This window comes from Diadema antillarum, unplaced genomic scaffold (assembly GCF_040938485.1).
Source record: "Diadema antillarum isolate AM-2024a unplaced genomic scaffold, OU_Dant_1.0 seq00000506_RagTag, whole genome shotgun sequence".
Lineage (NCBI taxonomy): Eukaryota > Metazoa > Echinodermata > Echinoidea > Diadematoida > Diadematidae > Diadema > Diadema antillarum.
The window spans coordinates 247,725-319,813 of NW_027271461.1; the positions used below are offsets into that span (position 1 = coordinate 247,725).

Here is a 72,089-nt window from a genome sequence, read left to right on the forward strand (position 1 = left end):
TGATTTCATGATATATTGGAAGTCAAAATCTATCGAATCTCTACGACTAGTGGCATAACAATTAAAACAACATCACGGCACTATTCTTTTCTTCTGAAAAAGTAAAGTCGACCAAAATTTATTGTTTCACTGACATAAGCAAGCAATTACTGTCATTACAAGCATGGCTACAAAAAATCTGATGATGCAATGAGCAAAATGTCCAAACATACACACAGAAGACAGCAACATAACATTTATTTTTCATTGTGTAATTTCACTCTTACCATTCATCTTGGCAGTGAACAATAATAGTTTCCCTTTATAATTGTCATCCTTGATTTTACACAATCATAAAATAGGCGGTTAAGATTTAAATTCTTGTGTGTTGCATGAAAGTTTGCAGGGTAATGTCAAAAGAATAGAGAGAGAATTGGGTACAAGGTTTGGAAGTGGGTGGGAGAAAAATGAACTAGAAAGGAGAGAGGAGAGGAGGAAGAAAAGGTTGAAAAATCATGGAGATAAGAGGTCGATTTTTCCTTACAAAAGATACAACTGTACACGTACTTGATAAAAGTCTACTTTGTGGGGCAATTTTATCTTCACACTCTTTATTAACATTGATAATTCCCAGTACCTGCTGCAGAGTGACAATGGTATGAAGAAATGTGGTAATCAAAACAGGAAGTCTTGATCTCCCTGCTCCTGTCCAGCTGATAGCAAACTCATAGCCAGAATAAATTAACCATTGCTGGCAGACGGGGGCAACCAAGATGGCAAGGAGCAGCTGCTTCCAAGTTTATCTATTTTTATTTTTTGTTTGTTTGTTAAAGTAGAATTTTGGACCTGTCAAAATTTAGTATGATAAGAAAGAGTAAAATCTTATAAACAAAATAGTGAAATTTGATTAAAATTGGACATAACTGAGGGAAGTTATGATGAAATTGTGAAGTTTTGCTTATTTCACAAAACAGTTTTTGAACAGTCAATATGAATATGAAAATGAGTGAGTTGATGATGTCATTGCCTCACAATTTGCATACTTAGGCCGTTCACAAAATCTTGTAATTTTCAAGATTTTGTGTGCGTGTGTGTATGTGTGTTTAAATTCAATTGTGTCCCAATGTATATATGACTGATCATAATTCAAAGTTATTCAGCCAAGAATAATGCTGTCTCTTGTACTTTTATAGCAGGAGAATTAAATGTTCATCATCTTTTTCACACAATCATAAAAACAAAATGAGAGGTGATGCTATCATCAGCTCACTCATTTGCATATTCATATCAATTACTCAAGAAATGTTTTGCAAAAATCAGTGAATCTTTCAAATTCAACTTCCTTACTTCTTTACATTTGATTAAACTTAGATCAAATTTTTACCAATATGCTTGCCAAACTTTACTCATTCATATTAAACTAACTGTTAACTGGTCAAAATTCCCCTTGATCATGGAATGTCTCAGTACATTAGCAAGCTTGTCAATTAATGCCGAGATAGAATGAAAGTAGTTTTCTTTTTCTTTGATTTTACTATAATACAATTGAGGCTTTTGAAAAATGCATGCCTCTCATGTAAGTATGAAAATCAATGTGGCATACCTCCTTACCCATGTAGCCTTTTCTCCTCTCATGTTCTTCTGTCATAAGACATTAAAGAGCATTATCAGAGCTTCTGACTTCCCTGAGTTTTCGGCATCACCCACAAACTTAAAAGACATATCCTTACATGTAATGATATGTTCACATTGTCTCATCTGATGTAATTAACTACCATCATACACCTGGCATGGTCAGCAAAATAAATATCAACAGATTAAGACGGAGAAATACAAATATAAATTCAAACATTAAACAAAACTGACACAGTTTCATCATAAAAAATAAATGTTACAGATGATGCTTGCAGACAATTCTGAAAAATCCAATATATCAAGCAAATTCAAAATCAGAGTGCAATCATAAACAAAAATCTGTAAATTTTTATCCGCCCAAACCTGTTATAATAATGCTATCCCAAAGAGATTTCATCATTGCAAGATTTCCTGATGCAAAGTTTTTGAACACACCTGGCACATTCACTCCACAGAGTGAGCTTACCTGGCCATACAAAACAAGACTTTACTATTCAAATTCATGAAATTCTTCCGTCGTGGTGTTTTCATTGCAACTGATTGACAAACTGCCCTACATCGACGTAAATAAGCACTGAAGATTTTACTAGTATGAGATTGAGGATTATACATTGTACTGGTAAAATTGTCATTATTTTCCTTGCTGGCATTGTTCTGTTCCTTACAACATGATTGACATAACAGGGGAAAATAGTCTATTTCCCAAATAATGCTTGAGGATTCACGAGCAGGTGTATACATGTATCTTGAACACAATGAATGCACCCACAATGTGGCACAAATCCCATCTCATTGCACACTAAGCAGAGAGAGTGCATGTGAGTTTGGCATCTGCAGCGTAAAGTAAACAGTGTACCATCTACCAATAACATTCATGGTGAGTGTATAACTAATTCTTTGGCTATTATCCATCAAAAGCTTGTCATTGGAAATGAGCTGAAAATCCCCCTCTCCTTCTCTTACAATACAATGTTTATGCTCAAATATGAAGAGAATTTTACAAAATGTTGTTTTTTATGAAAAGTACACATTTTCTCAACTTTTACATGACACATGTAATGGGTGATATGATTTTCCTGCTTTTTGAAAGAGGCAAGTCAAGTGCTCTATCATCATGCCAGAAATATTAACATATGTTGAATTTTCTCTGTTTTCTTTATATTGTCCTGCAATGACCTCACTAAATGTTGTAGTTTTCTCATCCAGCAATAGCAGCACCGAAACTTTTAATAATTGATAACTTTTGAATGGATTGTTTGATATGCCTTAAAGTTCCCTGATGTGTTCGACTAATATTGCTGCACTCACCCAATACACATTTACATTAGGGTATCATTCTCTGAGAAGTCTTGTAACAATGACTTACACATATAAGTAGCTTGTTTTTGATTTGTATTGTTTTGTTTGTTTGTTGTTGTTGTTGTTTTTTACATTGACAATACACAAGTATAAAGATCATTATTATTAAGAAAGAATAAAATGAATTATTTGTGAACTAATAAAACAAAGAAAAAATAAAGAAGTGGTTGAAAATATATTCTTGAGTTTTCTTCTGCAACTGTTGTAATGCATTCTTGAAAGGTGTAAAGAAATCTTCCGATCCAGAAAACTACCCTTTTCATCATCCTGAGCTCAGTTTTGCCCTTGAAAAATCCTCTGCTTCAATGGGGCATGATTTCAAACACCCAATGAATTCCAAATTACTGGTAACTTTATGCTTAGTTGCCTTTGCTTTCTCTCACACCTAGTCACACCCCTTTTCATATTACTCCTTTCAAAATTCCTACACTCCCTGTTAGCAAATCAGGACAGAGAACCAAACAGGAGGTACCTGTTCCTGCTTGTATGCTTTATTAAAATCCACAGCCGTCACTTTCATGCACAAAATCCTTTTGCCAATGATATACTGTGTGTGTGCTCCTTTGACATGTGTGTACACAAACATGTGCTTATGCTGCAAACCATGTTTTGTGATTCAGGCATGTTTGTGCAAGTTGGGATAATAAAGTACATAAACCATTTTCATGGGGGACACCCCATGCCTACACTGTCATATGATTAGATGTTCCCATAAAGGTCCTGTACTCCTCTCTCATACCTGTGTGTGACCATCCCTTATTTCCCCATGACAGACATTTTACCCGATTAGTATGTACACACATGTATACAATGTACCTGAGTGTATGCACTTTAATAACACACACTAGGTGTTCATCAGTACAGCTGCAGAATGGGGAAAGGGAATGGATAGTGTGAATTCAGATCTTAAATGTTTTGTTTCTTGCATGTTTGAAAGCAGCGGGTCAAGAAATGGAAGCTTGTAGTATCCAATCAGACTGCTTATGCTTTTCTATATCACAATGCAATAAAAAAAATATCCTGATTATAACGGGAATCTTTTTATAACAGAGTTGGATATAATCTAGCCATGCTGCTGTAGAATTACAATCAAAGGAAAACAGAATAGACTCGATCACCTTGTTGAAAGTAGTTCGTCGTAATACGCGAGATCAATATAAGAAGGGTTCCCTGTATTTCATGCTGCATGTAAGCTTACAACAGTCTGTGCAGCAACCTTGGCTGTTTTGTTAATCACAAAAGTCCCAAACCAGCTCTTAGAATCACTGGCTGGCATGTCTTTGTTTGTAATGTGCATAGATGGTAGGTCAGCTCTTTTCTCTGTCAATTTTCTGGGTCCAGTCAAAGGGTTTCCACCACTGGGTAAGTTGCAGCACTCGTTTAGTTTGGTCTTCAAAGTTTTCTTTGGGAGGATGGCGCCACAGACGAGGCTCCACATCCAGCAGGCCTCCAATCACCTCCTGTCCAGGGATCAAAGAAAACCAAAGTGGTGAATACACAGTGAGTGAAGTCTGACCGCTCTAGAGTAATACAACAAGCCACATGTCAGGCACCGGCACTTAACATTACCCATCCTGGACTAGTATAGGACACAAGTCAGCAAATACAATGCAATCCCATTATAACGAACAGGTTTATAATGAAATTCCGGTTACACCGCAGTAAAAATTTAGGCTATGACATTATCAGCTCTATGTTTTTTTTATTGCTTATTTGTTTGATTACATCGAAATTAAGATATAACGAAAGAAAGCTGCCGGTCCCGAGCACTTTCTTATAACGGGAGTACACTGTAGTATCAAGATCAAACCTTGTGCCATGTGACAAGGATATCAAAACCACTCAAGACAAGAACCAAGTAAACATCTATTGTCCTTCTCTGTTTCTTGATTGAATCTTGCTGCTTCCCTCTCTTTCTGCAGTGACCATCTTATCCATAATGAGTACTTTGCAAGCATATAACATGGTTTCATTTACATTTACTGGGATGGGGAAGCATTAAAACTGCATTCTGAACAACAGCATTTTACGATACATTAAGATGCAATCGTATAATTGTCACAATGAAGTATAAATGCATTGACGTAAGGGACAAATCAGTTATAAGCATACAACATGCCAGCTCATTTACACCACGCGATATAAAAGAGCTATGAAAACTGTACACAGGCAAAACATGAGTTTCTTTTTCCACCTTAATAATGTGATAGAGTTTAAACGAAGCTGAAGCAAACAGAAATATAAAAAACTGAACAATTTATTCACTTCAAACCTTGACCAAATGTGATGTAACTGTAAATCATTTGGGTTAGGGTTAGGATTAGGTTCAGGAGTAGGATTAGGGTTAGGGTTAGGGTCAGGGGAAGGGTCCGGGGTAATTGTCCAGGGGGTAATTGCCCTGGACCCTTAAGAACTTGTGCTACAATCTCAATTCCTGGAGAATCAAACCTTACATCCATTTATACCAATACAAGAAATCATTTACTTTCTAGCTTTGTTTAGTACTCACTGTGGAGGAAATTAAGGAACTAACTTTGCTCTCATCTCTGTAAAATGTGCACCTACCTTTCCAAAGTAGTGAGGGAAAGTCTGCTCATCTTCTATAACATGAGCAAAGCCTCCATCCAGGCCAAAGTCTACACTGAAGTAGGGGAATCCCCTCGGGATGGAGCTCCTAATGCCTTTCTTCCTGGTGTCCACAAGCTTCTTGTTCTGGGACCACTCTGACTCAGACTCCATGATGGCTTTCTGCATTGACAAAAGAACAGAATGTATGTTACTTAATATATTATCAGGATTATTTAAAAAGTTCCATACAAATATTACACACAATTGATTTTGACATATACATAATTAATATCTCATGTGAGGTAAACATCATGCAAAAAAAAAAATATATATACATTTATTGCAAGTAACTGACAACTTGGCCTTCATCAAACTCCAAAAACTTTTGACTATTTAGCGTCTTAGTAGTACCCATGACAACAAATCATGGGCATGCACATTTGTGTTGGATTTCAACCGACATTCTCTCGATTACTAGATAAGCATCTTATTCATTAAACTACTGAGCTTCTACCCATGATGTTTTTATCATGGCTACTACTAAAATGCTGAATTATCAGTGCTTACTTTTATCAGTAAAGGGCAATATGTCAATCAGATGCTATAAAAACAATTTGATGCAAGAATTAATGAGTGTGTAGAAATATGTTTGTAATGTCATCACCTTAAAGTAGATAGGACCCATCTCTCCCAGTTCCCTAGGCACTGCAATACACTCAATACACATATGTCTCTGTTTCTTTGGATTCATACAGGTCTCAAGGAATATGGCGTCCATGTCATGGTCTTCAAACATCTTGGTCAGACCTTTACGGAATATCTGCAGGAAGACATTGAAATCGTTGAAGACATTGAATTATACAGGCTCCCATGTGCTGAGAGTATCAGTAATGATAGATTCGGCGCATTATAAATGTACAGTATTATTAAATCAGAATGAAGATCAGAGTATAAAATTAAAAGCCAGATCATATATCAGTTATTAACATTAGTTAGTACTGTGAAATCTAACCAATAGAATGGAAGAACTTGCATTCTAAATTGGACACAAGATAAGACAGGAACCTGAATGATTCTTACATTCATGCAACAAAGTGATTTTGATCACAACCACATAGCAAAATAGGTGAAGAGATTACATCATTGCCTAACAATTAGTCCAAATGGAAAACAATGCACCTTCCCATAAGTAATGACTTGTAAGAGGTCTCAATAACATCTTTGTATTAAAGTCTTTCCTGTGTAATACATGCAATGAATTTCCTTACCTGAATCTCTGCCCACACATCCTCATCTACAGCGGTGCTGGCCACTGTGTGCTGCATAGGAACTATGAAGCATTGGCCCTCTGACATACAGCGAGACTGGGGAACACACAGGTATGCCTGTAAACAAACCAGATGATGGAATGACAACACTTCTCCTATACCATTGTCTGTCAATATTTGACTAGTTGCATGTTATTTTGGATGCTACAAACTAGTCTTGTCAAGCTCATGACAGTCCTTCAGAGTTGATGTGTTTATTTCTTACAAGCTAGTTTCAACTATGTAAAATGAACTTGAATGTTTTATAATTTTTTTCAACCTTAGGCCTACTGATCAATTGGTTGTTCTAGTAAAATCATTCTCCCTCTGCAACCTTTGCACAGTCTAAAACACACTCAGCTTTTCCACATATGTTTTTGGACTGATGCAAAGTTACAATCACGTGTATAATTCTTACTAATGCCCTGTATTATGTGCTTTATTTGTGTACAAACAGTTGCCCTTTAGAGTTAGCAGTAATTAGTTGATTCAACACAAGTATCCATGAAATGAAAACTAAAATGAAGTAACAGTATGTTGGGTGCCTACCTTTAATCCTAGTGCAACAATCAAGTGTTTCTTCATCTCAGGGCTCTCCAGACAGAAAGGACACTTAGACAGGGCTGACATGGTGCGCTGATGCTCAGCGATGGCCTTTGACCTCTCTCGCTCCTCAGTCCTTGACCTAGACTCTCCCTTGGCAGCGGACGACACAAACATCTCGTCTAACGTGTTAAACTCTGAGTCCAGCATCATCAGCTTCTGCTCCAGACAAAATGAACATCAAACAGTGAATTGTTTCTGATAATCACATCTAGTCATGTTGTTTTTACCCACAATGCAACATTATCTACAACAAACTGCGAACAGAGGGCAACCCTAAAAGAGGTGAAATTCATCATGAACATTGACAAGACCTCAATCTAGTTATATTCTTGCTTCTTTTTTAAACTGACGAGGATGGTATGACCCCAGCTATAGCCATGTATACACACAACCTAGAAAGAGCGACCACTACAAAGCCATTTGATAATCGTGAGATTTAGATACCATGACAAAGAAAAGTCATGCAGCGACAGCAGAGCTAACATAAAGCTGGTATATGAATAAACAGTGATGTCTGGGCACAGTACCACAGATAATGGGCCAAGTCTTAGTAGTTGATGCTAGTGCAAATAGTGGCATGCATGTTAGTGCCAGCACCACTGCTGTTCACATAATTTTCACACTTTCCCTGAAAGCCGAGGATTGCTACCATCTCATCCAAATTTTTGAGCTTTTCTTCACATAATTACACACAAATCAGCCGAGAGAAATCAAACATCACCCGTGACTTGCTCACCTTGCTGGCTACTTTGTTCAGGAGTCTGTTATGGTCATCAGCTGACCCCATTCTCTCCTTCCTAACCATAGTCTCAAGGTCCACGTCATCATCATCAGCAAAATAGCGCTCCCTTTCACCATCCTTGTCATGGGTTACGATCTGCAGGAAAACCATATCATGAGATGCTGCCTTTAAGTAAGCAGTAAAAATCATTGCAACTTCTTTCTTGAAAAACCTTTGGATGAGCTACAAAAGGTTTATCTTGTTTTAATTTGCGATATCTTTCAATTATCATTTGAACACAATTGTCATGTCTATGTTCCTATCCTTGGCTATTTATAGTCAAACAACACAGGCAATTGGCAATCACCTTAAATAAACAAGGCAAGTGCCAAATTGTGTCTCGCCCATTCGCGTACAAGGAATTAATATTTTTTATAACTCCCAGAAGTTAATTGACCTGCTTATGACCTTTGACTTTGTGGTGACCTTCAACACCCCAAGGGACATTTACCATCCAAGTTTGGTCACAAACAGACAAAGGGATCAAAAGTAATGAGCCATAATCGAAATGTGCCATTAAAAAATGACATTGGGCCCTAAAAATTTGTTGACCCCTTTCTTTGACCTTTGACCTTGTGATGACCTTTAACTCCCAAGGGACATCTACCGTCCAAGTTTGGTCACAAACGGACATAGGGATCAAAAGTTATGAGCCACAATCAAAATGTGCCCTAAAAACATAACATTGGGCCCTAAAAGTTTGTTGACCCTTGTCTGTGACCTTTGACCTTGTGACGACCTTCACCTCCCCAAGGGACATCTTCCATCCAAGTTTGGTCACAAACAAACAAAGGGATCAAAAGTTATGAGCCATAAATGAAATGCGCCCTAAAAACTTAACATTGGGCCCTAAAAGTTCGTTGACCCTTGTCTGTGACCTTTGACCTTGTGGTAACCTTCAACTTCCCAAGAGACATCTACCATCACCCAAGTTTGATTGCCATTGTAGCAACATGTGCTGAGTTATGTGTGATAAGAGAGTCTTGCAAGTAAACTTTAATGTATGCCCTCAAATGACCTTTGACCTTATCATGTGAACTCTTACGGCACCATAACAGGAAGGTACCCCTAGTGCATCCATCACCCAAGTTTGATTGCCATTGTAGCAACATGTGTCGAGTTACGTGTGATAAGAGAGTCTTGCAAGTAAACTTTAACGTATGACCTCAAATGACCTTTGACCTTATCCTGTGACCTCCAACGGCACCATAACATGAAGGTATCCCCAGTGCATCTTTGACCCAAGTTAGCTGGTAATCCAAGCAACTTATGTGAAGTTATTTGTCAAAAGAGAGTCTTGCAGGTAAACTTTAACATAGAAAAGAGAGTCTTGCACATACTCTTTAATATATGACCTCAAATGACCTTTGACGTCATCACATGACCTCCGACAACACCATAACATGAAGATACCCCTTGTGCTTCTATCACCCAAGTGTGGCTGCCATTGCTGTAACAGTTGCCAAGTTATGCATCATAAGAGAGTCTTGCAGGTAAACTTTAACATTTGTGACGGACGACGGACGAACGCCATTTGGATCCCTTAGTCTCACCTTCACCTCCAGTGGGTGAGACAAAAAGGGAGAACTTTTTTACTGCAACACATACAGGCAAAGGCATGAGGTATAACAATGCGCCCACAACTAGATATAAATTAATGGAAGCATTGAAACAGTTGGTTTTGATTGAAAATATGTACAAAGGCATTTTGAACAGTCTCTCCATGGCAGCTTTTCCTTCATGCAGGCAAGCCTACTTGATTTGAAAGACAGTCATGTGAATATAAAAAAAAAAGTACATGCACATCAAATTCCACAAAAGTTGTGAGCAATCGAATGTCTATTCCACCCCCACCCCCAACTGAGGAGGAGCTATGTAGGTGCTTTCATTTTGTTTTTATTTGATCTTGATGCATGAGGTGTCATCCTGTTTAACTCACTTTCTTCTTCCTCCTCTTATTGCCACTGTCAGGAATAGCTGTTTGTTCAGCCAACGGCCAGCTCTGTCCACTGCGGTCAGTCCTGGTCAGAATGACCTCCTCCTCCTCAGCCTTCCTGCTATCTCGAGACCGTTTCTGGGCTGACTCTGCATCCTTGGCCTCCAGTAGTTTGGTCTTGTGTGAGATCCTGGCCTGACGTGCAGACTCCATCTGGGACTTCAGCTTCCGGACCAGAGCCTTGGGGAAGCAACCATAACAAGCATTGATACACACATAATACTGAATGATAAAACACACAGAGAAAAGTATTGGCACACAGAGAGAGAAGTATTGATATGTTTGCATTGGCTCAGAAGATCTACAAATGGAATCCTGGTAATAATTGGTATGATGAAACAGGCTAAACTCACTTAGGATTCAATCAAAGCAAGAGATGTTAAATTAGAAACAAAGCTTGCAAAACCTAGTATTGCCCAAACTGACAGATGCATCTTAACGAATACACAGACTGTTCTGTATCAATGGCATGGTCATGAATGCAAGGTGTTTTTTTTTTTTAAATGGAAGTCTTACCTCATTGCCCATGATTTCAGCTTTGACAATCTTAGCTCCAAGCTGATTCATTTCAGTGTCGGAGAGGAGTTTGACGGGGCTGGGGCTACGCTGTGTCTCCATCTCCGCTCCCTTACCAGCCCTCTTAGAGTCTTGTGACATGGATGATGAAGCTCGGACTGTATCAGAGTTACTCCTAGAGTCATCACGTTCAGCATCTCTCCCTCTTGATCTCTGAAGTGACTCTTCCTGGGAAGCTGACATTTCCTCATCACTGTCTGTATCTGCTTCTGGTCTGTCAGGGGCGGACTTCTTCCACCTGCCCATAGAGGATGATGTTGAAGCTGTGTGAGCTGTGGAAGACCTTCCTCTAGACGATGTCCTGTCTTCATCATCTCCTGGTTTCTTAAAGCCAGTCTTCCTCCAGCCACCAGAGGAACCAGAGGATGATGACGACTGGCCCCCTCTGGATTGGTAGGAAAAGGACCTTGATGAGGATGAGTCATCATCTCCTGGTTTCTTGAAGCCACTTTTCCTCCAGCTAGGGAACTCATCCCTCCTTTGCTCATCTCTTGTGGATGTCTCAGGCCTGCTTCGTCTTGACTCATGTCTGTCTCCATCCTCAGGTCTCTTAAATCTTGATGACATGTCCCTGTCTCTGTCTTCTGGCTTCATAAAACCCCTCTGAGATATTTTCCTGGAGTCATAACTTCGCTTCTCTCCTGAGTCATATCTGTGGTCTTTGTCATTCCAACGTCTATCTTTCCTACTATCTCTGCTATGTTCAGACTGTCTTCTATCACTGTCTCTGTCATATGTCCTACTTTTCCTTTCCTCCCTCTCATTGTACCCATGTTCCCTGCCATCATCCTCTTTTCTTCCTTTCTTCCATCCAGGAGGCGGAGGTCCTGTTGGCCCCCTTGGTCCCCTGATTCTTGACTGGGATCCTACTCCACCCCTAGTCACAGCTTCTGCTTCTGCTAAGAGCCGTTCGTACTCCTCTCGAGACTGTAATCAAATCACAGATAGAGTAATCCATTAACATGGTGAGTATCACCCTTTGTATTCTGGCTGACTGTAAAGCACAAACTGCAGGGAAAGCTGTCATGCAAGAAGATTGTTCTAATAAATGCTGGTTGAGCTAAAATATGGACAAAACAGGGTATAGCCTATACTATTTCCTAAATCTACATTCAGGGAAGTCTGCAAAGATGAGAAAATATGAACAATTTTAGATGATTCTTAGGAGAAAAGTGACTTTTTATTCATGTAGCAGTTACTCTGCAGCTTGTTCAAAATGAATATACGGAGAAAAAATGTGAATTAATCCCATTACTTCTAAAATATTTTTCTTGATGAAACTGAATGAAAAATGGGCCTGAGTTTTCAATTCTAGCAGATTCATTGCCTAAAATAAAGAAAGAAAAAAACTAGAAATGTCGCTATGGCGACTGGTATGCCTCCGCCATAATGAATAGCTCTCCGAATAGGTCTATAGCACAATGTCTTGACAATGTGTGATGACAGTTTCACGTAACTGGCAAAATATTAAAATGACAGGTTTGTCACACATGCAGTGAGTGTTCACTTTCCTTGAACTAGGTTTATTTGGATGAATGGCTACACTGTCTAAGAGTGCAGGTATTTGGGGATTTGAGGATTTGTACCCAACTTTTGACCCTTTTATAAGTTTAAAGAAGAAGTGAAATTTAGCACTTTCACTTGACCTCTGACCTTTTGACCTTTGGGCAAGAAACTTCCAAGAGAATCTGTATTGAGTAATACATGCATACACTAAGTTTCAACAAAATATCCTGCAGGCATTGCATAGATAAGAGAGAAATAATGACATTTTGATGAGTTGACCTTGACCTTTAACCCATGACCTTTGACCCACAACCCCTAAATTCCCTACATGATCACTGCCAGTCAATACATGCATATGATACTAAGTTCCATGAAGATACCTTGAAATATTTGTGAGATATGGTGAAAAAAGTGAAATTTTAACATTTTCACTTGACCTTTGACCTTATGACCCAAAGCTCTCTCTAGGGAATCTTTATTTGGTAGTTCATGTATACACCAAGTTTCAAGAAAATACCTCCAGGCATTGCATAGATATAGGGGAAATAGTGAAATTTTGAGCATTTGACCTTGACCTTTTGACCTTAAGCATGTGCGCCCAAAAGTTGATAGGCACAGCTTCGCCCACTCATACATATACATGCCAAGTTTCATTACGATACCTCTAACAGTTTTTTAGATACGCTGTCCACAAAATTGATTACGGACGGACGGACGGACGGACAACCCAAAAACATAATGCCTCCGGCGACACTTCGTGGCGGAGGCATAAAAACTGCTAGGATTGAAAGCTCAGACCCCTTTTGACTCCGTTTTACTCCACTGGCTCACTCCTATTGGATAAGCAGTTTCAGCAGCTTTTTCCCCCCTACACTTCTTTATTGACTAATTAGTAATAGCAGTAATGAGTCAAGATTGCAAGAAAAAAATTCCTAAGACTCTTGTTAACGTATATAAATATCCCCAGTGCTGGTATATGATATTGTATTTAAAATAAACAAATTGTTACAAAGGCAATAGCACATTTGACATCTGAAGATATTAAAACAAAAACTGGCCTACAAGATAAATTTACCTCCTCATAACTGAAATGATGTGGTCTAGTCTACCACGCACAGGAAAAAACAGATCAGATTCCTTGACTCACCCCCCATCTCTCTATTATGACATCGTCCAGTGACCTCCCACTGTTTCTGGCTTGCTCGACTGCCCGCTGGTAGGACTTCTTGAGCCAGGTGACCCCACCGTCCACTCCTGGTCCAACCTTCCTGACCACAGGGTCTGGTCTTCCCTGTAAACTCCCTCTCTCCTCTGGCAGACCTGTGCCACCATCCTTCCAGAATGGGTTGAGCTCTCTCGCCGACTGTCCAGGCTGGAATGTCAGATATAGTTCAATCATTCAATAAAAGCACACGTTACAAAATATAAAACTATGTAGAAGGACAAAACAGTATGGCGACAGTCATCATACAACCTGTTAACCCGTTCCATACGGGAACCTGGTGGTCTAAGTCTATGGGGATTTCAGAATTCAGCATGAAATGGGTTAACTTACCTACATGAAACCCCTTCTAGGTTTCTTTCATTTAGGACATGACAGAAGCTACCTTGTATATACTATATGGTTACCTCTATCCCTGACAAGGCTAGCATTCAATCAAATGTCAGCTTCTCCTTGAGGTAAAGAAAATTACACACATGTATAGTTATGTTGTGTATGTTCCTATGAGGTAGGTGAATAGTGTATTAGATGTCCTTTCAGTGCTGAATTGAAGAAATAAATACTGTGAAGGGAATGAAACCTACTCAGTACTACTACTTTAAAAGCACCATGACAAATATGACATTTCAGAGAAAAAAAATAATGACATGCATTCATCCGAGATTTGTAAAAAAAAAGAATAAACGGATGAAAGTAGATACTTTGCAAGATGCATAAGAATGCTATTCATTGCTTAATAATCATTCTAAAAAATCACAAATTGCTATGCTTTGACATTGAAAGTAACTTTTCATTTTAGACAATATGAAAACTGAATGAGTGCATCTCGTCACAAGAAAAACATGGCTTGTATCTGGTGACATACAATGAAATGAAGACATGGTATAAGATGCAAGGTTTAGGTCACATGGGAACATAGGATGTCACATGTTTCAAATCACTCATATGATTGAGGAGATAATGATTTCTTTTTTCTTTAATCATGTGAAATTTTCAAACTATTGCTACTTGGAGGACATCTTCGTGTGTTGTTAATTTAACGGTTGCAAGGGTCTAACTGAACTTAATTATTCACGCGTTGTTATTTTTGCGTGTTGTTATTTTCGCGGTTCAAAGGCATTTCACGAAATTCGCGAAAATAAAAGCACCGCAAAAATTTCAGCTTAAGAGCGCAGGTATTTGGGGATTTGAGGATTTCTACTTCACTTTTGACCCTTTTTTTATAAGTCCACGCACTGAATAAACTTTCAAGGTATGGAGAAAAAGTGTAATTTCACTATCAAATAGAAAAACTTTTGCATTTCAACTTGGCCTTTGACCCTAGAACTTTGACCCTATGACCCTAAAATTTCCATGAGAATCACTGTCAGGTAAAACATGCGTACATATATGTACTCAGTTTCATGATGATACCCTGAGTCACTTTCGAGATATGGACCAAGAAATGAAATTTAGCACTTTCACTTGACCTTTGGTCAAGAAACTTCCAAGAGAATCTCTATTGGGTTAAACATGTACATCAGGTTTCAAGGAAAATCCGGCAAGTATTGCGAGGGAAAAGTGAAATTATGAGGAGTTGACCTTGACCCATGACCCTACATTCCGTAGATAATCACTGCTAGTCAGTACATGCATATATACTAAGTTCCATGAAGATAGCTTGAACCATTTCCAAGATATGGAGAAAAAAGTGAAATTTTCACTTGACCTCTGACCTTTGACCTCATGACTGGAAACTCTCTCTGGAGAATCTTTAATTGGTATTACATGTATACACCAAGTTTCCAGAAATAAAAAAACCTCCAGGCATTGCATAGATATGGGGGAAATAGTGAAATTTTGAGCATTTGACCTTGAGCGTGTGCCCCCAAAAGTTGATAGGCACAACTTCGTCCACTAATGCATATACATACCAAGTCTCATTAGGATACCTTAGTTACGCTGTCCACAAAATTCATTATGGACGAACGGATGGAAGGACGGAAGCACAGACAACCCGAAAAGATAATGCCTCCGGGACACCTCGTGGCGGAGGCATAAAATGAAATATTGTCAAACATTTGTACAAGAAAGAGGAATTTGCTGTTTTCAAACATAGCCAAACCTGATTGCCGGTGAAGGCTCTGGGTCTTGCAATTTTCATGAAATGACGATGTCATCATCCTACAAACACAAATATATGGCTGCAAACAAGCTGGGACTCTTCTACTCCCCCCCCCCCCCCCCCCCCCCAATCAGACAGCAGAAAATCTCTCATGTGATAATGAACATAATCTCTATTACAAGAATTGCATTTGTAATTGAGATATTTTGTGTGTCTGATAGCAAATTACTGTTATCACGACTGTAGAATATTTTTTCTAAACAGCATTTATACATGTCATATAAAAAAGGAAAAATCATCAAGGACTTTCAAGAAAAAAAAAGAAGAGTAAAAGAGGGCAGAATAAAACAAACATGCATTCAGGGTAATTAGCAAATCAAGGTCCAGGAGGTATTTTTTTTCAAAACTGTATTTGCTTGATTCGTGGCGCATACTTCCTGCCTGAAAGGCTTGAGCTCCCAAACATGATTGAGGAGGCAGACCTTATTAGCTTGAACCTATTTTACTTCTGCCCACTGACCACGTGAAATGTAATCTGCTTGCACTGCACTAGCTTAGGCGAGCTTTGGGAGTTTGATTGACAGGTAAGGAAGGAAACATGCACCTCCAAAACTAAAATCAAGTTACAATCAAGATTCATAAACATGATTTAAGGAGAGATTTTTATATCAAAGGAAAGGATCGCTTAATCCTTTAAATTTATGCATTTGTAAGGTTGGTAACTTGAAAAAACAAAATTCAAATATGATTCACAAATGTGAATAAAAGAGAGATAGTCTGATGAAACTCTATTTTTCACATTCAAGAATTTAAAAGGTCTGTAACTCAAAGCATGATTACAATTCATTAATATGATTATGAGAGATTTTTCTACCGTCTGACAGGAAGGGTTAAACTCACATTGTCAAAGGATGAGAGACTTTTATCCTTCTCCTTCTCCTCCTCCCTCTTGGCATCCCTCTGTCTACGGATATCAGACAAGGAAGTGGCTGCTGTAAGAAAGGGACTCTCCAACCAATCACCTTCTTCTCCCTGTGGAAAAAAAAAAATGGAAAGAAAAAGAGCTTGTCAAGTGTCTGAGGTGATGAACAGAAAATAAAAATCATCATAAAAAACAGAACAACAACAACCACACTCGTATGAAAGATCATATCAACCTTCACTCATTACCAAAGCATGCTAGATGTCACTTAAGCACCGGTAATAAAAATGGTTATTCTACAGTAGTTTGTTGGCTTTGACATGGTGTGTGATTTCTTCCTTGTTATATAGGCCTATGAACAATTTTGTTTTGGGGTCCAAAATTTATCTCACAATAACAGAAACTTAAAATTTCATTAGGTAAACATATATGAGTGGTAATAGTTTGAACCGATGATTTTACCTCATGATACTTCTCAGTTCCTTGCACACATGAAGGACAAGAAATATCGATTTTCATAAATTTGTATGACAATATGGACTTCAGATATCTAAAAGTGGGATGTGTTTGAACATTCTTAAATGACCTAGATATCAACTGGGCAAAGTTCTCGAAAAGAACATAAGTTTCTTTTGCAGGCAAATTTTGTGGGTAGGTAATGTCACAATGGCCTGATCTTAGAAGTCACTTTGAGACTCTAGGAGGATGTTGTACTGCAAGATTAAAGTTGACTTTATTATCATGTTTAATGAATATTGCAACTTTCCTCCTCATACAATGGAGATTAATTGTTGCACTGCCGTACGCTGTAAGTCTTAACGCAGCGTACTGTTCACCAGGTTCCTTAAAATGCCCAATCTATTAGACTTGGACAGTCATGCTTTGAAGCTTTGCAGAGCTCCATGGATTATCCTGCTACAGTCTGAAAACAAGAGGAACTCTGCTCACTGGGGCAGACAGCCTACTGTTCACTCCATCTTGATCTGAATTAAGACTTTCAACACGCCACCCTAAAATCCTATCGACACTCTAAGCATGTTCCTAACAAGACTGAAAGACATATGCAAAACCCTTCTAATGCTACACATCCATTCCATGTATGCTCACTGTGAGAGAGAAAGAGAGAGAGAGAGAGAAAATAGTCTTCCTTGGAGTGATATTTCATAGCTAAATTTACAAGCTTCCTGTTTAGACTTGCATGCATATTGCACATGCCATATCTTACACAGTAGTTTTATTCTCTAGATTTCAGATTTGTAGATGCAACTGGAATTTAATTGTGAATATATAGACAAGACACAAAATACTGCACTACATGTCTTTATTTTAAAGTTATCAAATTTGCTCCCTATATACCTGTATCAGTATCAGGTTTTTTGCACTTTAACTGGCTACAAAACATATTCACAGGGTCTCAAAATCATGCTGTACATTTAATTAGTGGTATGTCTTCATCCAATTCACAAAAAAAGACAAAATTTGATTTTGCCTTTCCATACATGAAAATAAATGTACAGTAGCAGGCCTATTATTTTACTGTGCACACAACATGCATAGTGATATCATGCATTATGGTTCAATTTAGATGATGAATGCCATACGTTATCACTGGCACACTGTGGTTACACGAGTTAATTAGGTCCTACAGTATACACACGGACTATCCATTTGAATGTATGACATACACAGTATACAAATGACGCACAGGTCTGAGTGTGTCAGTCGGAATTGTGTGTGTAAGGTAACTATGGAATGCTTAATGAAACAAGCAGATTCTCATAAAGTCTGACAAGGAGTACTTCTACCTCTAGGTCTCCAAAACAATCAATATTCTGGCGCTTTTTCAGATCCATTGCGTACATACATCCAACCACCCATCTACATAATATATCCATCTACAATTTATTTAGGCTAAATTCAATAGTTACTGCATGCACACTATATTCCGACTGACGCACAAAAGACATGTGCGTCATCTGTTTTATAGAATGGGTAATTTTCTTGCCAAAAACCCATTTTTCTATCATGTTACCCGATTACAAATTTACTGAATGCATTTCCTTTTGGCTTGCCGTAGACGAGAGCCCGCAAACCATGCATTAGTTTTTACTGGACGCATAGCTAACCGTGCATCAGTAAATACTGATGCATGGTTGTTTTAGCCAATAGGCGTCTCGTACTGAGTGCGCGAACGCTAGCTTAATGCGCGAACCTTTGTTACAAGTGCGCGTACTCTTGCTACAAGTGCACGATAAACATGTTTACCACTGTGACTCAGCGTGCGACCAGCATAAATAAACACATAGCTCTCGACTAATGAGATCGCAGGATTTTCGCTACCCATTCTATAAAATGCTACTAACACGCACACATGCACTCCATAACAAATATTATAGAATGGGTAGTGAGAATCCTGCGATCTCATTGGTCGAGAGCTATGTGTTGATTTTTACTGGCTGCACGCAGAGTCACAGTGGTAAACATGTTATCGCACACTTGTAGCAAGAGTACGCGTACTTGTAACAAAGGTTCGCGCACTAAGCAAGCGTTTGCGCACTCAGTACGAGACACCTATTGCTAAAACAACCATGCATCAGTATTTACTGATGCATGGCTGGCCGTGCGTCCAGTAAAAACTGATGCATGGTTTTCGAGCTCTTGTCTATGCCAAGCCAAAAGGAAATGCATCCAGTAATTTTGTCATCGGGTAACACGATAGAAAAATGGGTTTTTGGCAAGAAAATTGCCCATTCTATAAATCAGATGACGCACTACGTCTTTTCGTGCGTCAGTCGGAATATTAGTGTGCATGCGGTAACTATGGAATTTAGCCTAAACCCACTCGGCTTCGCCTCGTGGGTTAAGCATTCCATAGTTACCTTATGCACACAATTGATTCCGACTGACGCACTCAGACCTGTGCGTCATTTGTATACTATCTGTACTAGGACACATACACACACATACTATTATGCTCATGGCATTTAGGCTCTATCAGCTGACAAAGCACACAATTAAACTTGTTTGAAATGTGCATAGATAACTGTGAATATATTTCTGTGAATTTTAGAATTTGATTTAATGTCTCCACATCTCTGCAACCTTGCGGAGACCAACGGTGGCCTACCAGGACCAATAGTGGCCTATGATCAGTGACAATGTGGGGACACACAGAGACATCTCCAAAACTAAGACGATGTCTAAGAGAAGTCACCATGATCACCATACAAGGACGTCATGGCAACGCTCCCTTGATGTATCCACAACGTCCCACAAAAAAGTTCTTGTCTTGTTTGGAGTCACCTAATGGGGAGAGAACAGCCATTGTTGACCAAGCGCCCGAATTCACAAATGTGGTACAAATGAAACCATGGTTTAAACCATTGACAAAAACCATGGTGTGTCCCATGGAATATTTCGTTACAAAATCAGTCATTTCGTCGATGAAATGATGATTTTGTCATGAAATGACATTTTGTAACTAAATGAACATTTCGTCCACAAAGTGATAATTTCGTTAACGAAACGGTCATTTTGTCGACGAAATGACCAATTTTGTAACGAAATATTCCGTGCAACACTTGGCGCTCCATGGTTTTTGTCCATGGTTTAAACCATGGTTTCATTTGTACCACCTTCGCGAATTCGGGCCATAGAGTCATCACATGAGTCTCCTCCAGTTAGGCCTTTACTGTAATAAGTGGGTATTTTCGCGCGACTTATTTTTCGCGCTTGGCTGGATAAGAAGAGTTTCGCGTGTTTTGAATTCCGCGGTAGCAAGACATCAACTACAGGAACATATGGCAAGCAAAAATATTCGCGTGCTTTTATTTTCGCGCTAGTTTCTGATTACGCAAAATGCTCGAAAAATTTCAACACCGTAAATATTTCCACTTTTACAGTATGTGAAAGATAGAGGCTTTCACACACAGCTGAGTCATATGGATAACAATGTATTGATATGAGATCATTCAGACCAGGTTATCGTATTCATACCACGTATGGATTGTATCGTACCATCCAGACACAATGTCCCGATATATACGTTTATCTTACGGCAGCATAAGACCTTGCCACTGTCGTGTTTTATGGGAAGCTCATGAATATACGAGTCTCTCGTTGTGCAGTATGAACATTGCATATAATGTTTATACTTGGCAGTGCATACCCATGTGGGTTGTGTGACATAGTAGATTGGACTCCCGACTCCAAATCGGAGGACACAAGTTCGATTCCTAGCTGCCCAGTGCTTACGTCCTTGGACAATATGTTTTCATCCACCATGTCCCTTTCGACCCAGGTGTATAAATGGGTACCTGGCAACGGTAGGGTAATAATTATAGCAGGGCCCTCTGGTAGAGCAGTGGCAGCACTGAAGATGCAACCCTGGGTGAATGAGACCTCATTATCTAAAATCATCATTATTCATCTGGTACCAAGGTACTGCAAACGCCGAATATTTTGTGAGGTTTTTATTTTCGCAAATTTCACGAGTCAGGTGCTATTCGTAGAATCAAAGACACGCAAAAATATCGACTCTGATCCTGATGTGGATGTGACGTACGCGTACCAGGTATACACTTCTCCATTCAGTACAGGACTCCACGATCACGAATTTAGCCACTCGCGAAATCGTCAGGAAATCCCGATTTGTGAAAATTTAGACTCGCGAAATATGCGGCGTATACAGTAGTTCATGCTAACCCTAGGCAGCACTGCAAATAAGCCCTGACTGTGCCATGATGTACTGATATCCAACAGCATTTCATATGACATTCAACATCAAATGGACGTCGTACATTGCCATTATGTTCAAACCAATGTTTTAGTAAGTACTGTACATGTGTACTGTAAAGCAAGATATTTTCACGGCATGAAATTTTCGTAAACTGGAACTGACGGCCTTTTTCACAGCATGAAATTTTCGTGAATTACCACTCGCATTCAAAGCATTTAACGTAAAGACGAGAACTTTTGAGTGCACTGTAATTTCGTGTATCTTGGCTCTTGCAAAATTCGGGAAAATTAAAATGCATGCAAACATTTCTCGTTTCACAGCAGACTGTAAAAGCTGCTATATTTGCATATGGATATTTTTGCAAATTAAGAGGTCACAGAAATTTTCCCGAAATGTTTTCACGATTTTGACACTGAAGCCATTGTGAGTGCACTATTGCCTGTCCTTTCGCGATATTTTTCATGCGCTGATAAATTCGAGCCCCCGACAGTGGTTCATGAAATTCGTGAAAATAAAACCCTCGTGAAAATAACAGCTTTTCCAGTATCCATACGACTTAATTGTCAGCATTAAGACCCATAAAAATGTCCTATATCCATACGACGTGCATCCACATCCATATGTCGTACATCCATACAAGAAGTCTCTAGTCTGATGCGTAAGACTCTTGATATCATGCACGGTATTATATGTTTAGAAAGCATTATGTACAGACTGACATACAGCATGACCTAGATATCTACTTGGAAAGTGATGAAAGCTTAATCAATTGTATGAGGAATTATTGCATTGTTATCACCTTCAAACCCAATGGTCACAAAAGTTACGTTCAGACGGCAGGCCCTAACCTCGAGGTTAGGAAACCTCGAGGTTTAGCTCTTGCCCCCTAACTACGACGTGTGTCCACACGACGAATCTTAACCTCGAGGTTACGAAACCTCGAGGTTAAGCTTCTGCCCCCCATAACTACGAGTGGGTCCCACTCGATGTTAAAACCACAAAACCGGAAGTTTCAGGCCACACTGCTAACAAGGCGTCTATTTATTCTTTAGTCCAACCCTGTCGGACTCGCTTACAGGTACTCTTTTTCTCTGTCATGGTATGCAGAGATAGCACTGCACTGATGACTTTATGCCTTTATGAAGATATTCGTCGAAAACATTTTTTTAGCGTCGGAGAAGAATATAGAATACAGTAGCGAGTTCGACGTGTTCAGTTTCAGAGATCAAGCGCATGGGAAGAACAGATGATGTTGTTGTGTCGTGCGTCATAGGTTTTTCACGTGTAGTGTATTTGTGGTGTACGTTTGGGAGGTTGACCCGGAAGCAGAGGGAAATTGTGGGGGCTGGAGTTTACGGCGAGGTCACTCTTAACTTCGAGTTCGTTGTTTTTGTGTCCACACGGTGCTTAACTACGAGTGGGGACCCCCCGCGGCTCGTGGTTAGAGCGCTAACCATAAGATTTCTCGTGGCTCGAAACATCGAGCAAACCTCGAGGTTTGCTAACTACGAGTGCGTCTTCACGGTCCCTAACTACAAGCTCTAACCTCGAAGTTTCCTAACTTCGAGGTTAAGGGCTCCCGTCTGAACGTAACTAATGAGGAATATTTGATGTCTAAATTTTGTGGAACTCATGCTTGAATAATTGGAGAAACAGGCAGATTCTCATGAAGTCTGACAAGGAGCACCTCTACCTCTAGGTCTTCAAAACAGTCAATATTCTGGCGCTGTCTTGGATCCACTGTGTATACATCCAACCACCCATCTAGCCATCTACAATTTATTGTTCCCTCCAGCCTTTTATAACAAATGTGAAATAACATATTCTAAGATATGAATTTCATCTAGGCAAGGTAAGATGTGTAAAATTTAGATATGAATACATTCTAATTCAACGTGATGCAAACTAAAGAAAATGCAAATTAACTAAAGCCTTTGTTCTGGATATTACAATTTTAAAAAAGTCTTCTGTTGCTCAGAAAAAGTGAAACACTTTGCTTGCACAATGCAGCATGGTCACTTGTATGGCATGTAATTCTGGCCTACACGCATACACTTTAATGCCTCCTTTATGTGCACGAGTGCAATAAAAACGGCTGCAGTCGGGCACAAAGAATACAATGGCGCACAAAAGCCTGTGGGTTTCAAAGGACGCTGAATACTGAAAAGAGAATTTTGAAGCCTGAGTGTTCTATACAGTGCGATCTATTCGTTGCTGCAGTGGGGGGGGGGGGGGGGGGGAACAAGAAGAAAAATCTGCATGTGAATAGCTGTGGACTCTGTGGGTTCCTGGTTTCTTTTTATTAATCCTTCCAAAGGTGCATCTATTGTTAAGCTCCTGAGCCCTGAGCTGCGTTCAGGCTGCGACGGATGTGTAGTCTGCATTTTCAGACCAAACATCTGAACTGCTGGGGGGGGGGGGGGGGGGAGGGGATCGTTTTTAGTTACCATTACACCTTGACAAGTATTCCAGACAATCTATTTAATTTCATCATGAAGTAAATAAATTGATAGTGACATGTGAAGATTTGTGGAATTCATTACTGTCCTAGAGCAGATAAACCAATACAGTGTATTTTGAAAAATCCAAAATATGAACAGGGATGATGAAAAAGGAGGTTCAGAAAATCCAGTGATGCCGCAATGTAAGTTCATTAGAATGTCACTTGCTCAACATTAAGTTCAAAAGTCTATAGTGGATGCATGCCTTCTTCTTTTGTTTTGCTTCTTTCAGCACCTAATCATGCATTCTCATGTTAAGCTGCTATGTCACCATCCTCATTCATTAGGCGTTTTCACATCAGCCCGATGTTTCGAAATAGCGCGCTATTTTCTGACTTGGGAAATTAAAAAATATCTCGAGCTTGGATTTTTATCGGGCTGATGTGAAAACGCCTATTGTGAGTTGTCATGAATTTGAATACATTCTTACTCTTCATCCCAATCACTATAAATTCTGAAACTCTGTCCCCAGTAAAACCACTTTATGTTCAAATAAAAAAGTCTAACATTCACCTGGAGGTCTCCTTCAACCTACATCCCTACATCATTGGACATATTTGTGGGATCATTGGACATATTTGTGGGATAAGTTGAGATGGTCTCTTAAAATTGGATACTCTAGGGGAAAAAAAAATTCTTGTTGGACATTTCTCTGAACACATGTAACTTCACAAAGTCATACAGTCCAATGGAATGCATAATACATGCTGTAAAAAATAATTTGCCCTAGTTCATTAACAGTATCATCAGTGTAATCATGCATTTAATTCCATCCATGAAATTATGACAATGTTAATCTGACAGGTGATTTAAAAGATTTCAAAGTTTTGGTGCTGTCATCACTGGATAAGAAGACTAACACACTTTATAATGTCTTTATGGAGGAAAATACGAAGAAAATATACAGAAAATTATTCTAACCATTCATGCATGATGATTATATGGCGATGAGGAAAATGATGCGTGTTTGTAATCTCACCTATGACATATGATGACCAATAACATTCTCTTTTTCTAGCTTATTATGTACTCACATCATATATACCATGTTTATCAATGATTTTGATAAATCTACAATTCCCATCTCAAACCACAAAAGATTTCCCATAGAATAGAAGACTCTGTGCTCCAGCCTATAGTAATCATTGGGAAATTTCCCCAATGATAGGAAAATTGCATATTATTCAATTTGATCATAAACAAAGGAAGATAGATGCTGCGCTGTCAATGCTAGTTGGCAATATATAGCCCCCCCCCCCAAAAAAAAAAAAGAAAGAAAAAAGCAGAAATCCATGTGGGGCGATGGGGGTTGCGACACACAGACTAACCAATGGGTGAATAATACATGATTAGCCTAAGCTGGGTTCTGTCGTAGCCTACGACCAAGTCTAATCTACAAGATGAATAGGGGAATGCAACCAAGCATGGAACAATACACAGGATATTGGCCAATGATACTTGCTAGACTGCACACGCGGGAAGACACATACACACACATACATACACATGACCCTACAACGCCCTCAATAATCACTGAGAGTTTGCTTGGTGTAGTAGCATTTGCTCTGTGAAAACAGTACAGCTGCTGTCTGCTGCATGCTGTCTGCTAGATCTGAGACCATCTGTGTTGTGTATTTAGCTACCAACACAATCTGCAGAACTACAGAAATGGTTAGGTATACCTGTACACTGCCATGACAATGGATTTCTTGATGTTGTCTACAATTGTACCTATCTCCATGGACATTATATGGACACCCTGCCAGGCAACTAGATAAATTCACAAAGCATGACCAAAGCCTGGATGAGGATTGATTGTAACAATGGAATCCCACAAAACTGTCATCAAGCCATGCAGCGTTCAGATCATAGATCTAAAAAGTAAGTACAATGCTATGTAGTCCCTGATGTGTAATATTCTATGTGCAATAATAGCAGTGTACTACAGTATGTATGTAAATAGACACCATTCATGGGGGCGATGAACAATAAGTGTGTTCTCTGCTGCTGACAGTAAGAGGTTCATGAATTTGAGGAGAATCCCTCTCTCCCCATTAAGAGCAGCTAGGGGTGAGCTAAGGATAAAGCCCAAGGGAGCAAAGTGATCAGGGAGCAGGGGGAGATTGGGGGAGAGGAATTCAAGCCAACCCCCCCCCCCCCATGATATCTTTATAAGAATAGCATTTTAAGCTGGTATGAAGCTGGTGTAGAGCCATCTTGATTCTAGATACCAAATATACTTTGGCTTAATTTAGTGTACATTCAACAGGGGCAGATCCAGGAATTCAGAAAAAAAAGGGGGGGCACCAAAATTATTTTCCACTTTTTCAGGTTTCATCAGCTAACAAGCTTTAAAAAAAAAGCTTGAGCATGCACATTTTTCTGTTTCCTCCAGTGCCACTTCCGGGTTTCGTGGGCTTGAGCGCAATATTCTGCTCCCACTACAATCGGCTAACAATGATGATTTGTTCATTAAAGGGGGGTGCTCAAGCTCCTTTCACTTTCTTTTTATTTCTTTTGTTTTAAGAAAAATAGGGGGTGCATATCCCCCCGCCCCCCACCCCGCATGGATTCGCTTATGTTGGAAGGTTTGGAGTGGGAAATCCATGTTTGGAATCCATGTCAGGAATGTGAGCATAAGAATAAACCCTTTGGTGGTAGGTGTGATCATCGAGCCTGAAGTGTGGGTGGGCAGACTGGGCAGGTCTGTCCCCCACTATCCTTTTCTTGGGGGAAGGGGGGGGGGGCATTGCATTTGCTCTTCATGAAGAAGTACATGTAGCACAATTAACATGATTAACTAGTAGGGTGATTAATACTATCCCCTACTTCTGAACTGGTACAATGCCGAGACAAGATTTTGTTAATTAAAATACTGTTGCCATGGTAACCAATGCTGGAGACTAACTAGATATTATTAGCAAAACTACACATAATATATAATTTTGATAAATGTGTTACATCTATATCCTAACTCAATTGGAAATGTGTTACATCTATATCCTAACTCAATTGGGAAAGAGTTACTCATGTCCCCCCACTAATTTTCACAAAATGAATAGAGTACTATTTTTTTTTACTAATAATAAACTAAATAAAGGTTATGCTAGGGTTATGTCTCAAAAGGAAATCTTCCCATAAATGGCATAACCTTTATTTAGTTTATTATTAGTAAAAAAAATTAGTAATTTCAGAGATGCCAAGTTCAAAAAACTTTTATGAGTGAGATTTTTATGACTCGGCGTCTCGGCACTCGCGCACATGCACACGCGAACGAGGGGGGTGTCCCCTCCCATGGTAGGGAGCTTTTTTAGATTATTAGCTCTTAATGATGCAATCTGGTGCATAAGTGACTATTTTTTACTAATTTTGAAAGGCAAAAGGGAAATATATCTTCAATTGCAACTATCACTTTAATCCTTTGAGCTATGCTCCTTATTTTTGGCCCAAATTGCAGACTTCACCAGATGCGTGAGAAAAATGGGTGCCATGCGTGAGATCGTAAGACAGACCCTAAATGCTTGAGTCTCACGCAGAATGCGTGAGACTTGGTAGCTCTGTAATTTAGTGGGGGACATAAGGAACTCTTTCCCTCAATTGCTTATGAATTGAAGGGTACCTCTATATTTTGATCCAGAGGATTTGTATGACTTGTATTTTAGAACTGTTGCTACCATGACAACACATTTTTTTTTTTTTTTTTTTTTTTTTTTACACTTATGAAAACATGTCTCACACAATCACACATTATACAATCCGGTCAAATATACTTTAGGAATTCCTCAAATACTTGGTATTTTAACAGTCAACTAAATTGTGTTTGACTTGCACAAAAATGTTGTTGCCATAGCAACACATTTCTTGACACTCACAAAAAAAAGTGTTTTTGAACAACTACACATACTGATTGTTCATCACATGTGTTGAATTTCAACGTCAATTTGCTGAAAAAGTGACAGATTAGTTAAACATTCCGGCATGATATCAAAAGTTACCACTACCATGGCACACATGTATTTCTGGACACTTAGAGATGCATGATTGCATGATATCATGACCATCATACAACGTTGTATGTCCTAGAAAATTCCGCCTCAAACCTTCTAAAAACCAACAATTAACAAGACTCTAAAAATTAACAATTAACTCTTTATGTGCCATGGTGGAACCCCCCTGTGTGCCACGTTATTCTGAGACACGAAGGTAGTCATGCTTTGAGAAAGAATTCTGTTTTTCCAATTTGTATAACGTCTACAAATTTCTGTTAAGATGGGCATAATAGTAGGCAAAGTTAAAGAGGAATGCCAAGCTTTGTTTCGATATGAATTGTATGACGACTCTATTTTCAATTTTTCTTTTAATGACCAGTTGCTACATTACTATAAAGGCATGACTTTTGCACATTAAACCGTGACAGAAACTTAGAATGTACGAGCAAATCTAGTTGGGAACATCACCTGATAATCGATCACCACATAGAATGCAAGCCGTATATGAGAGGAACAAAAGCACGAGAAACGCTTTCATTGTGCCGCGGGATTAGCAGTAATTAGCGGTTTATCGATCAGTCTTGGCGGCTTTGTTTGTTGAGCAGAATATGCGAAGTTGGCACGCCGTCGACTGAGTCAGAGGTGCGAACGTGGCACATAAAGAGTTAACAAGATTTTGTAAGCTTTGTTTAAATGATGCTGTTGTCATGGCAACAATTAATGCCATGCACAGACAGAAAGTTGGCTTGCACAACAAATCACTGAACTGATTACCCAATTTAAACTAAATTGCTTTAGCCCGTTGAGGAATGGCTGATTTTGCTACAATGCATATTTCCCATAGACCCTTGCCCGAGTATACTCAGAAGTCGTCCTCAACTGGTTAATATGATTGAGTACATGTAGTTCGTTCAACAACTGCAGAACCATTGACATTTGTTCCAAAATGTAGACAAATACATGTACAAGAAATGAGTGAAATTATGCTGTACATATGATTTTGGTTGGGTAGCAAGGGACATGTGAAATACTAGCCAAACATTTTCACCAGAAGTACCAAATCTTAGAGCTTTTATACCTGATCATGGCTGTTGTGTGATGTTTTTATTCAATTGTAACATCGATTACAATATATCAGGCCATAGCGATATCCACTGCCTGCATGAGTGAATCGCTTGCAGCTTGTTCTACAGCCATGCTATTCAATACTAACTGCTTGGACACAATTTGATCATCATGTACTAGCAGTGTTCTGCATACTCACTACTGAACAGGGAGGGTACTCAGGAATAAAAGTCGAGTATACCAACTTTTAAAATTTCACTCTTCTGATCTTAAAATACAATGTACTACAAAACAACTCATTACCCTGGCAAATTGCATCAGCCAGGCAAGTTTCCTGGTATAGAGCTTTAAACTGAATGAAGCAAATTCCATTTGCTGGAAGATGAATTTTGAGCCATACCTATGTTTTAGCATTTTAAAATAAATCTACAATACGATTGAATAAAATCAATAATAGTGGTCATACAATGTATGTGTTAAATTTTAGGTTTGTAAATTGATACAGAAATGAGGGAGTAACTTGGTCCACAAGATTGTGCACAGGACCGACTGACTGGCCAACAGGTCATCAAGCCTCAGAGTGATTCCTATATCCCCTCACACACTGTACATGATGATAATATCTTGAAATGTTGCTATGGCGACTGGCATGCCTCTGCTATGCCTCTGCCATATTGCATTATTCTCCCAACAGGTCTACACTATTGTACATGTACATGGTGTCAATGTGAGACAGTATCACATGGTTGGCAAAATGCATAATCATTATCTCTTTCCAAATGATACACCAATTTTCATGACGATAACTTGAGCCACTTACAAAGTATGGAAAACTGGTTAAATTTCAGCATTTTCACTTGACCTTTAAAAGCTTTCCTTACCTATTCCCTGTATGGTTATCAAATGCATTGTACCAAATTCTATTGTATCAAACATACATACAGTGTATGTGACCCTGCACCTCAAAACAAACAAAAAGTCGCCAGACATGAATTTTCAGTTAAGACCATATTCTGAAAGGGCAGACTTTAAGCTTTAAAATGATGTATTACTTGTATAACTCAAATCAAATGGACCCTCCTAACCTATATTGGAAAGAAAGCACAAACTCAGGAAAAGTGTAAACTGAGAAAAGAGCCTCTGAAGTACAGTGTCTATTCAAGCGCTTAATCTTTACCACACCATGCTGGCTGTGCGATGAATGGGACAAAAAACAGGAAGTAAACCACCAAAGTAACAACAATGAAGGGATTATCAGATTAAAGTGAAATTAAGCATGCCTCATTAACACATTCTGTCCATAATTAATGCCAACTAAAGTGAACTTTCAAAGCAGTAGCAATATCCTTTCAAAAGTTATTAGAGTTGAAAGTGAAGAGTGTGGACAAGGTTTTTCAGAAATGAAAAAGGGATTCGAAAGACACACCTAATCACACTATTCTACCAAAAATGTTCGAGATAAACTGCTAAAAAACACACTTTCCTGCCCGTTTTATGATACCAAGTTTTAGCACTGTGTACAAGAAGACCCGCTCCTTAAGAAAATATGAAAAAGTCAAGTTGACCCATTTCACTTATTTTCAGTCCTCACGCAAAATCAGTGTATGCGACTTTATGTTCGTTTTGAGGTGCACGGTCACATCATACATGTTGTATGTACATAGTGTACTGCATTCAATCATTTCCAGGGTATGGAGAAAAAAGTGTAATTTCAGCGTAAAATACTGCAATTCCAGGCAATACATGTACTGTACTTTGCGGTATGTACAGTTATGAATATACCAGCCTTGAGCCATTCTTGAGTTATGGAGGAAATAAGTGAAATCTTAAGATTTTAACTTGACCTTTGACCTTAATTAACCCAACACTTTCCCTCTAGAGAATCTTAATCTGGTATGTATACAGTAACTTTCATGAAAACACATTTAGGCATTAAAGAGGTTTACATATGTAGACAGTCAGACCGCAGCACCCGATAATTCGCTCGTATTTATTCAACTCGTATGCAAGCCCGTTCTAGGCTTGCATACGTAATGAGCTGCGGAAGGGGATTTTGTCCTTTGGCTTTCGGCAACAAAAATACACCTTATATTCACAAATTTGGTAGCAAATTCAAGGAGAATATGTAAACTATCGTCACATGTTACTCAAATTATTGTAAATGAAAAGTATCATAGCGTAATTTGAGCTTGAAAAGTGATGAAAAAAGTAATTCGTGCAGTACACGTTCAAGACGTCAAAAGAATACCGAATTCACTTTGCATCTCAATGAAAATGCATTATTTGGTAGTCTATCTCTTAATCTTTCTATACATATAAACATCTTGACAATTTGTTGCTTAAACCGGTCAGGAACCATAACATCGATGTCAGTGCTGATCAGCTTGAAACCGTGCAATCTCAAGAGTAAGCTCTCTCATTGGACAGCGCTTGCATTCAGCGCTTGCATTACATCATTATGCTGCTACATAACGGTTTGATGCCACTTGCGGTTTCTTGGCACGCGTGTAGTTCAAGCCAAGTTCAAGTGCTGAATGCAAGCACTGTCCAATGAGAGAGCTTTTTCGCGCCACTGTACACTTTGTGTGGAGCATACTTCCAGCTTAGGAGTGAATTTTACAGACATTTCAAAACAGAAAAACTAGTATAAATCATGCTTGCATCTCCTTGACTCCAATATATGATGAGTATCTAAGTTTCCTCTCTACGAAAAAGCCAAAATCAGAAACAACAGTTTCTTAAACCGGTCAGGAACCAAAAACGAACTTTAGACGACAAAATCTTCTGTGAAAAGCAGGTAAAATGTACGCAAATTCAACTGATTATATCGTCATGATAAGATCCGATGTTATACGCAAATTTAGTATCAAAATAAAGATCAGAGTCTGCAGAACAATTTACCGTGACTTGTAGCCATGATGAATGTATGTACAAGTCGCTACACTGTGAAAACCATAGCCCTGTCAAACTCTCGCAAAATCTCGCACGACGAGACACCTTTTGAACGCAAAGATCGTCAACGAGAGTGCTGAATAAATCTTGCCGGATCGGCTCATTAGCATACATGCTGTGGTCTGACTGTACAGTCGTCTACTAATCAGGCAGCCTATTCGCAAAATGCATTTGAAAATTAAACCACAGAAAAATGTCAGCATTTACAGTATTCAGTACACTAAACTCTGGCCTGCTATAATCAAGTCCTTTCCTTTATGCGAATGACTATCAGAGCTACATTATAACCAAATGAAAAAAGTATTGGTGCATAATGAAAACATGCTAACTGCATACTTATAATACAGGGGAAACTCGGTATAACGAACACTGCTATAACGAGATATCGGTTATAACGAGGAAATTTTCTCGGTCCCAAATTTCCTTCCACACAAGTCTATGTAAAATGCTACTCTTATAGCGAGATCGGCTATAACGAAATAACTGCTATAATGAGATAAATTTTGTGACTTCCAAACAAAGAAAAACATAGTAAATCAAACCTGTTATAGCGAGGTAAAGCAAAATGCCTTCGGTAAAGCTTTACTTTGCCTGTGCTATCATTTTCCGAGATTGTAAAGCTTGATGCGCCAAAAACTGTCTTGTACACACATACTAGTAATCATTTTCTACAGTGCACTCCAGCTAGCACTGCATGTTGTACGTGTGAAGTGTGTGTGTGCACGCACACTGATACATGCAGAAAATGTGGTGGGACGGCCATATGTATACATGACATCATCATGACGTTTAGTAGGTGTGAGGCAATCTGATGCTGTGATTGGCCTTCCACTTAGGGAATTTCCCGTCTTCACACACAATTACACACAGTCATAATGTACATACAGAATGTATCACATACACACACAGCATTGTGCAGACCATAGCTTTCCACACAACACACACCCATACGATAACCACATACCAATCCACAGACGATCTTGATACAATCGCAAGCTACGGTATATAAATTTACAAATTCAAACATCTACAATTAATAAGAAACACATTCTTGATATTGGATTTCCTTGGTGAAAAAACATCTTCTTACCCATAAAGGTGAGTAATTCCCTCACACACAATATCAAGTTATCAGTATTGATTGAAATATGATGGGTAGTCCCACATGTGCAAATTAATGTCTTTATTTTATGCCTTCTTTTATGCCTACTGATATAACGAGATATCGGCTATAACGAGGAAAATGACTCGGTCCCGACCATCTCGTTATATCGAGTTTCCACTGTACAGTATGCATGTGACCAGTTGCATCATAAAATCAACAAGAAGTTGCGCAACCCAATTTCATGTGACTCAAAATATGTGTGGGTGAAATGCGTCAACCTTGTAAATCTCTAATTTTTCATATTTTCTCAAACAGCAAACGGTGCTTCTTTGTATTTCTAAAGTTCGGAATCATAACACGAATAGGAAATATAAAATCGCTCTAAAGTACACACTCTTCACTTTCATCTCTGTAACCTTTGAAAGGATGATGCTACTGGTCTGAAAGTTAGTAGTAGTCATGGATACACTGTGCTGATAGAGTGTGAAATTTCAGCTTAATTTGATAATCCATTCATTGTGGTTGCTACAACCGTGTGGAATTTCAAATCCTGGTTGTTTTTTTTTTGTGTGTCCTATTCAATGCAGAGAGCCACAGCTTGGTGAGATAAAGTATTGAATAAATCCAAAGCCTCTTTTCTCAGTAGACATTGTTCCAGAGTGTTTAAATACCTTTTTTCCATTATTTAAATAGATAAGGAAAGTCAACTTCTATTGAGTTGCATAATTCTAAAGCTCAGGGTCTGCTCTTTCAGAATCTGGCCTCAACTAAAAATCCATGTTTGTTTGTTTCTTTATTTTGATTTTGTTTTTTTCGTTGGTTTTGTGAAGCAGTGTCACATATACGAGATCTTGTAAATTGTGCACTCATCATATGCAGAAGAGCAATGTCAGATATGATGTTACCCCTTCAACCTCCTTTGAATTTTACATTTCAGAGAGAGTAAATTGTTTAGTACTTGATGTTTATAGACCGTAAAATGGGGTGCAAAAAATGAAAATGTACGTACAGTGTACAGATACAGTAGTACAACTATAATGAGATATCACATCCCAGTGACTTTTCTCATTACAGGTACCTCTGGGATCTCATTGTATCTGAACACTTGAGAAAAGTATGAGCTGTATATACAATGCACATAAGCATGCTCTGGTAAAACTGGGTTTACTCAACAAGGAGATTGACAGGTCCTGTTTACATGAACAAAAACTATTAACTGTTGATCGCAAGTCAACTGAGATAATATGTGACCCGCTACAACAAAAGGATCCTAAAGTCGCTGACGGCCGAGCCAAGAAAATCGAGTTTGAAGTCACATCATCAAAATTGGTCAAAACAATCAGATTTTTTGTTTTTGGCATAATTTTGAAGTCTAATGTTTTGTCTATCATCTGCCGAAATTTCGAAGCTAAATGATCAAAGGAAAGGCAAGAAATTGGCATTTTTCTGGGCCATGATATTCCGACTTTCGATGTAACAGAGACGTGTCCGAAGATTTGGATTTAGCGCCGCAGCTACTGTACACTCCGCCCCTTGCAACGAGGGAGTGATCTTATTGGTCAGTGCGTGGCATCCTGATTACCGATTGGTCGTGTGTAGACCGCTGGCGTTAAGCTTGAATGAACATTGCGGAGGTCACTAGGAGCATGCCTTCTATTGTTAAGCGGTGAAAACTGTCTCACCTCCCCTTGATCATGATAGCATTGGAAGGAAAACTTTGAAGGCGTTTTTCTCGAAACTCTTGATTTCCACAACCACTCGATATGCACTAATAAAATCATGGATATCTCCGCAACCGAGTACTTTTATGAGCTGTGCCATATATGAAATTAAAGTAGAAGAGTAAAGGAATAATGTCATGCCATTTTCAGAAAATTGTCCTCCCTGACTTTTGGATCCTTTTGTCGTAGCAGGTCACATATTTAGATTACAGATACAGATGAGTGAATTCAAATTCTAGCATACAACCTTATTGAATTTTAATTATTAAACTTCTCATTATCGATAGATACGTAAAGAGGGTATCTAACTGAATGGATAATGTTTGTGAATGTATCAAATTTTAGGTTTCATCATGGTTCAGTCATGGTTGCATGCTAATGCAATCAAACTCGAAACAGTAGTCGTTGTTGCAACAGTTTTTCTGACAAAAACCTTCAATTTGAAACATTCAAAAACAATCGTTGCTCATACGTCTTTAATTTTTGTGAACAGCACCTGACACACGAAACTCGCAAAAATAAAAACCTCACGAAATATTCGGCATATACAATACAATGAACAATGCAAAAATTGACCTATAGTGGAAATCATGAATAATGATAACAATAAGAGGTGTTATGACCCATATTGCACCAAATCTACTCTGTAGAGTAGTTGAGTTCTCAAGGTGCATACAGTGTATATATACTACATGTATTACCCCGATCACTGGATAGGCTAACATCCAACCAGCTGACACTGACAGTGCTCACTCTACATTCCCTGGGCAGCATTCCAGCCAGTCGCCATCTCAGGCGTGCACATGTTGATCAACCAATATTCTCATCATATCGGGTACCCATTTATACTCCTGGTTGGAGAACAGCAATGTGGACAAAGGGCCTTGCTGAAGAGCAAATGTGTCTGGCTTTGTTGCACTGGAAATCATGAACCCAAACCACACTTATGTATGTGATTCAGAGATGTGCGGTCTTATCCACTCGGACACAACACTTCCACAGTATACTGTAAAACCAGAAATATTCGCAGCATTAAACTTCGTAAACTTTCAAAAACTCTTGTGTATTGCTGATCATGGAAAAATTATGAGTATATTACAAGGGCGGTGCTTTGGCTCATTCGACATTAGTGCATCTGCCTCCCAATCCATATGACCTGGGTCCTACTTTGTATTCCAAGTCTAACTGAGCAATGTTGTTTGCAATCATCCAATCCCCTAACTTGATTTTGCCAAGTGCTTTGGACCCAAGTTTTGCCTTGCTATAGGCAGGCTCCTTTTAAGTCTATTTCCCTGCACATTTTATGATTCCACTAAATGGAATACTGCGATCCACAAAAATATATCATCTCTTTGTTTATCATCTTTCCACAGAAATGAGAAACACTGAAAATCACTTTGCTGATTCTGGTGCAGTACGAGCAGATCAACCCTCAACATCAACTGCTGATGATGTGAATGGAGATGACACCAAAGTGGACACATGTCATGGTACAGAACAGCCCGAGATTGAAGTGAAAAGTGAGAAGGATTCAACACAAGAACAGCATCATACAGATGGTACAGAACAGCCTGAGATTGAAGTGAAAAGTGAGAAGGATTCAACACAAGAACAGCATCATACAGATGGTACAGAACAGCCTGAGATTGAAGTGAAAAGTAAGAAGGATTCAACACAAAAACAGCATCATACAGATGGTACAGAACAGCCTGAGATTGAAGTGAAAAGTCAGAAGCATTCAACACAAGAACAGCGTCATACAGATGAAGATGATGAGGACCTCATGGTATTTTTTGCTGAATTTGAAAGTGATGACAATGAGGGAAGTGGTGAAGAGTGGCTACCTGTTGACAGTGACAATGATGATGAAAGTGGTGGTGAGGAATGGACGCCATCAGGTACACAAGGTCTAGATAGTCAAGGGCAACATATGGAAACTAGAACTAGCAATGCAGGTGGTGTAGTTTTATTTGATGCCAATCAGGAATTAACTACAGATGTATTGAAAGGAATCATGAAGGTTGTCTATGGTGTGAGTGACCCCAATGAAAGCACTCTCCTTATGCTCAAAGAGCAGATGGAAGAGAGGCCAAGGCTGAAGACAAAGTTGCTGAGAGATCTTCATCTTGGACATTCCATGTTTAAAAAGAGAGGCAAGAATTCAACAAGAGCCAGAGACATTTCATCTGATAAATCTCCTGATGGTAACGAGACCCCAAGCACGTCATCTCCTTACAGGAAAGTCCAGCATCCATCTGATGTACCTTCTAGTGAACCATCATCTTCAATATCTCCCTCATCATCTTCATCAATGGCAGCCTCCCAGCTTCAGGCATCCAGAGTCACCACTGCAGGAGGCATTAAGTCTGCAGAAGCATCAATATCAGCGGTGACATGGAGTCCGCACCAACCGTTGACACTTGAGAAACTAAGAGCTCACCTGGCGACCAAACATCAGAGTCACCCTATGACAAACAATGGTCCCATCCGCCTTGTGCCTCCTCAGACTTGTCACCTTATCAACCCCAGAGTAATGCACACTATACCAAGCATGCAAAGTCAACATCCAGGGACCTCTTCAGCTCAACAGTTTGCACAGTCAACACAATCTGTGCAGCCAAATCCCATACCTGCGTCCCAATTAGGAAGGATTCGCTTCATTGACAATGCTGTTCCCACACCCCATGCGGTCTTCTTGCCACAAAGTCGTACGGTGAATATCCCTGAACTGAAAGCAGGTCCACCAGGTTCTATGGATGTCTTAGTTCCCGTTGATGCTTCTGGCCAGATGAAACCTCCATTTGTGGGTATACCATTGAGGACCTGTAGAATAGAATTTACACCTGATAAATCAGAACCTTCTCATGAACAATCATCTTCTACATCAGCACCAGTGCACCAGGAAAACCCACCAAATGCAGTTCAAGGTGCTGAATCTCTTGAAGAGGGTCGATCCACTTCCATCCTTGCACCTTGCACAAGCACTCCTGGAGTTCCAAAATCAATGGCAGAAAACATAAACAGACACTTAAATAACACTGTTCAGTCTGCTCAACCAGCTCTTCACCCCCAAACAACTGCAAATAGCCAACCAATAGTAGTTAATCGTAACACACCACCTGGGATGGCGCCTGGGGTACTACCATCCCGGGTAGCACCACCAGTACTACCACCTGGGGTAGCACCAGCAATGCTACCACCTGGGGTAGCACCAGCACTGCTACCACCTGGGATACTCCCACCCCCACCCTCCCTTCCACCAGGTACTGTCCCTCCAGGCATGGTTCCCATTGGTGTACTGCCAGCTGGTATGGTGCCTGGAGGACAAATTCCTCCAGGTCTTCTCCCTCCTGGTGTAGTTACTGTCTCACTACCACCACGCCACACTGCACTGGTGGGGGCTCCCCTTGGCCCATTTTCCAGACTTCAAGTGCCAAATCAACAGGCTTGCCCGCAGAATCAGCAACCAGTACAACAAACAAGATGTATGTCTCCTAAAGAGAATACATCTGCTAGTTCTGTTGTAAATAATACTACTTCAATCTCATGTGTACCAACAAGTAGAGCTTACCAAGTGGATAATTCTCCTGTGGAAACATCACTTGACAATTCCTCTGGTGTTACAACACCATGTGTGCCCCAACTGGAAAAGAGTGGTGAGCAAATTGAGATCTTAAATGTACACTCACTTTCTGGTAGAGAGAAGGGTAGGAAGGCTACCACTAAGTCCTCAGAGAAGGAGGCACAAGTTACAAGAAATGGAGTTTCACCTGCACCAAAAGTTGCTGCAGGTCAGTCAGATGCCAATAATGACAGATCTGAGGGGCATGAAGGAGCTAGTACCAGTAAGCTCATAAAAGAAGAGCCAACTTCTCCAATCAATGAATCCAGGCCAGAGGGAAATTGCAATCACCCAGGGGAACTGCTCAAGGTGATCCTTCCAAGTTCTGCTCGAGCTCATTACCAGCACTTGCTCGACCCTTCATCATCTTCTAGTAACTTGCAGAAGGACCAACAGGAAATTAGTAAACCAGTATCACGGGTGGATCTAGGATTGCTCTGGAATGAGATTAATTTCTTGAGGTCAGAGATGCAGTTTATCAAGACTAGTGTGGCTGTAGACATTCACGAGATAAAGGCAGAGATTGAAGAATTCATGAAAATGGTTGCAGAAAGACTAGGTATTAGGAGTGCTGCTTCTACAAATGTGCAAGATCAAGACCACAATGGTAACAAGCGTAAAGAGAAGGAGCAGGAAAATGAACCAAACAAGAAGAGAGCTAGAGTAGATCATTCATAATATTTGCTGTGAAAATGAAAACATAAACACAAATAAAAATGGTTCACAAAGAAAAAAATGGGTCACAAGAAATTCTCCTACAATCTTGTAGAGAAATGCCTTGGTTCTTTTATTGCGAGCAGCCTTTTCAATTCAAATCACTTCTTGAGATGTTTTGGAATTCTACTGAACTATATGCACTGTGATTCTAATATCTAATGTGTCACAGCTTATGCAGTACAATCCTACCAATAGTAAAGTCCACAAAGTTGGGTGTAATGAAAAGTTGTGCAACATAAAAGTCAATGACCTCCTTTATTATCATTTTTTAAGTGGTGCATGATATTCTGAGATGATACCACTTGATCATTTATGGTTAACTGTTAAGTGATGTGTGTTTAATTAGACTTTAAAAGGGTGACTGTATGGCTTCATTTGACATGTAGTAGCACTGAGCCATACTTGACAGTTTGGGCTAAAAAAGACAGGCTAGAAAAGGAGTCGTTCACAACCAAAGAGCAAGAGAGATGGAGAAAGACAGAAAGAGTGATCCTAACAAAAAATCTCGTGTCACAAACCTGACTTCAGTTTTCAAGGTGGCTGTTTCCCATGTCATGTCATAGGCAATGAAAGCATTGTGGGTCCTTTCTTACAGGGTTTAAGCCCTGGTGGCCTCAAGAAACTAGAGACATGTGACCATTCATCACAAAACTAACAAAAAGTCACATATGCAAGTTTTATGTGAGGACTAGAAATAGGTGAAACGGGTCAACCAAATCTTTGGTTCTTTATATTTTCCAGAAGAGCAACACTCCTATGTAATTCTATGGCAGACAGTGATTTTTTTTTTTTATTTGTAGTTATTTTTACAACACTTTATCTTAGAATAGAGTGATTAGGTATGTTTTAGAGGCCCATTTTCACTTTTTAAAACTCCCTGCACACTCTTCACGTCCAACTGTAACAAATTTTGAGGGATGATGCTACTGCTTCCAACGTTAGTATTAGTCAAAGATGGAGTGTAATTATAGTGTGCAAACTTTCAGTTTAATCTGATAATCCCTTTATGGTGGTTACTATGGAGTTTTACTTCATCACTTTCACTATATGAATAGCACAGCTTGGTGAGGATTAAGCATGAGAATAAAACCTTAATTTCAAAGCCTCTTTTGTCAGTAAACACTTTTCAAGAGTGTGCACTTTCTTTCCAAGTTAGCAAACTCCATTTGTATTGAGTTATCTCATTTTAAAGCTTAGAATTTGCCCTTTCTGTCCTTAACTTAAAATTAATGTCTAGTGACTTTTTGCTAGTTTGGTGATGCAGGATCATACATGATACTACTAGGTGTTGAAAACAAGGAACAGTTTTGCTCTTTATAAACTTGCAAATTGTACATCACATAGTGATTTGGTATGGTTAAAATATTGTTGGTGGTTACAAATATGATTTCATAAATCATTATGATGCTCTTGTTTATATTTTTGAAGTTAGGTTTAAGATTTTCCTCAATATTCAACCCCCTGTACAAAACTAAACTTTGTACAGGATTCAGTGGGTGTGTATGTGTGAGTGTGTGTTAGTGTGTGCATAATCCTAATGCATTAACCATGCCCAATGGCAGTGAATAGCACAGCATGAATTTCATAAAACTGATTTATGATATCATGTTGAAGCCGACTCCAATAGAATTGCACACTACTCAGCTGGAACTATATCAATTTCAGTACTACCTGATGTACAATTGTGGAGTAGTTTTTGAGTTAATAATAATTACAAGTGTGCAAACTTTGGACATCTTATATATGCTTCCAAAACTACCACATTTCCCACAATTTCAAACAAATTATTCAGGGAAGTTGATTGCAATTGCATCTTTCAGCTTGTCTAAAATGGACCACTAATGCATTTAACAGGACTGTTATGGGTATATCACTTTGATGCATATTATCAAAACTTCATAATTTTGTTCAATCATATTGTTTTCATCAGTAGAGCGAGGCACCTGGTAAAAGGTATGAGGCCATTTGCCTTTTCTTTGTTTGTACTGATGGGCATGCTTAAATTTTTCTATTGTATACTACATAAAAATGGAGGGTGAGAGATAATGAGTGCATCTGTGAAAGACAGTATGGAATGATTGTGCAAAAAAAGGAAAAGAAAAGGTCGGGAGACCAGTAAAAATTCAATGAAAAAAAGATAAAAGCATATGGCAGCATAATTGTTGCAAACCTGTCCTTCATTCTGTTTTTCCTTGAAATGTTTGTAATTTGTAATCATTTAAACACTGTGCTCTTGTTTTTGTTTGTTTGTTTGGTGTGTGTGTGTTTTGGCACTGTACAATGCAACGTGTTCATGTATGAGAGCACACCTATTCCCTGTCTTTCCATGATGCTTTTTATTTACTACAGCTAAATCGTGGCGCTCAATCCTTGTTCTTTTTTTTCTTTTAAGGATGTTCCTCAGTTAAAGTGAAGGCCATATCATTTTCTTCAAACTTCCCATACCATAACTTTGACCCATCTGAAGCCCAAATATGCAAATAAAACCAAAGGTTCATGTGCTTGTTTTTGTTCTACGGGACTTCGAAAAATAATGACAATCTGCCGTTCGGTACCAAAATGATAGCGGTACATGATCAAGGCCATGGTCGGCAACAAAATCTGTGATGGCAAATTTAAATCCCCATAATTCTTTCAAAATTCACTTTATTTTCTCCAAATTTGCAAGAATTGCAGAAAAAGGTACCTGGTACCCAAAAGCAGAAAAATGTTTTAAAGTTGGGGTTTACACTCTCATTCTTGAGCAAGCAGCACCCTCACGACAGAAATATATCAAATCTTTGTCAGGAACATTTCTGTTAGGGGTGGAATATAGGAGAAGGTTGATAAAACTTATGCTGTACATTCAAAACCCATGTCATTTTCATGAAACTTGACCAAATTGTAGAAGAAGTGTTACTCAATGCAGGAAAGTATAAAACATGGGTGGTTTGTGTACTCGTTTCTGTGCTAGCAGCACCTCCATGCCACAGAAATCATCGCAAGACCCCAAAATCTGGTTAGGAACCTATGCACGGATGCCCTAATAAGGTGGGGTCATAAATCTCATGCTGTACACTCCAAAACCCCATTCTTTTTTTTTTTCCCCAAAAAAACTTGTCAAAATTGCAGTGATAAAGTGGGAAAATATTCAGAGTGGTCCATGTGCATTTTTCTAATTTTTTTTTTTATTTCCCTGGCACAGCCCATATGTGGATGCAAGTATAGAAAACTCCACACTGACATATTTTTGTTTTTGTTTCCCTTTCTTATTGTAACTGCAGAAAGTGATACTAGAGGAAGAAAAGTAAGGAAAGGGGAGTTTTGACATTACTCTGTCCTCCAAAGGAAAAAAAAATCTTGACAAGATAGCATTGATTGTAGTTTGCATTTGTTGGTTGTTGCATTGGCTGGTATGTTATAAACTGTGGCAGTTTCAGAGCGGAGTAGAATAAGATAATTTTTGGAGAAAAAAAATCATTAGTGTCATGAACATTTGGAATAAAATTAAAAAGGAAAAAAAAAAATCTTCACAATTTGTACGTATGCCAAACCGATCGGTTGAAGTTGTTTACTGGGTGACAAAATATCCGCCTGTAAGCGCACTTGTCATTGTTGAGTGCGCGCGGCAAATGCTTGTTTATTGTGACATCACTAACCAACCTGCGCAGCTGCGATACACACAAACATAACTGAGGAACGTCCTTAAATGGCAAAGCACAATGTGTTCTTGCATGAGAGCACACCTCGCAGTGTTTCCATGATGATCTCTATTTACTGCTGCTAAAGAGGCAACTACAAAATTGTCGGCCTTATGCCAAAAGGCCCTTAACAGTGTACAAAGTCTATGGTGTTAAGGGCTTTTTGGCATAAGGCCAACAATTAATATTCACAGTGATATGATACTTTTTTTAATAAAAATCTAGAAACTTGTCTTTGAACAGTTAACAAAAATTAAGACAATGTGTTCAAAGTGTGTGAAATTTATGTTTGTGTAGGCCAGTTTACTTAATTTTGTGTTATGTGCTGATGAATTTTGACCAATTTTGATGAAGGCAACTGCTGAGCTATAATGATATTTCAAACTCAGAGTTACCCCATGATGTAGTAGTGGCTGTAATTCATGTGCTTGATGTGTCTCAATACCACACATTAATCAAAGTTGCATAATTGTATAACAGACAAGGTCTAGGAATGTATCCCAACAAGGTCTAGGGATGTATCCCAACAACAAATGGAGAAGAAAAAAAAAACTTTTTTGGGCACTTGCCTTTTGACAATGATGTGATAAATACTCTGTATATACTAGAAATGATTATTCATGATCACAGTTAAACTTGCTACGATACTAAAGTACTTCACTTGTAAACTTTGAGTGTTCATATTTTATGTGTTTGATATGAACTGTTTCATTGATAAATTTTGTTTACATTGTGGCATGTAAATTATTTCTGTGTGATACAGCATTAAAATAATGTGCCTCATTTTGTATTGATGTAAAACACAAAACAACCTACTGTTATGAAATCATTTTTGTACTTGGTTGTGAGTGTAGACTAACACTACATAGTCACATAACAATAATGCAGGCACACACAGATATAGACACACACACACACACACACACACACACACACACATAGATACACACAAACACCTAATGCTTACTCTGCATCTTTCACCATTAAATCCCTGCTCCAACATATGTAAAAGTTATATCACCAGGCCGAGCACAAAAAGGTACTTGCTCTGAAATTTTTGGTTAAGTTACAGTATAGCCATCCCTTCAATGACAATAAATTTTGTGAATGGTTTTCATGCTTCCCATGCAGTCCCGTCAATCTTTGTCAAAAGTTCCTATGCCTTTCATTGCACCCCACTCCCCCCCCCCCCCCCACCCTCCTTCACACACATACACACACACACACACACACACACAGACACAGACACACACATGCACAGGTCTGTAGAATAAAGATAAAATCATCAAAACAGATACATGATATGGCCAGATGTGAATCATGTCATGACTGAAACTCAACTCAACATGGGGGATGGGGGGTTAGATTGAATTTTGACCCATAGCTGGTATAAATCAAGATAGCATTGCAGGAATATGAACGCCCTACAACTATGATTGTCATGGTGTTTGCACTTATAACCCCTTCTGAATTACGCTCTTTCAAAAGACATAAGGCAGGACACAAGGTAGGGAGAAATGCACATAGTGGTATACATGTACATGTATTCATGCTATATTAAGATTTGGTTTCATTTAGTACTGCATTAAACTATGAATATAGGTACTGTCTGTGTAATATTTCACAAACTGGAACTTGTATGGCAATCTTGAGTGGTTGAATTTGCAATCAAGTCCTGCAAAGATGGAGTGAGGAACAAGCATCGCCCCTTTCAGGAGAACAGTTAGTGACCTCCCATCTCAAAGACAGTTACCAGAATAAAGCATACGTCAAATTCATGAAATTCTTCCGGCGAGATATTTTCAGGGCAACTGATTGACAAACTGTCCTACATTGACGTGAATAAGCAATTGAATTGATCAGTGTTTTTTAGTAGTAGTCATGATAAAAGAAGTCATGGGCGTACATATTGAAGCAGCTTACTTGTTCTTCAAAAGGCATTTATTTTCACATGTCACCACATATTTATTTAGCTTATAATACCAGTTGACTCACAAATGTAGTGAAAGTTATCATGCTATGACATATGTGTATACACTAATCTGCTTTAAAAAGGCAAAACAAAGAATAGTTTCATTGAAGGTATAGTGCGACATTATACTGTAAAACGAGGAATGTTCATGTGCACTTTCGCGAATTTCGCGAGCATGAAGGTTCGCGAAATTAAAATGCACGCGGAAGTTCTTGTCTACACTATATGCATTGAATACCAACGGCAATTCACAAAAATTTTAAGCCGCAAAACAGGCCGTCGGCTCCAATTCGCGAAAAATTCATGCCACGAATATATCATGTTTTACAGTAATTTTGAGAGAGCATTTCATACTTAAGCTTGAGAAGAAAATGGACAGCTGGAATAGAAATAGTTTGGCCATAACAAATTGGATGAGGAACATCATCATCTGCCACATCTTTTCAGTTATTTTGCATTTTATATTATTTTGTGGTTTTCTGGAAAACAGATATTCAGACAATGATAGCAATTTGATGAGCAATTCACAATCTATAAGACTTAATATTGCTGCTGCATGATTCATATCTTTGTCGTATGAGAGATACTAAATGAATAAACCTTGTGTTCATGCACTGCACAGGAAATTCTTCTAATCTGCTAGTTTTAGTGAAGAAATATTCTCTATCGCCCGATATGCCAGAATATAATTTCATACTGGAAGGCACTAACCTGCTGTTCTACACACTGCTTCGAAGAATAGAGCTCCCTCATCAAATCATGCACCGGAGAATCTTGTTTGGCTGCTGTAGATGGTGCTTCTACCCACTCTGCCTCTGCACCAGAACTCTTAAGGTAAGCAATGGAAACATACATACGGTCAGCAATGTAATCAATTCTCGCCATCAATTCTACTTTCGAAAAATACCAGGGTGTTCAATTCTCACTCTGTGCTGTACTTTATGGGATATTGTTTGGGACGCAATCACTTTTTGTAGAAAACAACACAAAGTATACCATACACCGCAAACACATAGCAGCACAAACAACTCAGCATGAAGCCATCTCTGATACCTTTTGTTACCTAGAATCAATCCTGTCCAATGCATTTAGATTAGCACATGACTCTTTTTGGAAAACTCTTCAAATGTGCAGCGTTATGTCTATAAGAGCTAGCTTTCCACCCAGGTCCGCAAATGTCTACTTTAAAACTGGCAAATGTTACCTACAGAAATACAATGGAAATTGACAGAATATTTGTTTGAGTTATATTTTGACAAAACAAACAATCTAGCAATTATGTTGTCATGAGAAGGATTTCAAAAGATAAAATATTCTTTTGACAGTACACAAATACCTTTCAGGTACAGGCTAAACATTAGTTTGATGACAAACTTACAAAATATCACATTGGTAAATCAAACACCATCAATCAGTGAATAAATTTGACCTTGTCATTCTGAAGGTTAGCTTCATCTGAAAATAAGATAAGATTTGTGATTGCACAAGGTTTGTTCATCTAAAAGCAAAATATGGTTCATTATTTTGAAGGTTCATTAATCCAAAAATGAAAAAAAAAGGTTCATTATTCCAAAGGTTCATTAATATGAAAATTTGATATTCTGAAGGCTCATTAGTACGCAGCTTCTTTTCATTATCAGATTAGCAAACCTTATTTCATTTTTTTTTTTTTTTGATTAACAAGCCTTTGGAAAAGCTAATTTTATAGGAACTGATTTTACACAAGGAATTAAACAAGAGACCCGCGGGTCTAGCGCTCACCTGAGTATCGCAAGTTCACCTTTCACGCAGTCACTAATCTAAATTATTCACAGCTCTACCAAAATTTGACGAGGCATTCTCAAGTGGAAGATGAAAATGTACAATAAGGGCCCAATTTTTTCAAGATTCCTTAATTTGGGGGAATTGGGGCCCCCTGGGGCCCTCTGGGTGGGGCATGGTGCCCAGTTTGATAAATTGAGATCCTGACCACCTAGGGATGCTACCTGCCAAGTTTGACAAAAATCCATCATGAGGTTTTCAGGAAGAAGATGAAAATGTACAATTCAGGCCCCCATTTGGACCCTTCCAACCACCCCCCCCCCCCCCCCTACCCCCAAGAGGGGCACCCCTGGATCTCCTATGAACAAACTTGAAACTACAGTCATTAATGTACTCACTCATAGTATTATCTCAGCTCTATAACTTCTGATTCTAGAGAAGATTTTTAAAGATTCCTTCATTTGGGGGGTTTGGGCCCCCTGGGGGCCCCCTGGGCGGGGCATGGTGCCCATTTTAACAAATTGAGATCCTAACCCCCTAGGGATGCTACCTGCCAAGTTTGGTGAAAATGGGTCATGGGGTTCTCAAGAAGAAGATAAAAATGTACAATTTAGGCCCCATTAGGACCCCTCCTCACCCCCCCCCCCCCCCCCCCCCCCCCCCCGGGTCCCAAGGGGGGCACCCCTGATTCTGCCATGAACAAACTTGAAACTACAGTCATCAATGTGCTAACTCATAGTATTAACCTAGCTCTATCACTTCTGGTTCTAGAGAAGAAGATTTTTGCGGATTCCTTAATTTTGGGGGGTTTGGGCCCCATGGGGGCCCCCCTGGGTGGGTCATGGTGCCCATTTTAACAAATGGAGTTCCTAACCCCCTAGGGATGCTACCTGCCAAGTTTGGTGAAAATGGGTCATGGAGTTCTCAAGAAGAAGATGAAAATGTACAATTTAGGCCCCATTAGAACCCTAAAAAAGGTGAAAGGGGTCAACCTATTCAATTTTAAGTTTTTTTCTTCTGAAATAGCAAGTCTACATCATCCTAAATCTTGGGATCATACAAAGCATGGGAAACAGTTGGGGGGGGGGGGTCTCATTATAGCACAGGACACCTCTTGGTAAGATTAAGCACTTGAATATACTCTACACTTCAGAGTCTCTTGTCTCAGCACACACTTTTCAAGAATGTGTCAAGTGTGCTTTCCATTTTTTAGAATTTAGGTTGGGAGATTCCACTTCAAATGAATGTCTGCTCTTTCATAATCTGCCCTTAATTAAAAATCCATGCCTGGTGACTTTTGTTGGTTTTGTGATGTAGGGTCACATATATTATTTACATCTAACAAGCCATTGGAATGACAAACTGTCTGAATAATGTACCTTCTGAATCATACCATAAATGTTCAGATTAAACAACCTATTTCATTTTTGGAATAATGAACATCTATGTTAGAGAATTTTTGTGCTTTGGAATAACGAACTTATATTTCATTACTGCCTAGTAAGGCAGGGATGATTTTGCAACTTCACACATTTCCCATACACACCTGCCTGAGTATACTCAGGACTAGTCTTCAATAGGGACTATAAGAATAATGAACATCACCCATGTAGAATAATCTCACCACAAGATTTTTACATGCCATTACAAAGTTTTTCCCAATTCTGTCCCAGTCTGTATTATTTCAGAAAATATGTAGTGTTCCAAACTCTTTGCATGCCATAAGTGCTAAGGGTTTGAGACCAACATGTCCGCTCCCAAGCTACAATTGCTACCACATAGTTATCATCGAGAACCCAGTTGCTGGATAAAAACCTAAAATGTAAGTTATCTTACGTAGAGAGTTTACTTTTAGTTCTTACCTCTGATGATTCATCACCCTTTTGAGCCAGATGTTTTTCTCTCTTGTGCTTTTTCTTCTTCTTGTCTTTCTTGTGCTTCTTACTCTTCATCCTGATACTATCATTAGCTAGTATTTGAAGTGAGAAAATGGGCAAAAGGAACCTTTATTCAGAATTAGAAAGAATTGGAAACTTTATGAAGAAAATACAGATGTCTAAAATGTAAGAAAAAATAGGTTATTTTCAGGGCGGTGCCTGCTAGGAAGCAGCTGAAGCCGCGATGTACCAAGACTCTGTAATAGCATTAGGATTGATCCCAAACTCAATTGGAAGTTCCCCAATCAATTGTAACTTTACTACTGATTTCAGATTCAGCATATTTAGAAGACTGTTTCACACCTATCAAAGAAACATAATTGTAACATTGTTGAATTACAAGCATGACTGTAACTGTGATCCAAATCATGGTTTGTTCACATGACTGAGGAAAACTTCGCAGATTCTGTGGTTTTAAGTTTCAGATCTCGAGAGGAAGTGAGGTTTGACTTGAACTTTCTAAGTTCAAGGTACCAATTAGCAACACATACAGGAACTCTTTCTTCCCTAGAACCAAAAGGACATGGAACAGCCCTCCTCAAAGTGTAATCTCTCAATTCAGCCACCTTTAAGACTGCTGTTTCAAAATATATGTTCTTTCCAAATTGAGTCCACCCTCTGCTGCCACCTCCAGTTTAAACTCCACTTGGGGTCTTTTGGAGGATCACTACCAAGTACCAAGTACCGTGTAACAAGTATCAATTACTCTTGAGCCATAAGAAGCGCTTTCCTGACTGCAAAGTGAGCATTCGAGGAGCGCGGTCATTCTGCAGAAGTGGTTGAAAGCCTGCCTCCAAAAACATCAATGGAAGTCAATTACGGTACGTTCACACAACTATTTTGCTCCATAATTTTGGAGAAACATGATTGGAAAACACCTCCATCACAGACTGTCATTTCACAGACGATTGGAATTACGATTCAAATCACCCCATTTCCCAAACAGCGATATCCAGCTTCCCTGTGTGTATGGATACATGTATACTCTATGTACAGTAGGTAGTTTCTATACAAAGGTGTGGCTGTAGCTGTAGCAACTTGGGTGGGCCATGGATACAACCACATGCATGTGTGCTACTGGTGCAGAGTGGATGGTAAAGACATTGTATCTTCTTCTTCTTCTTCTTCCCGTACTGTGCAGAACCTCCTGAGAGTAAATTCGCACACTTGGTGGACTCTCCCATGTGACAGACATGAGACTCTAGACATAAAAATGCACAAAAACTATTTACAAGTTTCTATTTAAAAAAAAAAAAAAATCTGTACAAGTTAGAATTAGTTGAAGTTGACATCTTTGACCTTTGATTTGAAGATGTCAAGTGATGTCAAGTTCACATAGAACTATATCTCTTGAGGCAGGTGGTTCCACAGGTGGAAGGTGTCTGGGAAGAACGTTCTCTTAAGAGTGATGTGTGGGTTCTGGGGATGACAAACCTCTTGTTGTGTCCTCTAGTTTGACTTGAGTGTCAAGGGGAATGAGTTGATTATCAGGGATGTCGATGAGGTTGTTGGCAGTGCAGAACATCGTGGTGGTTTTGGCCACGGCTCTCGAGAGCTCTCCGGTGTTCCAGACTCAGAGAGTCCCACTTCAGCTGCTCTAGCATGGTGGTGACACTGCTTTCTCACGAGTAGTTATTTGTGACAAAGTGGGCGGCATTGCGTTGGACGGATTCAACCTTGCTTTTGTTCCACTTTGTATGAGGGCCCCAAATTATAATTTATGCAGCTGGCTAGTATGGCTCTAGTCCGACCAGACGCCGTGCGACTTACACTTACACAGCGACAGGGCTGTGGCTGCCTGTGTATTAGTTAGTAGACAAATAGTATGGCTCATATCATATGCACGTGTGCTGTTGTATTTGTATGCAGGTTGTACAATTGTATAGGTCTACACTGCATATTATTCAGGCTAAAGTACAATGATTCAAATACTATTAAAACCAAGAAAAAAACCTCTACGTAAAACTGTTCGAAAACCAGAACTTATTATGAACTAGCGCCTTCTTTAAAACTAAAATGACTCTAGTTCATGACTAAATCAGTGAAACCGACATGCAAATGAATACATCGGACTAACTCCAGCTCTGTTGACATTGACAAGGCTGGCTGGAACAAATTGAGTTTTAAGCCTGCGGCTACATACATACGGTTCTAATTCATACATAAACACACGAAAAGTAAGCAACAGCTTAAATGTAGAAAGGAACAATATCACTTAATCACCTTACCAGTTTTAGTTGTTTCGGCTGTTCCGTCAGCTGTGTGCTGGCTACTGTCCCTTGCCTTTGGAATCGTTGAGGCTTGATGATGGTCTCAGAGTGGTCTTTCATGCTGCCCTCTACGTCTGTATTGACATCGCGCGAGTACTGATGAACTTTGTTTCAGGGTGGTTGTTTATCGTTTGTTTGTCTTGTCTTGTCTTGTCTTGCCGAAGATGCCCACAGTCAACAGGTTGATAATCATGGCACCATAAGAATGTCTTTTGGTTCTTTTGTTTCCGTATGTACAATTAATCAAGAGAACAAATTCGATGGTCAACTCTAACATGAGGATGAATATTAAAGGACAAGTTCACCTTCATAGACATGTGGGTTGAGTGAATGCAGCAATATTAGTAGAACACATCAGTGAGAGTTTGAGGAAAATCGGACAATCCGTTCAAAAGTTATGAATTTTTGAAGTTTCTGCTAAGTCACGGCTGGATGAAAAGACTAAGTAAGCTTGTGATGTCACATGATTACAACGATATAAAGAAAGAATAAAGAAAATTCAACATATTTCCATTTTTCTCGCATAACAAAAGAACACTCGACTTCTCTCTTTCAGAAGGCAGGGGAATATTACCCTTAACATGACAACGTTACGTCAGTAGCAAGTCGAAGAAATGTGCACTTTATTCAAAAAGTAAAGTTTTGAGAAATTCTCTTTTTATTTTCCTTATATAGTTGTACGCATGTGACATCATACACTGTAGTAGTCTTCTCATCCAGCAGTGACTGTGCAGATACTTAAAATATTCATAACTTTTGAACAGATTGTCCGATTTTCCTCAAACTTTCACTGATGTGTTCTACTAATATTGCTGCATTTTCTCAATCCTAATGTATATGAAGGTGGACTTGTCCTTTAATGATGTTATCTCCTCCCTTTACAGTCCATGCGGTTTATCATCATTATTATTTCTTCTTCTAAAGGAAAAACAAAACAAAACAAAAACAAAACAAAAAACAATACATACAATTTTTTTTTTTTACTGTGTACAAAGTCCGTTGAGGTGTACTGAAAGGCCAGGGGATCCTCTCCGTATGAGGGAACTTTTGTACTTTCAGAATTGCTATCCAGCGATGTAGATCATATAGTGCACACCTTTGGTGGTAGACAAAGCATTCCAATCAATAAAGTAAGAAAAAGAAGAAGAAGAAGAAGAAGAAGAAGAAGAAGAAGAAGAAGAAGAAGAATCATTGGACAATAGAGTGGACGACCAAAGGGAGTGGTGGGATGGGGTGGGGAGGTGTTGGAGGAATTCCCCACTCTCACACTGGAACATCTTTTCAATTATTGGAATTAAAACTCAGCAATCTACTGGGCACTTTAGGTGACATATTTATGTGGAAAATTATATATATATATATATGTATATATATATATATATATATATATATGCCTATATAATGTATGTATATTATTCAGAGACAATAATAGACAACATTGATCATTGATGTCATCATATTGTCAAATCTTCGGAATAACGAACCTTCGGAATAACGCCACAAATGTTCGGATCAACGAACCTTTTTTTTTTCGGATTAACGAACCTTCGGATAACGAACAGCACCCGTTGAATCAGGGGTGCTTCCACACACCCAATTTTTACACAGGGGTGCTACCCCCAACTCAAAAACAAAACAAAACAAAAACAGGGGTGCTGCAGCACAAGGCTCCCAGAGGCGCATGGTTGGGACCTACACCTGTCAACAGAATTTTGGAAGAGTTTTGTATAAAGGCGTGTGCGAGTTGTTGCTCCTTCAATTCCAACATTTCAGCACTTTGTTACACACTCTGTCAGAGCCTGGCGCCTATAGTGATACGCCACCAAACAATCTGCTCACTTCATGATCTGTAATAATCACTCACAAATAATAAATAAATGAATAAATAAATAAACACTCAACGTCCCAATGGAACATTCCATACATACATCAAACTAGTTCAATTTTGTTTTGTATACTAGTATTATACAAAACAATGTAGGCCTACTTGTCTCCACAAGGGGTTTGTGTTACATGTGAATGGTTTGTGAAAATAAATTGAAATTGAGGTTGTAACCCATCTTTTGTTTGGACCACCGTAAGTATATAGGCCTATATACTAAAAAGATCGCTCCTACTAAACATGAAATGTAGGCCTAATGACATTTATGAACAAATTCAATTTTGTCGTAGGTTTTACTTTGAAATTGCGAGTATCGTTCTTAGTTTTCTTATCTTAGCCACACAGATTGGCAACCAAATCATTAACACGCAGATACCGATCCTCGAAAAGTAAGGATAAGTTACTAGTATACTGTTAAAGTATACTATTCATCTGCGTTCAGAACCAAAAAATTCACCTCGATCGTGACTGTAATGTCTTCAATAATAATGATTCCAAAGATATATAGGGACGTATAATGGTCCTTTTTGTCATATCTTTTATACTCCAGTTGAATTGTTCATCAAAAGACTGAAACAAACAAAGTCTGCGGCAAGAAAGGTTAATCAGACTATCGCTGGATCTGCAGTAGTTACTATGACTATTTTGTACGACTACCACTGATTTTACTACAACCAAGGACTATGAATGCTACTGCTATACTTCATGCCACATTATTTGTGCTTTTATTATACTTATGTCGTCTCTCAAGTCCTCTCTCGGTGCATCAACTGCAATATCCTGAGATGACATCTATTGTATAAAGTGCTCTTGCAGTTAATGTCCGCGAGAATTACGCTCTCCAAAATTAGTGCAATTTATTTTGCCTATAATGACTAACTGAACGATGTGTTGAAGGCATGTTTGACAGCCGTCGAACTTTGGTGCTTTAAGGCTGGAACTGCATCATTCTTTAGCAAACAAGTTTCTGGAGTTAATCTGACAATGTATTGTCATTAGCGTGACGGATCACTAGTAATTGTAATCATACAGGCAGGGAAGGTTTTTATCAATCAAACGGCGGGTCTACCATATGGTTATTTCACATCATAAGGAGATAAATCGTTTCTCGGTGTTGTTATCTTACTGAACCGAGACGTGTGTAAGCATGGACGTGTTGGAAGGTAATGAGATTCCCATCCATTTGTTGGTCAGGTCACCATCGAAGATGGACCAAATTTGCTCCGAGGAGGATGTGTGCGACATCCAAAACAATTCGGCACAGGCGGAGTCCTCGCAGTATCTACAAAGTGAGCGTATCATCATCACCATCATCATCCCCCTCATTCTCGGTATCGGAGTCCCTGTCAATGGCGCCTTTATTTTCGTTGTCGCTCGTCTCAGACACATGCGCACAGTTACCAATTTTTTCCTCATAAATCTGGCAGTTTCTGATATGTGTTTCATGACGGTTACAACTGGGGATACACTCGGGCGTTACCTCTCATCACCGGTCACATTTGATTGCACTGGGTTAGCTACTTTGGGATGCTGTTTGGTCCAGTTTCTCCAAAATACATTCTTCTATGCCTCCATATTTGTAGTCACCGCAGTTACTCTCGAAAAATTTTACTGTGTGTGCAAACCCGTTCGTCATCGCCTCATCAGTGGCAAAAAGAGGACAGTGAAATATGTTGCCATAGTTTGGGTGCTCGCTATCGCTTTTGCTCTAGTGTTAATTCCCGCGCATGGTCAATACGTTGTCTATACCATCATCTGGCCCAAGGAGGCAATATACTCTGATTTCCCCACTCAGGTTGGTTACTGCCAGTCTGTAAGTGTTGTTTGGGATGTAGTTAGCAACGGAATACAAACTATTCCATTCTTTGCGGTTTTAAGTATTAATGTCTACATGTATGTCCGCATCTGCAATGTGTTGACTAGACGTGTACGCTCGTCAATTGGTAGCATCGCTGGAAACGAACGATTTCATAACATCATCAACACTCGAAGCCAGAAAGTGAAAAATCAGTGCGTTCGTATGTTGGTCATTAATGGTGTTGTTTTCTTTTGCCTGTTATCGCCATTTCACTTCTTCGCATTATCCCAACTTATTGGTAGGTTCGTCAGCGATACATATCTACTAGATGCGTACACTCTGCGTCGCATGGTGTGGGCCTTCCGGGTTTTGAACTACATCAATACCGCAGTCAACCCCTTCGTCTACATCCTGTCAAACGCCAGATATCGCCGAGCGTTCTTCGTGGCGATTCCTTGCTTAAAACTGCTCTGTCTTCGAAGTCGTCCACACAGTCCTCCAACCACGTTGACAATCGTCGAATCGACTGTCGACAAGTGTGATCAGGCCTCATCACTCGAAGCGATTTCTTACATCAGTCGGGACGAGTAATAGCATTGTCCTTTCGTCTCTTAACACGCCTATATCATAATAGTCAAATCAAGGAGGTTCTATAGGCGACTTCGAGTACCTCCTTAGGTGGAAAGACTTTACAAAGTCTTTACAAAGACTTTACAAACTGTCCCTTCTACCCCAATGTGCAGTATACTCTTGTGTTGTCTTGTCTTACTGCCTTGTTAAACGTATTGCAGGCAAAACAAGAGACAAAGAATCCTATCAGTGGTTTATATCATATCCATAACAAACAATACTATGTGGTTATAAATTGTTGTCCTACATCAATGAACCCATTGTTCACTCTTAGAATGATTGTCATGACCTCTGTCACAACAGCTAGTCTTTGTGTCATATGATTTTTATTATAAAATGTTAGTTAAGTTATATCAGGTTGAGGAGAACGAAACAAATAACTTTGTCATTCATCATTTGATAGTTTCACAATCATGTGAAGTTGTAGAATTCTAAGGAATAATGGATAAATAAGTTTTATAATCATCGTTTCGTTTCGTTTATTTACTGAGTATGTATCCATTGTATATATCATTTATCTTGATTATATATATTATATATCCAGACGGTCATTCATATGCATGTATATATGTATTATATCCAGACAACCATTATGATATCCAACCATTTGGAAAGCACATCTGAAACGGTTGTTCTCTCAGGCATGTAGGGCTATACATACCAATTACCAGCTGATGACTACCAACGGATCAATATCACAAGTCAGTTAGATAATCTACGACATCTCAGTCCTTTCCACTACAATTCTTCCGTCCTCTCGTGAGCAAAGAATTAATCTAAATCATTTTTTGTTACGCAAAAAAGCCATATATGTATATATATATATATATATATATATATATATATATATATATATATTCATATATACGCACAGCATGCTGGATATCAAATCCTATAGCTGTTATTACTATTGTATTTCATATTAGCTTTCTTCACTCCTCCATCATACATTAACTGAACTGTGTATGTCACACCACTCCGATTGATTAGAACGCCCAAGGAGGTTTTATTCATGGAGTTCCAACTGGCTGTAATTATTGCAACAGTTGTCAGATTTCTATTGATGCACAAAAGAATTCCACAGGTGCACTTGTGCCTTTGGTGATCGATGCTCGACGCCGCCGTCTTGCTGAGCAATCTGAAGATTCATTTTGAACGTTATCATAATGTTGGTCATATTTTGCTTATTTATTTATTAAATGAAATGAAATTTCACTTAATGATAAAGCATGCATGTAAAACAAAAGTCAATCCCTTCCAGAAATTTGTGCAAAAGTATAAATCAGAGCTGTATCATGTGAAAATGTTTAAAACTGTACCATCCTGGAAAGCTGGCTTTATCACTTTTCCACTCAATTTCCACAATAATGAAACTAATATGGAATAATCTTCAAGTGTAATTCTTTATTTATAGATATATCAGATTACTGCCCGGGTATGCCCAGTTGAGTAATTTTCATCTTTATTTCAGCATTTTTTGCTCAATTTCTATTCGCGCATCCTCGTGTCCGTACCACCTATATATTACCGTTTACAAGAAGGGATAGCAAAAAGTAATTACCATCACAAAGACATATCTTCCTTTGAAAGTGACTGGTGATTATGCAATGAGACAAAAGTCAATTGTCGTCGGCATCTGCACGGCAGATCCTGTTTGGCACATGCTTCAAATATTTTTGAGCGGCGTCTTCGAACATCTAGCAAAGGAAATAGGACGGTTGTGACTCCATTCTCTCTATATAGAACCTCCTTGGAATGACTGTGTTTCTGTATTATGACAATGAAAACTGTGTTTCACATGCTATTTTTGAATTAAATCTATCCAGCCTAATCAAACTCTGGATGTATATGTGGTGGATATGTAGTGTGTATTCATTTCTTTATTGTATCGCCAATCAATGTGTGTGTATATAATCCCGAAGTTCGAATAACATGTTTTATGACAACTGATTGACAAATGATGCCAGGCAATTTTTCAATTAGTTGCAATGAAAACAGCTCCACGTAAGAATGTCATTACTTTGTATATTTCATACTTTGTAAACATTCAAAATATAAATATTACATTTTGTAAATGTGAATGGGGATATGGTTAGTTACATCAAAGCAATTGTCTCGAGTGTCAATGTTTACTGTTCAAATACATTGTACCTCTCCCTTGTTTTCGGAAAATTAAACGACAATATTGGATACAAGAATGCGATACATGATCCTTCAATGTCTGTGCGGCTGAACAGAGTTTAATCTTTATTTTCCCATTCAATTTGTCATATATCTGTAGTTTTGCTCGTTTTCTCTTTTATTGATGGAATTCTCTACCTGCCTACATACATCTATCCATTTCCATTAATCAGTTTAAGACTCGCTGCTGAAAACTTATCTTTTTAGTCCTCTGGAATGGTCCAGTTGCGGGTCGGTCGATGGAGGTGCACACTGATTTAGATTTTCAGTACTTATCGCATTTGTACCCTGTATCTATTTTTCTTTTTATATTTTTGTATTTGTGTTTTTGTATCATTTCGGACCAAATATTAATTTTCCGGTAAACTATGCACTTAGAAACGTCTGTATTAAGCGTCTTATAAATGTATTGTATTATTATTAATTATTATTTGCGTGGGACATGTACATTTTTTTAGATCAACAAGATACATCGGCCGTTTGAAAATGAAAAAAAAAAATAAAACTTCTAAAGTACAGCAAATGATTCCAGTTTAGCAACTATACATCTAGAACAAAATCATCTTTCCTATCGAGGACAATAAAGGACTGGAACAGCCTTCCAGAGGAAGTAGAGGCTGCTACAACCCTTGACACATTTATGTCAAGGGTCAGCAAATATATAACAAACCATATTGGCACTTAAAAAAGGGGGAGGGGGAGAATTTGTACAGTGTAACAAGCAGTTTAGAAGGTCAACACAGGATAATCAACCTGGGTCCTATTAATGGTGAGCATCTTCGGCAAGACGAGCCAGGATAAACGATGACGTGATTCGTATGGCAAGTAGAAGTCACAAGCTTGAGTGTCTGTTTTTGATAAACTATTTTTTTAAACTTTTTTTTCTGAAGAAAAGAGAGGGAGAGAGATTGCCACTTTCGGGGGAGGGGGTGGGGGTGACAGAGGAGAGAAAGAGGGCGGGGAGAGAAAAAAAGGGTGGGATAATGTGAGCAATTATTTCATTTTCATCTCAAAACAATGTACATACACATTACAAACGACAAAAAGATAGTGGGATATATTCCATAAACATGTTTAACATAATTGCAGATATAACGCATCTTAGATTGTTTCATAAAAGACTGGAAAATATATGTTCATGTTATTATAGGTTTTCCCAGTCATTTTCAAACTTTTTTCATCCAATTTCACAAATTTTTACTTCAATTTCGTCGCAGGATGTCGGGAATAGGTCAATCTTACTTTCAAGTTCGTCTTTCGTCGTTCATTTTCAAATAAAGTCCATTCAATTTAGTCATTTGGCATATATTTTCGTCATTTACAGGTTAAATTCGTCAGTCTCACTCGCAGCACTCAAAACAGCAGGATCGATTTCGTCTTTTGTCTATCATTTTCGTTAAATTTTCATTCATATTCGTCTCATATCTCTATCCGGTGTGATTTTCCAGTCATTCATGTATTTTTTTTTTCAGTAACAGTTGACATTTTACATTCAGGAGTTAACATGCACACAAGTGTCCCCCCCCCCCCCCACACACACAGAACCACAGATACAGACACACACACAAGCAACTCGAGTACACACTGATACAAACAGACGTACCGTCTCGCAAACGAAAACACCGACAAACGATTTCTAGGCAAACATGATTAAAGACAAAATTTAAGTGTTGAATTGTAACCTGTTTAATGTCAAAGAATGGATAACATAATTATGTTTGCTGCTTTCCAAGGTACAAAATTTAAAGTTTGCCTCATGCATAATGATGCGAAAACCTGAACATTACGAGTTCAAGTTCAAAAGGTGACACTGACATACTGTCCTGGGTTATGACTTTTGACTATCATTGTAATGGATGATTTAGCCTTCAATCAATTTTGGTTGGCAGTCATGTTTTTCGTGTGTATTGTCTAGCAAAATGGTTAGGGAATGATGTGTAACGATACAATTTACGAGAGAAAGTAAAAATATGTCGGCTTAAAGTTGGTTCACCATTAGCCTTTTGTCAAAAGGCCCTCTCGCTGTATGGTGAAGAGCGCCCAGCTAAGTGGGGTTGACTCGCTTCGCTCGCCCATTACAGCGAGAGGGCCTTGACAAAAGGCTACTTCACCATCAAAATAAAGAATCCACAACATCTGACTAATTTGAATGAAAAATTCATGAAATTGTGCGAACAAAAACGAATTTGATCTTCACATACTGCGATCCGTCAGCGGGAGGGATGAATTTGAATGACAATTGACGATTCTAAATGCTGTGTCTTCGAAAATGTTTGACAAAAAACGAATTCCAATGACAATTGAAGAAATTGAAGTTAGGATTTGCGTTCTACTTGCTTCTCGGGACGAAATTGAATAATAAATCTTTGAAATTGAATAACAAAAGTGCGAAAATGGATGGGAAAACCTATATTAATGTGCCTTTCTGCTATAATTCTGTTCTTCCTTTTTCTCTTCCCTACATTCATCTTTTTTAACACTGATCCCTTCGCAAACATTCACAATCTCAAGCTATCACATCGAGTGTGAGAACTCCTTATCTGGGTTTCAACGTCAATAAAATGACATACGTGACGTGCCTCCGTATCGTGATACATGCACCTGTCCCTTTTGATTGGTCGCTCATTGATCGATAGAGTTATATGGTACGCCCAAAGTATTTGCGTAATATTCAAATAATCGCGTATTTCCAGTGGGAATACTACAAGAGAAACTTGTTACATATTTATCGTTTTTTGATACTGGGAAAATGAAAAGAGTATCAATGTAGGCCTAGATATCAAAAACTTGCGGGAAGATGTGTATTGAATAAATAAAGAGTGAAAACACAAAGCTGCAAGCTACACTGTCAATAATTGAACGCAAGCATTCCGTACACGAGATTAGCTGCAGCAGTTGTTCAGTGCGAAACCAACCAGAGAAACAGATTTACTCCTGATTTTGTGAAGCTACGACGTCCAATTTCTCAAAATGTTCGGTACACTAGCAAGGCGAGTTCTTTCTCCAGCAGGTAAGCCACAACTTGAAGAATTGGAAGGGGTAACTCCCCCTTTTAAAAAAAATTCTAGACCCGCTATTAAAAGTCGAACTCGAAAGAGCTACGAACAACACTTGATCAGTACGACTACTAGTACAGTAACCCGACCAGACGCCGTGCGAAGGCTGTCTGTGCACCACTGTGACCTGTGCAGTGTGTAGTACAAAGTGTGTAAATTTACATACAGACAGCGCAGCAGCAGTGCCGCATTTGTACTGTACATGATAATACTGGAGGAATGCGGGTTAGGATAGAGTAGCTACATTGTAGACGCGATTCCGAGTGAAATCCTTCATCATCATGATCATGCTGCATGCTGTGATCAATTTGCAATGTCCAACGCACAGCGTACTAGCATAACACTAACACTAGTAACAGCGTCTGGTCGGGCTAGGTCAGTCAGCCAGCAAAATCAAGAGCATGTAAAGTTCATCTTCCATGACCCAGTAAATGAAAAAATCAATTGCTATTTCCACTCTTACCTTTGCACAGACATGCTTTAAAACCACACAGGGGCTGATGTCTCTTCATCATTACAGGTAATTTGTATGTTTACACTAGACAGAAAGATCCGTCTGTCCGGAGGACTCTTTTATATGTATCCGTGAAGCTAACTGCGACCAGCCCCAACACGCAGTGTTGGGGCTGCGCATTGTAGCAGACATGATCATGACAGGCGAAGTGTAGCGCCTAAAAATCAATATGAAATCGCAAAAATTCTGCAATATGAAGACTTACAGGTGAAGATGTAATGTTGAAGACTGACTGCGTTCAACTTTTGGTTCTGGCAATAGTCCCTTTCTGCTCGGTTTGATGAGTTAAATGCGACTCGGTCGAGAGGAACTCGGGAGAACTACATCTTATACGGTCAATGGATTTGAGATTTGTGCGCATGCGCTGGCCGTCAAGTCGTGTAGCTTTGTGGCAAGGCTTTATCATACTGTTGGCAAACCCTCTCGCTGTATATTGAGTTGCTTTCTGGGTGGGTGCGCGCGCGCAGGCCTTGTCAGAAGGCTAAACGCATTGCGACTCCGCCGGCACATGAATATTTACGTGCGCAGTGTACTGCATACTGATTTCGAAAATGGTGAATGGGATGGGGAGCTAGGACTACGGACCCGTATATGGCCGTGAAAAAAACGTTTTTTCAAGATCATTGGACCAGTGTGAACAAGAACAAGGTGAACGAAGGGTATTAATTAGATAAGAATCTTATGTATACTATAAAAGTACGTTTTTTCCTCGTGATATTCGAAACTTACGGAGGTGCGAAAATCTGTGACAGACTGTGTATGTTTTTCAAGCTTACCGATATAGCACTCTATTGACTCAGGACGCTCCCACAGTGTGTAACTGTGTATACGGAGCGTCCCGGGGTTACCGTGAAGCCAGACGCAGTCTCCGCGGAACATTCCCCGACGGACAGATACAGACCGATCTTTCGGTCAGTGTTTGCACATGACTGTCAGGAGAACTACAATACTGTTCTGCCTTGTTTTGAGGAACCTCACATGTCTCCACTAATTCATGCTGAGACTAATGTCAGTTTTGATGGGGAGCAAATGAGTCCCTGAGTTCCATGCATACTTACTTACACTAAAATGCATCTTGTTTGTTGACTTCTAGCTGTACGTGTGACACAAGCACGCAACATGGCATACATTTCAACGGAGATTCCCAAAGCCAATGGAATGATGTACATGTTTGCTGGTATCGGCTTTTTCATCATTTCTGCGGGCCTTGTAAGTTTAAAATAATTTCAATTTTTGTGAAGATTTCATTTATACATGTATACTGTAGGCCTATGTCTTTTTTTCAGTTGAGCTTCAGTTGAGCATTCAGTAGAACAATATTCTGCACTGTTCATATTTATCAGATTATGAAAGACTGGAAAGTCATTTCTTAGTCTCATACAAAATGTTATTTTTTGGTCCAGATTTTTTTTTTTCTTCAGAGAATAACCTACATGTATATGTATGTACATATGTACAGTAAGAAATTTTAGACTGTTTCAAACTTAAATGAGAGCATCCAATTCTCACTGAACCACGAAATAGGCCTGTGCATCATTTGTGTTAAAATGGGCCTGTAAATTCATGAAATACAACCATTTTCCCCATCATGCATCCAGTACACTTGCTACACGACACTATACAAGACTTGACCCATGCGTTTGGATTTTACCGGATGCATGGCTCAGTGTGGATCAGTAAAAATCAATGCATGACAATTGACCAATCAGATTGCAGAGATTCTAAAGCCCATTTTATAATATGATTTAACCATCTAAATTGTACTCAAGGGTCTTAAAATATAACATCTTAGCTATATTATGCAGAAAACCCCATTCAATTTGGTTGAGTGGTTACAGAGATATGTGGATCATTGTAACATGGTCATCTTCCAAGTTAGGCACTTGGATCCTCTTGGAACTGCATAATGTGTGAACGCAATGGACATAACTTGGAGGGAAGGGATTCCTGACATGCTCCACAAAACTCCTAATTTCTCTATGACCACTGAAGCAAATAGGATGGGGTTTTCTGTAAGATGTGGGTAATAAGTTATAGTTTCATACCCTGAAATTTTATTTGGATTGATCCATTATTTTTTGAGTTATCATTGTGGAGGGTCCCATTGTATTTTTTTTTTGGACATACAGTACAATATGTACATCGATACAAACCAGAAATTGCTGACATGTAGTACTGCAATCCAAAATGCATTATGAGCAAAATTACAATGTGATCATTGTATTAGAATAGAGCAGGAGGTAGAGAAAGTATGTTTTGGAAATATTGTAGCATTTGATATGATCAATTATGACCTCATCATGCATTTGTGTATAAAGTGCCATAGTGGGGTCAAAGGTCAAATATACTTCATTCTGTAATCTCATTAGTGTATATGGTATCAACGTCATATTTTGCACACACATGGACCTTGATAGATGGATCATTTTGTAAAATAACGACGCTTTGGTCGGCCGCCATTTTGGCTGTGCAAATGAGGTATTATCTCTATGGAAAATGATAATTGACATGACTGTCTTTATCGAGCACTAGCTAATTTATCCTTCAGTGAATTTCTCCCAGATTTTAATATGTTGTAGATGAAACTTTGGGCTATCGTTCATGTGATCCATATTCTTATTGGAAGTCGGGATTACGTCCAATGACCTGGTTGAAATTGACGCTTAGCTTCAATGTCGGGGGATATGTCTTTCTTTCGGTGACTTTCTTTGCAATAGCTCAAGAAAAATATGCCCTTTTACCCCCACATTTTGCACATGTTTAGTCCATGTCAAATACATCTTTTCATGAAATAACAACTACTTCAGCAGACACTGTCTTTTCTAGGTAAATTAGGGTCAAAGGTCATAACATTTATTTCCAAATATATCGGATCACCTAATTTGTCAGTGTTGACAAATTCCAAGTCTAGTTACAGTATATTCGTGACATTGACAGTTTAATGTAAATCCAGAACATCCTCTATTTTCATTTAAGTTCTCATAAAAAATACACTTTCTATCGTAATTCTAATGAAAATTCATGGTATGTAAACTCCAGTGAAATTATGTATGGATTTCTAACACTATGAAAAACAAATGATAAAGAGAAATAGGGTTCTCTATTTCCAGTACCCAGTATACTTGTATGTGTATGTGTGTGTGTGTGTGTGTGTGTGTGTGTGTGTGCACACATATTAACATGTTTTCATTACCAGGTATATCAAAGGGAGATGTCAAGGAGAGATTTTTCCAGTGAAATCAATGTCTGTTTTAATGTATATACATGTAAGGCCTTTACAACTTTTTGAAATGTGGACTACTCCGTGGCTACAGAGTACTAAGCCTGGACATACAAAACACATTGGTTCAGTTGTTATTGTGCACCAAGTCATTTGCTCACTTACTTTTTGAACAGAAAAATGTGAGAATGTCCCAGGCACATATGTCTTCAATACGTTATGAACTGAAATACATTGATTTGGTTAATACAAGTTTACAATTCTGTCATATTCACAGCCAATATATGCTGCATGTCAGCCAAATGTTGTTTTCCAACATTGTATGTTGGGTGCTAGTCGTGCTACTCCATGTGGAGCTCATAGTTTGTTTGACAGTTTGAATGTCTGCATTGTACTGTTATGAGTTTCATGTGCATATTAATAAAAAGGAAACTCTTGCAGGATTGGTGAGGAGATACCCAGGATGCGGTTTAGAGGTGATTGCACCCTGAACATTGTTCAGTGTTCCAAACTACTAGTAGCAGGTTAGGTTTTCATGTTGATTTGATTTGTTTTGTACCACAGTATTAAGCACAGGATGTCTTCCCATGTACATCTCAAACAGGTGCAAGCCAATGGCCTCATCACATGGGGTAGAGCCCCAGACATGGATGCTGCCCTCAAGAAAGATTAACACCTCTGTGAGGTGTAGATAATGGAGATGTTTTCCCCACCATGATAAGGTTTGAAAAGAATGTATTGCATGTCGCCAGGGCTTCTGTCTTACTGCCCATGTCAACCCTCATCATAACCACTGCATGTTCACGGGAAAATATGGTATTAATTGTGCATTTCCTTACTCTATCTACCCTTCCCTACCTACAGCTGTAACCCTACCCTCCCTACCAAGCCCACCTTAATACCCAGCTTGTACCTTACCCAGCCTACCTTACCCTGCATGCCTTACCCAGCATACGGTTCATTACATAGCATACCTCACCTAGCCCAGCGTACAGTGTACATTGTACCTTACCCAGCCTACCTTACCCAGCATTGTACCTCACCCATCCTACCTTATCCAGGCTACCTAACCCAGCCTACTTTACCCAGCCTACCTTACCCAGCCTACCTTACCTAGCCAACCTAACCCAGCCTACCTTACCCAGCCTACCTTACCCAGCCAACCTTACCCAGCCTACCTAACCCAGCCTACCTTACCCAGCCAACCTTACCCAGCCTACCTAACCCAGCCTACCTTACCCAGCTAACCTTACCCAGCCTACCTTACCCAGCCTACCTTAACCAGCCAACCTTACCCAGCCTACGTGCCCCAGCCTACCTAACCCAGCCTGCCTTACCCAGCCAACCTAACCCAGCCTACCTTACCCAGCCAACCTAGCCCAGGCTACCTAACCCAGCTGACCTAATCCAGCTTACCTTACCCAACCTACATTATCCAGCCAACCTAACCCAGCCAACCTTACATGTATGTCTCTTACCTTCCCCAGCCTGCCTCATTCACCATATATTTCCCAGCATACAGCTGTACCTTACCCAGCATACATTACCTAGCATACCTAACCCAACATACCTAACCCAATCCTTCCTTACCCTACTCTCCCTTGCCCCATGCAGTTGTTGTCGTCATGCATGTTCATATTTTACAAGTAGGCAGATATACAGTGTTGTATGTTCCCCTGTCCTTACATGCTTCATTTTGTGTTTGTGTATGGTACTCTTAGCTGGTCTGAGTATTTTTTTATTTTTTTATTTTTTTTGCTTCATATCTCTGTATGTGTTTTGTTCTGGACAATTACTGTGAAAGTGGACATTTTTTGCATTCCTTTTGACATGAAACTTGTGAAAAATAAAAGCACACAAATGTTTAGCTTTATGTTCTAATTCCACAGAATTAAAATCACACTAACTTCACTCACGCAAAAATGTCCACTTTTGCAGTATCACTGTTTTTTTGTCAATCTATGCTGTCACATACAATAACATGTGAGCCTCTTTGATATTTACCAACACTATAACATGATTAAACAATTGCACACCGAATAATTACTTTTTGCATACTGAGTTGGTTTCTTCAGTGGGAAAAGTATGTTTCTAAATTACTGTATATATATTTCATACACAGCTTCTCTTGAATAAAATGTTCATATTTTACATAGTTGTCTGTTGATATACAGTATAGGAGTAATGTATCATATACATACATGTTGTATTCTGAAATCCACATTTTAATTGAAATCTTGTGATGTTGGTAACATGTATGTCTCACAGGGATGATTTTAGTTTGTTAAAGCTATTCATTATTGGCTGCTATAGTGTAAGATGTAAGCTTTGCAAGTCAATAGGGGTAATGTATGAGTCCAATTAGACATCTGACTCTTGCTGTTTATTGGAGAGTGGCATAGGATAAATGTCAATATTGCAACTCCATTAAAATATGAACATTGATTTCAAAAAACAAGAAGACACTCTTTTAAAATTATTCAAGGAGCAAATCTTGTGGATTTTTTTTTTCCTGGCCACATTTAAAATTTGATGTAATATCTTGGTGTCAAAGTCTGTGCCTGTTTGTTATCAGAATGATTTAATATTAACCTGTGTAGAGCTGTGTCTAATTGTTGTTCATCATCCCTCTTTCCTGTAGTCCCCATGTTGATCAAGTCTTCTTACAGTACTCCTTGTTGCTGCTTGTCTCCAATCACTAACCTCCCAGCTTTTCCCTCTAATCATGTCGTAATAGTAATGTTGGCCTTTAGTTTTAGATTTTAATTTGTACAAGATTGCTTGTATTAGTTAATCTTTTCCTCTTGTAAGCCATAGCAGATGTACTTCTTAATGCATGGAAAAAAGAAATCACTTCTTGTTCAGACGTGGCATGATGTTAGTTTCTACCTATAGCATATCTAGTTCACCATGTGGTGCTGCTGTATGGCCATAAACTTTCATTTTTAATGATTTTTATTTCTTTTTTTAGATTGAAAAGTGTAATTGTCCTTACAATATGATTTTACAACCCAGCATTTGTAAGAAATGTGTGTTACATCTTTGCTGTTCCCTATTTGCATTCAAACTCAAACACCTGTATATTGACATGTTACAGAATTGACCATCAAATATCTATATTGTGTAGTGACTAACACTGCTGTATACTCGTATTTAATTCTTCATGTTCTCTTCTGTGTTGCTTACTACCTGCTTTGTGTTCTTTATTCATATTCTGGATTAACTGACACTGACTGATATCCACTGTACGATCAGTACTTATCATCCCTTGTTTGCTTCTTGTGCAGTTCTGGAACGTCATGTTTAAAGGACAAGTTCACCTTCATAAACATAAGGATTGAGAGAATGTAGCAATATTAGTAGAACACATCATTGAAAGTTTGAGGAAAATCAGACAATCCGTTCAAAAGTTATGAATTTTTGAAGTTTTTGTGCAGTACCCGCTGGATGAGAAGACTACTGCAGTGTATGAATAACTTAGATGTCACATGCGTACAACAATATAAGGAAAATATAAAGAGAATTTCACAAATTCCATCTGTTGAAAAAAGTATACATTCCCCTGACTCGTTACCGACAAATGTTATGGGTAATATTATTCCCCCTGCCTTTAGAAAGAGGCAAGTCAAGTGCTCTTTTATTATGCGAAAAAAGTGAAAATATGTTGAATTTTCTTTTACATTTTCTTTATACTGTTGTACGCATATGACTCACAAGCTGTAGTAGTCTCCTCATCCAGCGGTTCCAAGACAAAAATTTAAAAAATTCATAACTTTTGCATCGATTGTCCAATTTTCCTCAAACTTTCACTGATGTGTTCTACTAACATTGTTGCATTTTCTCAATCCTTATGTTTATGAAGGTGAACTTGTCCTTTAATGTTGCATTTATATTAAGTAGTGCAGTCCCAAGCATGTGAAACATCTAATTGTTATGGTGTTTTGTACCCTTTTGGCATAGTTTGGTGAATCTCCCTACTTCTGCTTTGTATCTGCACGAGAACAGATGCCTGTATATGGCATTACATATTCAATGATTTGTAATTGACTTTATGCAGGGATAGTGGATCTAGCCAGATGACATCTTCAGGAGAGTAATGCTTAGAATAAGTGCATTACCAATAAGAAGTCATACTGACAAACCTTGATTTGTATATCATATTTGGCTAAAGCTGAGATAATGTGATTCAAAAGGACATTAATGCGTTCGTAATCTTTTGTATGGGTTACACGGCCTTTAGCTTTGCATACAAAACAGTCTATTTTCCTAAAATGATATAAACTGCATTTTATCCGTGGTCATTAATCTGTATCAAAATGTTAATCATCTATTTTACTAATTCAGTCTTTCCCGATATGTTTGAACAATATTTTAACTTCTGACTGCATGTTTTACAGTGATAGTATTACATTCTTAATGAATATTTTGATGTCAAAGACCCATGATCTAGTCACATTTTTTTTAAAAAATGTACAGGGTATGATTACACTTTTGAAAACTCAAGCAAACATAACTACTGAATAGTTGTTGTTTTTTCTTTCAAGTAGTCCTTTCCCTAGAGCACTTACCTAGTAATATAAAAAGTGAGTGACTGTTCAAAAAAAAAATAGAAAAAGTTACCGAGGAGCTATTCTTAGTTGTTGTTTTTTTCATATTGTATTTCTTTCTAAGGTGTCATGTTTAACGATATATAGATGTTGACTGGCGGGGGAGGGAACATACTGAATGTTCCACCCTAAGGATTTGAAATGCTAGTGAGGGACTTATAGCCTCCCGAAATAGCATTTCAAACCCTGAGGGTGGAACGTTTGGTACATGTTCCTGACAACAAAAGTCATCATCTGTTATATTATATGGGTTAGTCAAATACCATCATCTGTTATGGATTGATATTATAGTCAAAGTAATCTTTATCCTATTGATTGCGTGAAAAATATGATCGTTCAAACGTTTGGTATCTTTTGTCATTTGTTACGTGAAAATGTTTTCCCATGGGGAACATTACAAAAATGTTTTGCCGATGGGCGAACATAACCAATGTGCCTCCATCACGTGACTGTGTTTAGCCAATCACTAACCAGTATTTGACTAACCCATTTAATATTAGTCTTTACTTCTAGTTGACATAGCTTGTAGATATTCCAATAGATGTGCTACCTTTCACTAGAGGGGTAATCAAACTGGGATAATTTCCAAAAGACAAGGATAATCTCTTGCTGAAGTAGCTTGATGTGGGTCTGAGATTGTTTGTCTCCAGCTATGCTCTCTTTGTCATTTGTTTTGTTCTCTTTATTCTCTGCTGCCCTCTATGTTGTGATCCAGGGCTATGAGATGGGTGAGGAGCCAATGAAGTTCTGCCTACCAGCCAAGGATTCACTGAAGGGACTCTGAACTAGACTACTGGCTGGAAGCAGTCATCACTGAGCACTGTCTGTGACACTTCATCACTTCTCGTCAAGACAAGAACACCTCACAGGAGTTTTTACACTCATTATCATATCTTAATTCAGTGTTCCTTGAAAATTTTATCATGTCTACATATCTGTAGATCAGTGCAAAAATTTTGACCTAAATCTACAAATTTTTACCATGCTTTGAATCATTAATTTTTGAAATCCTTATCAATTATGACAAATGTTGCTGATGAATGGCAGTTACAATCATGAGCAATCTTTTTGACTGAAAGAAATCATGATACATTAAAATTTTAGTGTGAATGCAAATTCTTGAATGTGATATGAATAATCATGATAGAAATGTGTCCGAGTCTCATGCTTTTGTATGATATCTGAACATCATATGGTGAGAACTTGTCAGCACCTGGAAACAACCATTCTGCTTCCGTAGGTGTCACCCTAATGACCAGTGGGTCTACTCTAGCTCTCATTTCTCCACTGTGGGGAGAATATCTGTCTCTCTCTCTCCCTGTATATAATACATGTACCCCCAATCTAATCTTTATATTGAAATAGAGAGTGGTATGTCAGTGTGAAATACAGTGTAGCAATAAAATATGCTGCTGCATAAATGAGTATACATGTAAACTGGTCTGATTTTTGTGTGTGTGTGCTTGTTATAACTGTTACAGTGAAACCCTGCGATAATGAGGTCTGTGGGACCACCAATATTACCTTGTTAGTTCCTTATTATAACCTTGTGCACAAAAAGCAAAGAAAAACATTAGCATGGAGTCATATACCAGTCAATCAAACCAATATGAGCAGTCTTCGCATTGTTATTACACAAGTATGGATCATTGCTATTGAGACTAAAGACTAAAAAGGAATCATCTGTGAATTGCTACGAAAAAGAAAAAAAAAGAAGGAAAGGGGTTGAAAAGCATTCTTTATTTTTCTTCTGAAAATCTTTTCGCATACTTAAAGTTGTACATGTGTTCTTGAAAAGTACATGGCAGGATCGCATTCCTGATGCTTATCACACCTACACAAGTGTATCTCTTTCTGGTGTATTTCACTATTCTGAAAGAGTGAAATATTCCTTTGTGAAATGCAGTGTAAAATGATAATGAACAAACTTAGATATGCGTGTGTATTAGAAACACGCGCTATGTGTTAAGCACAGACTCTGCAGAACGGCAAAGAGAATGTACATGGATAGCGTGAATTCGGTTTTCAATGTTTCATTTGCCGCTTGTTTGAAAGGGGCAGGTCAAGAAATGGAACCTCGTATCCAATCAGATTGCTTATGTTTTTCTTAATCATGATGCTCCGAAATGTCTTCATTATAACCGGAACCTTCTTATAACCGTGCTCGATATAACCGATTTGTTCTGCCATAGGTTTGCACATGAAAGAAAAAAGGACTGATGCGATTACCTCATTAAAAGTGGTTTCTTGTTATAACCGAACTTGTTATAACAGGGTTTCACTGTACCGGGGTATGCTGTTCTGCATTTTACCATTCCATTTTCATTCAATTTCATAACCACTGGCTATTTACATTGTACATATTAAGAGAAATACAAGTATGTGTACTGATGACTGCAGAGGTTTTTGTGAACAGTCCCTGTATTTTGTGATGTCCATGTTGGTGCTGTGTATTGCAATGAATTACACCAATTCTACAGTTTGCAGAAATGTAACACAGTAAGGTTAATGTAAAGAACAAAATTCTCACTGAACACTAGGCTGGAGAAAATATCCCTTTTCTTTGAAGACACAAGTGATCTTTTGTTGCCATATACGTGTAGTAAATAATAGTAAATCAAAGTAAATACATAAGCCTCAAAGTTGGTGTAGCCAAGGAGGTTCATGAGAGGAGTTCCAAGAGTCTGTAATTATTCAAACAGTTGTCGGTTTCTCTTGATGTACAAATGAATTCCACAGGTGCATTTGTGCTTCTGATGATCAATGTTAGATGCCGAGCAATCTGGGGATTAATTTCAAACTTAACGTAATGTTGGCTATATTTTGCTTATTCATTTATTGAATGAAATGAAATCTCACTTCATGATAGAGCATATGTGACCGTGCATCACAAAACAAAAAGTTGCACCCTTTGATTTTACTTGAGGACTCAAGAAAGGTGAAACGGTTCAACCGAGTCAATTTTGATGTTTTCCATATTTTTTGAAAGAGCTATTCTTCATAATTCTTGAGTTTCAAATCACAAATTGAATGAGAATGTGGGTTTTCAGCAGTTTTTCTTTAACCCCCCCTTTTTTTTTTTTTGGAAGAGTAATGTGACCAGGGTCTTCTTGGAGACCCCATTTCATTTCTTGAAAATCCTTTGCACATTCTTCTCTTTTAACTCTAATAACTTTTGAAAAGATGATGCTACTGTTATGGACAGAATGTGTTACTAGAGCATGCTCAATTTCAGCTTAATCTGACAATCCCTCTATTGTTGTTGCTACAGTGATTTACATCATGTTTTTGTCCCATTTATGGCACAGGTAGCACAGCTTAGTAAAGATTAAGCGCTTCAATAGACCCTGTACTTCAGAGCCTCTTTTCTCAGTTCACACTTTTCCAGAGTGTGTACTTTCTTTCCAATATTCATATAGGTTAGGATAATCCATTTGAATTGAGTTATACAGTACATCATTTCAAAGCTTAGAGTCCAGAATTACATGGAAAAGTGCAAATCAGAGCTGTATCAGGTTAAAAGGCTTAAAACTGTACCCTCCCTGAAAGCAGGGTTTATCACTTTTCCACTTAGTTCCAACAAATAAAACTGATATGGAATAATCTTCTA

At 38.7% G+C, this 72,089-nt stretch overlaps 3 protein-coding genes across 3 annotated transcripts; 2 read left to right on the forward strand and 1 right to left on the reverse strand.

The window, feature by feature from the left end:
- Positions 1-4,149: 4,149 nt before the first annotated feature.
- LOC139733926 (CWF19-like protein 2) lies at positions 4,150-50,880 on the reverse strand. The gene is made up of 13 exons (XM_071644740.1): positions 50,550-50,880; positions 48,247-48,353; positions 45,335-45,451; positions 16,540-16,671; positions 13,461-13,676; positions 10,748-11,734; positions 10,175-10,411; positions 8,191-8,331; positions 7,398-7,610; positions 6,810-6,926; positions 6,206-6,361; positions 5,539-5,721; positions 4,150-4,433 (listed from the first exon to the last, which is right to left on the reverse strand). Exons 2-13 carry the CDS (start codon positions 48,334-48,336, stop codon positions 4,281-4,283), a joined length of 2,742 nt encoding a protein of 913 aa, XP_071500841.1. The 5' UTR covers positions 48,337-48,353; positions 50,550-50,880; the 3' UTR covers positions 4,150-4,280.
- Positions 25,600-38,982, forward strand: LOC139733947 (uncharacterized). The gene is made up of 2 exons (XM_071644761.1): positions 25,600-25,681; positions 36,006-38,982. Exons 1-2 carry the CDS (start codon positions 25,624-25,626, stop codon positions 38,930-38,932), a joined length of 2,985 nt encoding a protein of 994 aa, XP_071500862.1. The 5' UTR covers positions 25,600-25,623; the 3' UTR covers positions 38,933-38,982.
- Positions 50,881-53,620: 2,740 nt separating the features above from the next.
- LOC139733935 (neuropeptide Y receptor type 2-like) lies at positions 53,621-54,862 on the forward strand. The gene has a single exon (XM_071644748.1). It carries the CDS (start codon positions 53,621-53,623, stop codon positions 54,860-54,862), a length of 1,242 nt encoding a protein of 413 aa, XP_071500849.1.
- The last annotated feature ends 17,227 nt before the right edge of the window (positions 54,863-72,089 follow it).

Bases quoted from the DNA above. Each gene is read 5' to 3' on its own strand.
- LOC139733947 (XM_071644761.1), top strand. From the start codon at position 25,624: ATGGAATCCCACAAAACTGTCATCAAGCCATGCAGCGTTCAGATCATA. The intron at 25,682-36,005 runs GTAAGTACAATG...ATCTTTCCACAG, and splicing joins TCAGATCATAGATCTAAAAA to AAATGAGAAACACTGAAAAT.
- LOC139733935 (XM_071644748.1), top strand. From the start codon at position 53,621: ATGGACGTGTTGGAAGGTAATGAGATTCCCATCCATTTGTTGGTCAGG.
- LOC139733926 (XM_071644740.1), bottom strand. From the start codon at position 48,336: ATGAAGAGTAAGAAGCACAAGAAAGACAAGAAGAAGAAAAAGCACAAG. The intron at 10,412-10,747 runs GTAAGACTTCCA...TGCTTCCCCAAG, and splicing joins CTGAAATCATGGGCAATGAG to GCTCTGGTCCGGAAGCTGAA. The intron at 8,332-10,174 runs GTGAGTTAAACA...GTTTTCCTGCAG, and splicing joins ATAAGAGGAGGAAGAAGAAA to ATCGTAACCCATGACAAGGA.